Source organism: Takifugu flavidus, chromosome 13, assembly GCF_003711565.1.
Source record: "Takifugu flavidus isolate HTHZ2018 chromosome 13, ASM371156v2, whole genome shotgun sequence".
In the NCBI taxonomy this organism is placed as follows: domain Eukaryota; kingdom Metazoa; phylum Chordata; class Actinopteri; order Tetraodontiformes; family Tetraodontidae; genus Takifugu; species Takifugu flavidus.
This window is the reverse complement of record NC_079532.1, coordinates 10,289,275-10,355,718: the sequence shown is the minus strand read 5'-3', so window position 1 is coordinate 10,355,718 and position 66,444 is coordinate 10,289,275. Positions and strand designations below refer to the sequence as shown.

The following is a 66,444-nucleotide window of genomic DNA, read 5'->3' as shown; positions in this document are numbered from 1 at the left end:
CCTTTGCTGGGTTTTTTTTTAATAGCACTACTGTCCTTATCCTTGGAGGGGGAGGGAGGGGCAGGTTCCTCGGGAGGGGAGGGAGGCTGGGTGAGCAGAAAAACCACATCATGTTTACACTTGACGGATGAAATGAGCATCAAAATGGCAGTTTGTGCACCGACGGTGTGAAACAGTGAATAACGACACAGGTGGATGCGTGAACGAGCTGTCGATCAGAGACGAGGGTCGTCACCTTCCTGGCTGCCGGTCCTCCTCCTCCTCGCACCTTCTTCACGTCAGGCTTACTGTCCGTGTCTTCAGCCGCTGCCTGAGACCTGGAGGCTGAGCAGCACACACACACACACACACACACACACACACGGTAAAGATGAGGAACTCAACCAAGGTCCCACCGTCTCAGCGCGTCTCAGACCTGAAGCAGCCCTGCTGGGCTCCGCCGGACCTTTGGCCCCTCCAGCTTTAGCAGGAGCAGCAGGCTTTTCTGGCATCACTGCTCTGGCCTTCTCCAACATGGCTACCACCTGATCCTTGGAGGCAGTCTGCAGGGCGACAGGAAGGGGAAACAACAGTCAGCGCCACTTCCTGCAGCCGGGAAACCCAACATTCACCGAGCCCCTCAGTACTTTGAGCTTCCCAGTGGCCTTGGCCATCTTGTCGTAACCCAGGTGCATCATGAAGGTTGGCAGAGCATCCTGAGCCTTCTTCCTCACGTCTCCGTTTCTGTCCTCCAGGCAGGCGTACAGCTGAGGAACACACAGCATCAGGTCCCCTGGTGCTGCCCTCAGAGTGGGCAGCTTCTCCGCCAACCAGCCCAGAACCTGGAGGTCGACAGTGACAACTCAGACTGTTTATCTCCTGAAACAGAAGGTCACCTCCACAGGAACCTCCACATTTACCTCCTGTCGTAGGAAGGGATTCTCCCTTTTCAGCTCCTCCGAAAGGTCTTCTCCGTCCAGCCAATCCTTCATACCGGTGTGCTGCACCCAAACCTGCAGGGTTGCCATGGCAGCCGCCCTGACGTTGGCCTGAGGAGGACCAAGAACAAATCACCGTCTGATCGGCTGCCAACTCTTCCTGGCCCTGAGAGGAACCAGTACCTTACTGTCTCCCAGTACAGTGATGACAGGAATTCCAAGAGCTTTCACATGCTGCTTCAGTCCAGGTCCCATGGCTGCAGCCAGCTGCTGCAGGATGGTCAGGGTCTGCTGGACCTGGACACCAGACGGCGTCTTAATAAGCCGACAATGAAACAGCAGCAAAGCTGAGGATAAAGCAACTGACCAGGATCTTGTTCGAGTCGCCCAGGCGTCCCTTCAGGGCCACAGGAAGCTCTCCAATGTTGGCCGTGATGAACTTGGCCTCCGAGATGATGGCCGCGACCTCATCTAGGCCCTCCTTCCTTATCTTCCAGTTCTTGTCCTCAATTTTAGACACCAGCTCAGACGTGATCTTTTCACTTGAGAAGGAAGAGGAGAAGTCTGAGACATTTAAGGTGGGATGAACGGACACGTTATTCCCGTCTGTGCTCAAACAGCTTTGTGTACCCGACGTCTGTCCTGGGCAGCATGTCCATGATGTCCTGTCCTCCTCCTCCTCCTCCTCCTCCCTCTTCCTGCTCCTCCACTTCGCCAGCCTCCTCCTCACTCACGGCTTTCCTGGTGAACCGGACCGGAGCCGGTGGAGCCTGCCCCTGGATCTGTGCAGACACGTTCACAACCACGTCAGGACTGGTCCGAGGATGCGCAGACAGTCTGCTGAACATCTGCCCTACCTTCTCAAACTCTGCATCGATCTGAGAGAGAAGAGCGGATTTCTCGTCTTCAAAGAACACGCGTAGAGGAGCGCCCATGTAGAGGTACATGACTCCCAGCAGGCTGATGGCCGCCGTGCGGACGGCAGGGTTGGTGGCGCCCAGCGCCGTCTTCACGTTGTTGAGGAAAGGCTTCATGTTGATGCTGAACACACCAGAGCAGGCGTGAGCACGTGTGGAGCAACCATCAACACCAGGCGAGAGGCCGTTTTAATTACCCAGCAAAGCCGAACTCCTTCATGGCGTTGGCCAGCCAGGTCAGCGTCTCCGCCTGGTTCTTGGGGTTCTTCTGTGCAAACGCCAGAGACACCACCTGGCGAGACACGGGACACGGATCCAGCATCATCGCCATCGTCCTCCTCTGTGCAGACATGCGGCCCACTGACCTGTTCGGCGGTCCAGGGCAGCGAGCAGGCCTCCCCGATAGCAGTCAGACCCTCTTTGGCATTTCCTCCACATTTGACGTCTCCGACTTTATCCACCAACCCTTCCAGGACCAAGGACGCCGAGGTCTTGCTGAACTGTCCCCTCTGTGCGACCAGGGCCACCACGCGCAGCTTCAACTGCATCACCTGAAGGACCAGAGGGAAGACGCTGCGTCAGTCGAGCTCGTGGAGAACCCGACTTGGCTTTGGCCTCCAAACACAGCAGAGCTCGTGAAACAAACGAGGCATCAAATGTTGGAGCCAGATTAGCGTTTGGTTGATAGCACGCCGTGTTCAGCAGATGGAAGAGGAAAAGACCTCCGTTACAGATGATAGTTATAGTTTTAACCCTCTTTGGTTTCACCATTTCCATCTTCTAAATAACAGAAAAGGGTCCACAGCAAAGGCCTGACAGGCTGATTCAGGCGGGGCCCCACAGCTCCAGGTGTGCTGGCTCCACTTGCTGAGCAGGAACAGAAACTTTGAGCACAACTCTTCAGACCAATGTATGACAGTAACCTGGAAATTGGTCTCCTTCCAGCCTGGTTTCTTGGCCAGCATCTTGACCAGAGCCTGGCAGGGCATGGCGCCGGCGTCCATGGTCTCCACCGCCTGCAGGGACACACGGACACGGCTGCCTCAGACTGACACCAACGCTGAACAACACCTCGTCTTTGGCCTCCTCTCACCTTCTGAAACTCCTCCATACTGGCCAGTCTCTCCTTCCAGTTAGCAGAGTCCAGCTGCTGCAGGCAGGAAGCTGGAAGAACGGCAGCAGCCAGCTCTTCACACACCTCCGGCTGGTGGGGGGGCGACAGAGGGTTGGTTAAACAATAGTCCAGCAGCAGTGGCGACGGCACCACCGAGCTGCTCCAACACGGAGCGAGACACTTACGGCCAACTCGGCCTCCGTCGTCTCTTTACTGTCAGAGCCTTTCTTGGGTTTCCCGGCCGACGCCGACGCCGCCTTGCTCTTCTTCGCCGGACCTGCTGACGGCTGCACAAACACGCCGCACTTTAACATCGCTGCGTTCAGTTGTGAGGGTCCAAAGTCTCCCAGCAGCTCACCTTGCTGGAAGCACTCTGGGGCTTCTTGGATGGAACAGAGGATTTGGGCGGAGCTTCAGCCGCCGGAGGAGGAGCTTTGGACGCCATCTTCCTGTCACCTCCTCCAGCTGAGGCTGCCTTCTTCCCTCCAGGAAGCTCGACCTTCTCTGCACACTCTTTAATCTGTCCCACAGAGAGCAGGAGGTCATCACAAGCAACCCGACAGCGGTTCGTACCTCCAGCCGTACCTTGTCCAGCTTGAGCTTATCCAGGTCAGCAAGGAATGGATTCACAGCTTTCTCTCCGACCACCTTCATGGCCGTCCCCAAGGCCTCAAAAGCAGCATCGCGCACCTCTGGTGCCGAGTCGTTCACTTGCTAATGTGTCAGAAGGAAAGTGCACGTGTGAGCGCGTCCCATGCTGTGGGAGGCTGATAGCTAACGTACAGAGCTATCGGGATTCAAACATCCAACATGGAGTCGCGCTTGCCTTGATCAGAGCAGCACAGAGAGGTTTGAGGAGGCCCTTTGGCAACGAGGACTGAGTGCAGTGTCTGAAGGAACGGGCCAGGAACAGAGAGGCCTGCTGCTTGATGGACGGGTTCTTGTTGTCCATCACAGCAAGGATGTCCTCGGACAGGTTCTGGAGGGTGGTCTGCAATCACAGAGGAGCACAACATTCAAAGCCGGCGCCGCAGAGGTCCAAGATGCCCGAGCAGACCGGGAGCAGACGGACCGTCAGGAAGATGGCGTCGATGGCTTCCTGGAGCGCCTGGACCACCTGAGGTTTCTTCTCCTTGAACTTCTCCAAGATGGTGGGAACCACCTACAGACACAACATTTACCAGTTCAGACGGGCAGAGGGGTTCTGAACATCTGGGTGGGTTCTTTGTCTCACCTGTCCTGCATAAGTGCCAAACTTCTTCCTGAGTCCGGCGGCCAGTCCAGCCAGGCACTTGGCTGCCACGGTAACCAGCATCACGTTGGCATCTTTCCCCACCACCTGTCCAACATGACACGTATTCACCTGCTGAGCCTCTGTGTGGGCTCTGCTATGGAGGTCCTGAGTGACCCTACTTCACCTTTTTCAGAGCTCTCACGAGGTCTCCGTAGTCGCCCCCCTCCAGTTTGGGGTTCTTGGCCAGAGCTTCTACAGCTTCCAGGGCTTCTTTCCTCTCCTGCCACTTTTTAGCTTCCTGCACAAACACCACAGCTCACATCTTGTGGCCCAGCTCACACTGGGAGGGAGAACGCATCCGTCTGTGCATCAGAGCCACGGCAGCTTCTTACTATTTTCTCATAGAAGTCTTTGGGCAGCTTTGAAAGGATCTCCACAGCTTCCAGCAGCTCATAAGGGTCCACGGCGGCTGCCGCTTCCATCTCGTCTTCTCCTTTAAGACAGAAAGAAGAGAGACGATGAGGCCGCAGCTCCACCCGCATGGCTGCATCTGTGCATCCAACTAAAGCTACCGTCGGACTGGTCTCCTCCTTGAGCTTGCTGCTGTTCAAATTTGGCCTTCAGATCCTGCTGAGAGCGGAGGAACCTGGTCTGCTTGGGGGGGGTCTGAGGCAGCTTGACCCACTCCTCCTCCAGCTCTTTAAGCTGCAAGATCAGGGTTTAGCGTGAGGTGAGGGTGAGGGTGAGGGTGAAGGTGGGTGAAGGCACGCGTCACCGTCGGCTACCTGAACAGAGTTGATGTTCTGCAGTGAAGGTCTGAGAGCATCTCTGATCCACCTGTAGATCTCGACAGCCAGAAGCTTGGCTTCATCTCTGACAGCCTTCTCTCTGGACTCAAACTGCTTCGGCAGAACCTTGACCACCGGCTTCAGGGTCACGATCTTTGATCCATATTCGCTGCAGACCAACAGGTGAACAACAGTTAGCATCAACGGGTTCTTCACGCCACAGGAGGCTAAACTCTGATCTTAGATTATACATCAGGAGAGGAAGCAGCATTAAACGGCCCTTTCGGACCAGAGTTCGCTTGTTTGGTCCACATCAGCGCCGCTTTAATAGCGCCCCAATAAACGTGCCGGATCAACCAAACAGGGTCGAGACGTGAGAACCGTGGTGAATGCTTCATCATAACACTGACCCGAGTGCTTTCCTGATGGTCTCGATGCAGGACACCACGATCTTTGGGTTCTTATTGTCCAGGCCTTTGAGGAGCTCATCCTGGACCACCTCGGCCTTCTCGATCTCGATGTACATCAGGCAGATGTCCATGCCCAGCTCCTTGGCTCGTGCCTTGGGCTGGTTGAACACCTTGGTGACCACTCCTGACACCACATCGCCTGTGGTCCTGCACCAACGATGATGTGAGGCGTCAGTCTGATGTTACAATCACTGTTACGGCTAAACTGAGTCTCTGAAGCTGCTTTCCTAAACTCAGTATTTTATTATTTAGGTCAGCAGCTGGTGTGAGCTAGCTCAGCCAGCGGTGGTGTGAGCTAGCTCAGCCAGCGGTGGTGTGAGCTAGCTCAGCCAGCGGTGGTGTGAGCTAGCTCAGCCAGTGCTGGTGTGAGCTAGCTCAGCCAGTGCTGGTGTGAGCTAGCTCAGCCAGTGCTACTTACCTTCCAGCCACGTGAGCGTTCTCAACGAAGGCTAACGCCGCCTCCAGGCCTTTGAGCTGCGCCACCGCATTGGAGTCTGTGACAAACTTCTTTATCAGGCCCAAGTACTTCCCCCATTCTGGACTCTTCTCATCTCCAATCCTCTGGAATAACTTCAGTGCTTCTTCGTAGCCATTCAGTCGGGCTTTCCACACCTAAAACCAGTCAGAAGACGGAGCATTAACGATCTTCCAGGCTGATCATCAGTGGAAGAATGAATACCCAACTCTCACTTGTTGACTATTTTATAAAAATGGAATAATTTGCCTTTGCGGGTGACAAAAGCTAAAACCTCTTAAATGATTCTGACGGCTCCTGAATTGTCTCTCATCACCAGCAGGCGGCGCCATTTAACACCCCGATCTGGTAATATCACACTGAGCCTTTTAAATTTAATGCCCAGGGGACAAAGATTCAGTCAAAGCCATTTTAGTCCACAGGCCAACTGGACCAGAGTCCTCCCTGCTGCAGGGGTGCAGCAGCACGGGCTGGTGGAGCCGGGTCGCTTCAGAAACGAAAGAAAAGAGGAAGGAGACAAAGACGAGCTGTCACCTTATGTTCACATTTCTGGTCAACAGGAAGCTTCATCCATTCGCTGTCGTCCCCCATGATGGCCACTCGGGGGGTGGGCTTCCCTCACGGTTCTCTGCTGAAGAGAGGAGCAGACGGGTGGGTTAACTGGTGGGTTAACTGCTGGGTTAACTGGTGGGTTAACTGGTGGACACCAGGAGAAATGCTGCTGACCTGAGGTTAAATGGGCTCATTAGACATATCAGGGTAACACAGTTGAATGATTCAGGTTCTGTGAGCGCACCGCTAAAGTAGCGGGTCCACTTTAGTGGCCTGGGCCGAGCCCTGACCGCCCCCGCTGATCCAATCCCAACTCCCTCTAGTCCTCTACTGCTCTGAGGATCGGTATGTTCTGACCCAGTCCACTGAACCCGAGCCACAGTTCTGGAGCCAGCAGTCCTGTTCACGCCTATCGAAAGGTCAATTTTCACACGGTTTTGATTAAAATGGACAGACATGACACTTTCCTAAAAACACTGTCTGGTTCTGGGTCTGTGCATCTTAGTCACGTGACAACAGTGACCTTAAAGGTCAGGACCCAAACATCAGGTCACACCTGGTCAGGACTGCCCTCGCTGTACCTGCTAACCAGGGGCCATTTCAGCAGATCTTCTCCAGGACTTTTCAGCTCCAAACAACCATCACGAGGTTGTTTTTGCACTCGTGTTTTCACACTTGTGGAAGCTTGAGACCTTCTCACACTCATTTCAGACAGTTCCCAGAAGATCTGGTCTCAGACCAGAGCCTCACCAGCCATGATGCCCCCCCATCCTTAAGCAGAACAGGCCATAACAGGAGGGTTAGTTGTCCCCAACAGTACCGAATTAAACCAAAGTGGGTTAACTAGCTACGAGCGCCACTATGTAGCTAGCGATAATCTAGCAACATTAACCTAGCAACAACACTGGGGTTAGCAACCACAATGCAATTACTCTACATAAAGAGGCAACAAAAAAAGAAAACACCCCAACGGAGGTGTCAACAGTCACTCAAGGTGTGATTTATTGGGACATCACCTCAAGTGAAACCATTCAAAGGGAGAGTTTAGCGCTTGTTGACGGTCACCAAGCGCTTTGGCTAGCAGCTAACTTCACAACCGCGCCAACACAGCCAGGCCTTAAAACGCAGCTCTCCGCTTCCGCTCGGATAAACTGGCCTGAACGGGTCGGCGCAAACTCGAGCAGAGGTGATGCGAGGCGATTATAGACGAGCTTACCTGTCGGAATGAAACAAACGATGCTGTCTGCACGGATAGGTGATGATACCGGACCCTGGTGCCTTTCGGGAATCTGGGAAGGCTTTATATAAAGTTACACTGCACAGACAACAGCCACTTCCGGCTCTAAAAATAATGGGCAATTTAAAATTCTTTGTTTAATGTTATGTCTATGGTCAGACCATGGTAGCGTGGTTCAGTAAACGTATTCGCTACAGGAACATTTTCACATTCTCTCGTTAGTTGCTGCGCATTTTTTGCGGTGTATTTGTGAAACGTTGTGCTTTTGTTTCGAAGTAACGGGGCTCGCATTTCCGGTTGCTGATGTCAAACTTTGCGCGACTTTTCGAAAACGTTGGAACGGCGGAGCGGAGGTGGGCGGGGCCCCGGCACCACCCTAACTGCGTCACCGCTCCGACCTTATTAACGGGGCCTTCGTCGCGGGGGCTGCTCGCAAAAACAGTAAACAAAACACGGAAACCCACGAACCGCGAATTCGAACCTTCAACCAATTACAAAGACCTAAATGCGTGTCCTCGTTGTAATTATGGGATCGAGACAGTCATTGGTCACATTTGAATAGGTCCCGCCCCGTCCAGTAAATTGGTTTGTTGATTGGGTCTTAGCGTGGACCCGCCCATTCATGGGAGGATTGTGATTGGCTCTTAGCGTGGACCCGCCCATTCAGGAGAGGATTGTGATTGGCTCTTCTTTAATTCGAAAATCCTTTACAATGGCAGATCCAAACATACGCAGTGAACCAAGGATGTGGTGGAGACTAAAATAAAGGATAAGGATAAAAGACTTTATTGATCCCACATCGGGGAAATTGCACGTTACAGCGGTAGCCCGTGGTGTACAATACAGAAAAGTACTAAAAGAAAAAAGAAAAAGACTCTTATATTATGTACATTGTACAGTATATACAGAAATTAAAATTATGTACAGGAGTGTCGGACAGTGTGAAGAAAAATTAAGGTGCAAATAAGATATGCAAATAAGACATTCCAGAGGTAGGATGATTAGTTAGTGAAGAAATGTCGCATTTGAAAGTTCAAACCGGTCTATTTTGGCCAGTTTTGACCAGTAGTCATTGCAGGTTTGATGGGGGGGGGGGGGGGCTGAAAACTCGACCACATTTTTTCCATCTGGCCAAACATTATGGTGGAGGTGCATCTGGAATAACTTTATAATAATAAACCTGCATATTTTTCGATCTACAGTCCAGTCGCACGCGGAAATTCAAATAAACCACAGCATGTCGCCGATTATCTGGTCATATGAAAATATGACCTTTATCTTCCATTTCATTGATCAAAAGAATGATTTTTAAATCAAGCGGTAGTTGGCGGAAGCATTCCGGAACCTTTAGGAGCGTCTGTGTTTCTGGGGGGATCTAATCAACGTGACTCACAACACTGTTGCCAAGGTGTCCACCATGTCGGGAGGGCTGAAGCTGTCATGAGCAGACAGAAATCCAGCCATCACAGCTCAGAACCGGGACAGAACCGGCCGGACACATCGTTGGTTGATGGTTTACGCGACGTTAACGGGGAGTAAAATGAGCCGCTTCACCTTCACATCGGCGGATGAATATCTCGGTAAGATAGACCTTTGTGCATTTACCGACATTAGACGCAGCCTTCATTATTGTGGGCAATCGGGATTTATAGAAACCCGCTGACAAGGATTTGATTTAAAGCCACTCAAAAACGGCAGAATTGTGTGTTAATTTCTCACAGCCAAAAGCAGCGTCCTATTTTACCTGAGTGACGCTGTGACTCAGCTGCTGGAGCACAAGCAAGAATACACACAGTTTGGGCTCACGCGCTACTTTGCAGAATAGTAGGTCTCGCACACGCACGCACACGCACGCACACACTGAGCCTCCTGCCTCATCTGTGTCACCTCTGTGTGTGTGTGTGTCACCTCTGTGTGTGTGTGTGTGTGCGCGCAGTTTCAGCAGCGTGAAGAACGGGAACCACGTCCTGTTCAGGGAGTTCGGCTACATCCGGGCGACTCCGCACAACAGAGCCTCGTTCATCAGGATGTTCTGGAGATGCTACAGGCAGATCGGCAAGAGTGGAGGTGATGTCTCCGTCTGCACAGGTGCACGTGCTCCACGCTCGCTCCCGTCATCAGTGTGTGTGTGTGGGGGGGGGGGGGGGGAGGACAGTGGGGGGGGTAGCTGTGGACCTGGCCACCCTCACCTTGGCTGTTGTCCACAGAGCTGCTGTCCCCCCTGGAGTACCGCTCCCTGCTGCAGCTGCTGTGCCCAGACTTCCCAGCGGAGGTGGTGCAGAGCGCAGCCAGGTCAGTGGACCACAGACGCGCCACAGACGCACCACAGACGCACCACAGACGCACCACAGACGCTCCACAGACGCTCCACAGACGCTCCACCACGTATATCAGGAGTCTGGTCTGTTCTGTCTGCAGGATCGTTCTGATGGACGATGCCGTCGATTGTCTCCTGTCTTTCTCCGACTTCATTTACGCCTTCCAGCTCCAGCTCTACTACCAGGGTGCAGCACCACACAGCCTGATGCTAGCCTGATGCTAGCCTGATGCTAGCCTGACCCTAACCCTGATGTTAGCCTGATGCTAGCCTGACCCTAACCCTAACCCTAGCCTGATGCTAGCCTGATGTTAGCCTGATGTTAGCCTGATGCTAGCCTGATGCTAGCCTGACGTTAGCCTGATGTTAGCCTGATGTTAGCCTGATGCTAGCCTGATGCTAGCCTGATGCTAGTCTGATGCTAGCCTGATGCTAGCCTGATGTTAGCCTGATGTTAGCCTGATGTTAGCCTGACCCTAACCCTAGCCTGATGCTAGCCTGATGCTAGCCTGATGCTAGCCTGACGTGTGCTGCCACGTGTGGTCAGAGTTCCTGGACCGCGTGCTGGTGATCTACAAGGACCTGGTCCCTGGCCAGAGCGCCACCACGGTCCTGGTCCCCACGTCCAGCTGTGAGGAGCTGTCGCCCCCTGTGGCCGAGCTGGACAATGACAGGAGTCAGCAGCAGGAGGGGACGGAGACGGGACGGAGACGGGGACGTCCGCGCTGGCTGAGTGTCTGGACGAGCTCTGCGAGAGGTTCCAGCTCAGGTGAGGATGAACGTGGCTGCGTGTCCTCTGGTGTGAGACAGCAGCGTCGTTACCAAGGCAACGGCTACGTTAATGGTTTACCTCAATAATAAACCGCTAAAAAACCATGTGAGGAAGGTTTGATGTCTGCAGTGATTACTTTACTTAGAGGCGACGCGCTTCAATATGTATCTACCCTCCCTCCCTCCCTCCCTCCGTCCCTCTGTCCCTCCCTCCCTCCCCCTCTCCCTCCCTCCTCCTCCCCTCCTCTCCCTCCCTCCCTCTCTCCCTCTCTCCCCTCTCCCTCCCTCCCTCCCTCCCTCTGTCCCTCCCTCCCTCCCTCCCTCTCTCCCTCTCTCCCTCCTCCTCCCCTCCTCTCTCTCCCTCCCTCCCTCTTCTCCCTCCCTCCCTCTCTCCCTCTCTCCCTCCCTCCCTCTCCTCCCTCCCTCCCTCCCTCCCCTCTCTTCCTTCCCTCCCTCTCTCCTTCCCTCTCTCCCTCCCTCTCTCCTCCCTCCCTCTCCCTCCCTCCCTCCCTCCTCCCTCCCTCTCTCCCTCTCCCTCCCTCCCTCCCTCCCTCTCTCCTCTCTCCCTCCCTCCCTCTCTCTCTCTCTCCCCTCTCCTTCCCTCCCTCTCTCCCTCTCTCCTCCCTCTCTCCCTCCCTCTCTCCCTCTCTCCCTCCCTCCCTCTCTCCCTCTCTCCCTCCCTCCTCTCCCTCCCTCCCCCTCCCTCCCTCCCTCCCTCTCGTCTCCCTCCCTCCCTCTCTCCCCTCCCTCTCTCCCTCCTCCCTCCCTCTCTCCCCTCTCCCTCCCTCCCTCCTCTCCCTCCCTCCCTCCCTCCCTCCCTCCCTCTCTCCCTCTCCCTCCCTCCCTCCCTCCCTCCCTCTGTCCCTCCCTCCCTCCCTCCCTCCCTCCCTCCCTCCTCTCTCCCTCCCTCCTCTCCCTCCCTCTCTCCTCCCTCCCTCTCTCTCTCCCTCCCTCCCTCTCCCTCCCTCCTCTCTCCCTCCCTCTCCCTCCCTCTCTCTCCCTCTCTCCCTCCCTCCCTCCATCCCTCCCTCTCTCCTCTCCCTCTCTCCCTCCCTCCCTCTCTCCCTCTCTCCTCCCTCCCTCTCCTCCCTCTCTCCCTCTCTCCCTCCCTCTCTCCCTCTCTCCCTCTCCCTCCCTCTCTCCCTCCCTCCCTCCCTCCCTCCCTCCCTCTCTCCCTCCCTCCCTCCCTCCCTCCCTCTCTCCCTCCCTCCCTCTCCCTCCCTCCCTCCCTCCCTCTCTCCTTCCCTCCCTCCCTCCCTCTCTCCTTCCCTCCCTCTCTCCTTCCCTCCCTCCCTCCCTCCCTCTCTCCTCCCTCCCTCCCTCCCTCTCTCCCTCTCTCCCTCTCTCCCTCCCTCCCTCTGTCCCTCCCTCCCTCCCTCCCTCCCTCCAGTCACCCTCCCAGATCCTGTATGCTGGAAGTCTTGGAGCAGACTGACACCGTTTCCTACCACAGTTTCCTGATGAGTCTGGCCAAACATGACGGCATCAACCAGAGCGTCGGTACGTTAAAGATCCTCCCCCCTCCTCCTCCTCATCTTCATCATCCCCCCCCTCCAAACATGTCCCTCAGAACCGTCCTGACCGTGTCTCCCCACAGGGGTGCTGCCCAGCAAGCCGGAGCTGCTCATGGACCCGGAGATGGACCAGGAACTGGAGAAACTGTAAGCAGCAGTCCTCATTGCTGTCCTCCATGTCTCGGCACCGCGGTCTCACCCGTCTCACCCGTCCTGCTGTGTCCAGGATCTCCCAGATCTCAGTGAGTCCAGGAAGCAGCGGCAGCGGCAGCGCTGTGGGGCTGAAGGAGGTGCAGAGGAAGGCCTCCCCCAGGAGGAACCTCCACCACAGGAGGAGGATGGAGGTGGAGAGTGACGGCTCCACCGAAGAGACGGACTCCTCGGAGAACTGAGGAGCCTCCTGCTGCATGGCGGGGGCCCTCACCCCCTGTGTGTTTGGGACATTTGTTAGTCCAGGACGGGTCACGTGACAGGACGGGTCATGTGACAGGAAGGGTCATGTGACAGGACGGGTCATGTGAGAGGACGGCGCTGCAGGTCGATGTCCAGCCAGTTTGGCTGCTTCTGGACTGGGATGTTGGGGGGGTGGGGGGTGGGGGGGGGGTTTGCTGCTAACTGGTGCTGTATCAATGACCTGACTGGACCGTCCTCCTCACTGGACCGTCCTCCTCACTGGACCGTCCTCCTCACTGGACCGTCCTCCTCACTGGACCGTCCTCCTCACTGGACCTCCTCACTGACCGTCCTCACCACTGGACCTCCTCACCATCGTCACCGTGCTCATTAGCACCGTCCCAGGTGGTGGGTGAGGTCCGGTCCGGTCCGGTCCAGGAACATCTCCCCAGTGGGCCGGACCGGTCCAGGACCGGCGGAGGCTGATATTTCCGCCTCATCGTGCTCAAAGAAAGGCCACGCACGCACGGGTCCCAGCCGGAGACTGGTTCTGTTTATTGGACTCTTTACATCATGCCAGAATGAAACGTTTCACCCACCATCTTTTGTCAGAACGTCTGAAGTGTGCGAGCGCGATCGATCTGTGGGTGGACGCGCTGTCGTTACAACTCAATAAAAGAGGCACTGTTGTCCAGACCTACAGCATCTCGGCTCCGCCCCCACGTCACCTCCTCCAGCCTGTGGCCCAGCCTGGCTTCTGATTGGCTGAATCTGGATCTGAACGGTCAAATTAGCTGGGCGTTAGCCGCTAGATGCTACTGCCTCCCATGATGTTAGCAGGATGCTAACAGTGATGCTAGGCGATAGTGAAACCATTTCACCTTCTCTGGAATCTGTCCAGGAGGCTCGAGAAGATCTGAGTGCAGCAGCCGTGAAGGCTTAGGTTACGATCTGGCGCCATCTAGTGGTCGGAATAAAGATGCAGCGCCCCGTTTAAGGCTGGGGGGGGTTGAAGGTGGCACCTGTGCAGCCACGGCCTGGAGCAGGTGACCTGAGGAAGCGCGAGCTGCAGGGGGACAGACGGACACGGCGTCCCTCCACATGCTAGATTGCACAGCGTCGCCGGGGCCTGTTTTTGACGTCCCGACAACCCAACGCAGCCGAGCGAGGAGAACGCGGAGCAGCGAGGTGATGAATGAGGCTCCTTCCAGTCCGCTGGGATCCGCCGTCCTTCAGTGTGCAGAGGAATAAGGACGCGGCTTTGCTAGGTTGTCCTCCGTCAGTGTGAAGGTTTAAAGACGTGATGCTCAGGTGCTCAGGGAGAGCTAGCAATGCTAACACCAACACCATCACGTTCCGTCTTTAGATGAAGCCGACATTGATTTACACTAACGATTTACACGCACGTCCAGCCCATAAAACATTAATATCAGATACTGGGGTCATGTGACATGTACAGAACATACGTGGGACGCTAAATGAGCAGCCGCCATGCAAACGACGACACGTGGTCCGGTCTGTCCAGCAGAGTCCAGCACCCAGAGGGGGACGGGATCACTCGATGAAGATGTCCTCCGTGGGACAGAAGACGCCCACGTGTTCTCTGTAATACTGCTGGAACGCCCTCCTGCGGAACGCCAGAGCACAGGTTCAGTTACCTTAGCGGGCGCGGCCAACAGCGGCGGCGCGCTAACAACTTTAGCTTTGGTGACGGGGTTATTGTGTGTGTCCAGTGGCCCCTCTGGTCCCGCTGCTACCTGGGGGGCCGTCGGGGAGCCTGCTTTATTGCTAGCGCTAACGCTTTTTCTGCGTGTCATTGACGGCTAAAGTCAAACAGCTAATTTGGACTTTGGCCCCCCCGTGACGAGGCCCCACATGCACAGATCAGATGTTCCCAGAGCAAAGGGGCCACTGGACCCTGGACCAGGGTCACGCTCACCCGACAGACTCCGCCAGGGGACTCAGCGTCGTCTCCGACACCATCACGTGGCAGGCGAAGCGCTGCTGCTCGGGATGCTTGGTGATGAACCCAAAGTACCTACGGTGGAGGTTAGCATTAGCGTTAGCGCTAGCGCTAGCGTTGGGGTGTTAGCGTTCTAACTCACTTGCTGTGTTTCGGGTGGCAGCCGCAGAAGGAGATGTTCTTCAGGTGAAAGAAGTGGAAGCACTGGTCGCCCTGAGACACACACGCACGCACACACACGCACGCACACACACACACACACACACGCACACACACACACACCACACACACACAGGTCCAGTTTAACCACCATGACTCCACACTTCTGATGCTAGCCTGATGCTAGCCTGATGCTAGCCTGATGCTAGCCTGATGCTAGGCGGTTCTGTTCAGCACGTCCTACCCTGTGAGCCGAGTGGCACCGGTCCTGCACGCTGATCTTCACGCCCCTCACGCTGACCTCCAGCACGCAGGCGGAGGGGGGCTGGCTGGACAGCTGCCGGTTCCCGACCACCTGGACCACACGGACCACATTACTGACTCAGCAGATCAAAGAACATTTCTCCACACGCTAAAGCTCCCGAGCTTTCTGAGGAGGATTAGGCTGGAGATTAACCCCGGGGCTGGTTCTGACGGGTCCAGCAGGCACGTGTGTGGCTCCGTCCTCTCTAGGCTCCAGTACTCACCTCTGACCAGACGGGTCAAAAAGGTTCTGAGAGGAGAGACCGACTAGAACGATCCTGAGGTGCTCACGTGTCACAGGGCTTTGGCCTTCAGCTGCGCCTCACCTCAGGGGCCCATTTGGACCTCCTGGTCCTGCTGGACAGCTGGTCTCTCTAGAACCGTAATATTTCCCCCCACAGCTGTAAATTTCCATCCTAAAAGTCCTTTTTGTGACGGGGCCAAGAATGAAAGCTTCAGAAGATCAAAGCACCAAAGCAGAAGCTGCTGTGACCTCTGGAGGTTCTGACAGAACCAGAGCAACGGTGCCGGCCTTGCTCAGAACCGTTGCTGGTCTCATGGAGCAGCTGTTTGGGTTAAAGAAGCAGAGAAACCTGGTTTCAAAGGAAAAGGTTGGAAGGTCCAGGAGGTTCTCGTCTACCTTCTGCATGGCGGCACAAAGCACACTGTTGCCTTTGTGGACGGGGACCTGGACCGAGCCCAGGAACCGCACCAGGAACTGTTCTGTCCAACCTTCTTTCAGGGCTGAGACAGAAGAGCAGAAGAGAGGAACTTCAGAGGCCGTCCACCAGGGTTCCTTCCAGTTTCAGCCTGTCTCACCTGGGTTCGGCTCCTGGGTCACCTCCACCGTGTAGAAGGCCGGGAAGATGCCGGTGGAGCCGCTCCTCATGTTGTAGCCGTGGCACCACAGGTCCTCCGACTGGTCCATGATCAGCACCGGGTCGTCTATCTCCAGGTACAGCTCGTCCTCGTGTCGAGGGACAAACCTGGAGAAGACAGGAGCAGCCGTTGTTGCGAGCGGTCGACGTGTTAGCACGCGTTAGCACGCGTTAGCGTAGCCACCTGTAGACGGCCCGGTGGCTCTGCTGCCGCTCGGCTCCATCCAGCACGCAGGAGAACAAGCCAAAGGAACCGGCTCCTGGGGGACACGAAGCACAGTCAGAAGCTCAGGACCTGCTAAAGGCTACAGACAGACGCTACAGACGCTAACAGACGCTAACAGACGCTAACAGACGGGCCTCTACGGTACCGACCGGCGGCGCTGTACTGGCCGCTCCCTTTGGCGAACAGATTGAGGAACTTCCTGCTCCGGTACGCTCTCCCTCCTCTGGACTCGTCGTCCTCCGAGGCCGAGGCCGAGGTTGAGGTCATCTTGGGCTGTTTGCAGACCCGGGCCACCACCTCCCTCCTCCTCTTCACCTCCTCCTCCCTCCTCCTCTTCACCTCCTCCTCCCTCCTCCTCTTCACCTCCTCCTCCCTCCTCCTCTCCTCCTCGTACTCCGGGTCCTCCTCCTCGTTGGCCGACTGATAAACCGTCTCCGTGTCGCTGTCCTCGTTGTGCTTGTTGGGGTAACCATGGAAACAGTCCTTGAGGCTGACCAGCTCCAGCCGGGCGTGCTCGTCCACCACCAGGGTGTACTTGACGGCATCGTAGCACAGCCCTGCTGCCGACTGGCTGGTGGCCCCCCCCTGCCCGGCCTCCGCCCCCCACCCGGCGCCGGAGCCCTCCACCACCTCAGCGCCGACCCCCCCCCCTGCGTCCACCTCTGACTTGGTAGAGTCCATCTGCGTCTCTCCGTCCTCCAGGGGACGGCGGCTTGGACCCGTCTGGAAGACGGCGCAGGGTGTGGGGTCGCCCTCGCCCTCCTCTTCTGTGATGTCGGGGTTCAGGGGGTGGGGCCCGCCTGGCTGCGGGGGCCCTGGTGGGGGCCCTTCTGTGTCTGAGCCCAGGGACATCCTGTTGGACCCTCCTTCGCTGCTGGACCTGGAGAGCGCTGGCACACTGTCCGGGGGCCTGTCGTGGTTCTGACCTGAGGACAGGAGACAAGGAGAGCAGCTGAGAGAGGAACGTGGGTCACGTCAGGGCAGACCACCCCCCCACCTAGAACCACCTGCCAGAGCCAGACCACCCCCCCATCTAGAACCACCTGCCAGAGCCAGACCACCCCCCCACCTAGTACCACCTGCCAGAGCCAGACCACCCCCCCATCTAGAACCACCTGCCAGAGCCAGACCACCCCCCCACCTAGAACCACCTGCCAGAGCCAGACCATCCCCCCACCTAGAACCACCTGCCCGAGCCAGACCACCCCCCCATCTAGAACCACCTGCCAGAGCCAGACCACCCCCCCACCTAGAACCACCTGCCCGAGCCAGACCACCCCCCCACCTAGAACCACCTGCCAGAGCCAGACCACCCCCCCACCTAGAACCACCTGCCTGGGCTCTACCTGCTCCGAGCCTCTGGACGCTCACCTTGGGTTTGGGTCTTGTCCTGGTTCCTGGGTGCTACGGGGGTGCGCGGGACCACCATGGCGGTCAGGTAGACCTCCTGGCTGCAGGCCGGGTTATTTGCCCTCTGCCCCCCCCCCTCTGTGGGCCCCTTTAGCGCCCCCTTTCCCGTCGGCTCCGCGGCTCTTGGGTCCGTTGGCTTCCCTCAGCCTTGAATGTCCACTCCTGTCTTTGTCCCTGGTCTTGAACTCCTCGCACAGTCGTCCTCCTTTTCTGTCCTCCCTTCCTGCCGCCCCGTCCTTCCGTCTCACGTCCCCCTCCCTCGCCGCCGTCCCTCCTCTCCCCCCCCCTCTTGCCGGGACGGCTCCTCCTGCTCCGGCTCTCCTTTGGGTCCTGGCTGTGCCGGAGGACGGAGGGTTCGTGGCCGGCGGTGGCGGTTTCTCCCGTGTCCGCACACGTGCGTCTGAGGCGCCGGTTCTGCCGTTGGCGCCATTGGCGGGCGGTTTGGGGGCCGGGCGCCGCGTCACGTGTCGGACTTTGTCTTCGGCCTTGGCCGGCGGTTTCCCGTCACCTGACACACAAGAGGTTTAAGCATCAGATTATGGTGGATTATCAAAGTCTTTACAGGACTGGAGCAAAGGTCCTGGGTGGTTTCGTTCTGGGGTGGTTGGGCCGGTCCAGGAGGTCCAGGAGGTCCAGGAGGTCCAGAAGTTCTGCCTACCTGTGATCTGTGGCGACGCCTTCCAGCTGTCCTTCTTGCCTAAAGAGTTGTTGTTGATGGAGTCCTGGACAATCACAGAGACACAAGCAGACTGAGAGGCAGCGAGGAGATGTTTCCTCACCCTGGAACCTGCGGTTGTGGTTCAGCCCAAAACATGAGAAACATCTAGAAGAGACAAGCTTCCTCCCCCCAGCTCAGGCAGATCCTGGAGCAGCTGTCAGGACCCGAGCGAACACACCAACATGTTCTGCACACATGACAAACTCTGGGAAGCTCCATCAGACCAAGGAGGAGGTTCCTGGGACGGTTCCTGGTCCAACTCAGCAGGAGGAACACAGTGTAAGCAGAAGTCCTCCATCACTGCTCCTCAGGTCGGTGGTCCGTCAGGACCCAGCAGGAGCTTCTGGGCCGGAGGCTCACGCCCACACAACCGGGAGTGAACCTCCTGCGAAGATCAAATTAGCTTAGCATTTCGCTAATGTGTCCCAATGAAGGCAACATGAAGCTCAGTTTGACACAAGTGACGTTTTTATTTTAACGAATGAAATGTTACGAAGGTAACTGAGCGCGTTCCTGCGCAGCTCCGCCTCCTTTAGCCGTAGCTTTAGCCTGTATTAGCTCTGCTCCACAGGCGCTTTCATTCAGACAACGATCTGGGGGGTTCAAAGGTCAAAGGTTTCCCGCATCACTGGGATCCTTCTCCAAAGCACAACACGCTAGTTTGACCTTTGACCTTAAAGATCTAATCGGCTGAGACACCTCCAGACCAGGAGGTCCTGGGGCTACAACTGCTGCTCGTTCCTCATGTCCACCGTGGGGACAACGAGACCTGGTGGGCTGAGCCGCGGCGTCCAACAGGATGCTAACGGCAGGCTTGAAGGCCCGAACGTCTCATCCTGAAGAGTCACTCTGGTGGAAACGATGTCAAAGTGAGTGAGTCAAATAATTGTTAGTTATTAGTTCAGTGCGAGAACTTCCTGGCCCGCTAGCCACACGCTACAAGTTAGCACCTGTACGTGCTAGCGCTCGTGTCAACACATAGATGTAAATCTGGCAACTGATTGTGCTCACAGACGTGGTCAGAGGTGACGCGGCGGTTGGCTCCTGTCAGGAAGCTGCTCTGATCCTCATGCTAGCATCAAGCTAGCTAATGGACAGGTGAGGAAGACTCGGCATCCTCAAACTCCTAAAAACTCCCAGCCAACTAAAATAAAGCAGGTAAGCCAAACCACATTAGCACGAGGCAGCTTCACCAGGAAGCTAACTGCTGACGGAAGCTAACTGCTGACGGAAGCTAACTGGAAGGTCAACAGTTGTGTCTTGTTTTGAGGACCTAGCAGGGATCCAAGCACCAGTCCACCATCTTGTGAAGCAGGTGAAGGAGCTCCGGGGGGGTTGTGGATGCTCTGACACACCGACGATGATGATGATGATGGTGGTGATGGTGATGATGATGATGCGCTCTGACACGTAAACAGGATGCAGCTCATTTAAAGCGATAGCACAGAGGAGAGCGCGCTAGCGTAGCTGTGGGGCTAGCAGCATCATACAGCTCAGCACTTTCACCACCAACATGGCTGATGCCCGATTCCCCCACTTCTGTGAATCCCACCAGATGCTACAGTCCAAATGTCCTTGAGCAAGGCACCAATCGGCACCTGCAACACTCGCAGCATCAGGAAACATCAACAGCATATTTAGTAGCAGCCGGTAGCTAATGCTAACCATGTAGTGATGCTTCCTAATCCCAGAACCACAGGGGATCCACCCATGGAGATGATGGAGGATTCTGCTGGACCCTCCCAGCCTCCTACCTGTGAGCCAGTCTGAGTCTGTCGCCGTGGGAACAGGTCCAGGCTGGTGGGCCTCTTGGGTCGGTGTTTGTCCATGATGCCGGGTGGATCCTCATCTGACAGGATCGGCTTCTTCCTCCCTGATTAAAGCAGCGCAGGAGCTCCACGGCTCCGACAAGGTCTCCCCTCCGTCCTCCTCAGCATCGCTCAGCTCCACCCCCCCCCCTTCCTGCGTCATTATTGGCTGGCTGGGGCGTGACATCATCGTCAACTTCCTGGCAGGAACAGAGGAAGACAGAGGGACGATCGAGAGACATTGGGGGGAGAGAGAGAGAGGGCAGAGCCAGCCAATCACAACCAGCCATGACATCATCAGTCCATCTGTGGCGTGAAGAGACGGATGAAGCACATGTGCACGTGACTGGAGCAGTTTTAATTAAATCCTCTGGGTTTTATTACAAATGAGATCAAATGTGAAATAAACAAATTCAACAAAATGAGCATGTCGGCTAACGGGAGCGCGTCCAGACCACCGCCTCGAATGGCCCAAGTTGGTTTGGGAGCTTTTTCTGATGTTGTGTCCAAATGTCCAGCTGCTCCCGTTAGCGGCGCCGTTACAGGACTGACCCCTGACCTTTAGCACGTTAGCATAGAACAACCTTTAGCACGTTAGCATAGAACAATCAGCAAATATTCCCTGTTGTATTACACACATCCTTCAGAGATGATCAGAGAGGAAAGGGATGCTACCAAGGATTAGCAATAATTAGCTAACTGACGAGAAAGAAACAAACTCTGACAGAAAGATTTTATGCAGAGACACAAATGTGCAGCGATGAGCTGCAGCAGCTCCCAGCGCCACCAGTTGGACCCCCTGCTGGGGAACCGGCACCCAGCGCTGGTTCCACTGCTGCTGCCCCCCCAGGACTGAACAAAGGGGCGGTCAATCCGCGTCTGCCGCCCTCTAGCGGCCAGAACCAGAAGGGTTATTTCTGCTTTTCCATCTGAAGGTCTGGACATCTTGGACATCTTGGACATCTTGGACATGTGTGCCAGCATCAGAACCCCTGTCCCACACGTTCAAACATCGGTTCCATGGCTGCTGCTCTCAGCTTGGACGGGATTAAAGCAGAATCTTTGCTCGGAGTGACTCGGAACCAAAGCCGACGCCTACAGCGGGTCAGCGTGGAGGTCCGAGGAGCATCCGAGCGTCGGAGCCCTCAAGGGATTGAAAAGCGTCGGTATGATCGTGGCGACCGTTCCTACGAAGAGACACCAGCACAGGGATCCTGGTCCTGATCCAGAAGGCCTGTCCGGACCCGCCTCCCTCGATCTTCACGTGCGTATCTGAAGGTTCCACCTGCGTCCTGCAAGAGGAGCCAGAGAGCAGCGTGAGGACACGTGCAGGACCCTGGAGGGGGACCCGCCGTGCTGACGGGACCTGCTGGGGGTCACCTCTACTTGTTGGCCGCCGCCTCGGCCTCCATCCGATCTTCTTCCTGCTCGGCGTCTTCCTCCATCCTCTCCTCCCTCCCTGACTTCCTGTCTCCGTCCCTGGTGGCGCCGGGCCGGCCCCGGGCTCGGTGGTGGCGGCGGACCTTGCGGCCGAGGCCTTTCCTCCGGTGTCCCAGAGACGAGGTCTGGGTGGCGGAGGAGACCGGGACGGTGGACGGACCTGAGGACAGAGACGCCGGCTTTGATCTGGCCGACAGACTCTGGGTCAACGAGGACCGCGTCGGGGTCGTGTCCCCCAGGACCGAATGAGGGACGCAGGAAGAGGACACGCAGACGGTGGAGGAATCGGGGAGCGCGGCGCCGTGCGCGGGTCTGGGAGGAGAGTCTAGAGGGAAGAGGACACGGGTCAAGCGGAACCTTTCACCTCAGCGGTACCTGAGCCCGCCCCCCTACCAGGACCGCTGCTGTTCTGGAACTCGTCCGTCATCGGTGGCTCCGCCTCCTCCTGGATCGTCGGGACCGATGCGAGCAGGCCTGCCAGGAGGACACAGGTGAGCGTCCCGGGGGGACGGAGACGGACCTGAAGGAGGCTGCGGACTTACTGAGGCCCCTGTAGTGGGACAGCTGCTGGTAGACCTGCTTCATCCTCTCGATGTTGAGTCTGCTGCCCTCGGCGTGGTTGATCATGGGTCGGGGGTAGTCCACGCCCACCACGCAGTTGGCCGCCTTCTGGACCGCCTCCGGGGCGTTCCAGGGCTCGTAGATGTACCGGTTTGGGTAATCCTTCAGGATGGGGATGTAGCGCCTGCGGAGACCAGGAGGGGCGGCGTGAGGACGCCCCTCCCTTTGCTCGGGCGGGGACGCGCGGGCTCACCTGATGTAGTCTCCCGACGGGTCGGTTCTCCTCCCGAACCCAACGGGACAGTAGCACTTGAAGAACTGCTGGAAGAAGGCGCTGCAGGAGAGCCACATCCAGCTGCCGGCGTTCACGCTCCAGTCGGCGTCCAGCAGGAGCTCCTCGAACACCTGCGGGAGCACCAACGTTCTCACAAACGTTCTCAGCGGGTCGGCACCGCCGGCCCGACCCGGACGGCGCCGCCTACCTTCATGCCGCACTCCCAGCTGATCCACAGGTCTCCCCGGGTCAGGAAACAGGCCACGGCCCGGCGGGCCTGGTGGTGGATCCAGCCCTCCTGTCTCAGCTGGGTCATGATGGCGTCGATCCAGGGGAAGCCCGTGTGGCCCTCGGCCCACTTGGCCAAAGCCTCCGGGTTCTGGTCCCAGGGGATCTGGAGACGGGTCGACCACAGAAGCAGCGGTTAGGTGACGGCGGCGGCGGCGAGCCGGGCCGAGGCGGCGGCGCCCACCTGCACACAGATGGGGTTCCCCTCCATGCGGTCGAAGTTGGGGTTGTTGGTGGCGGCCGTGTAGAAGAACTCCCTCCACAGCAGCTGCCCGAAGAGCGACGGCGGCGGGCTGCAGCCTTTACGCAGCTGCGGGTCAGACGGGTCAGACGGGTCAGAACATCACGCAGGTCTCAGCGGCTCACGGGGCAGCGGACCGGTACCTTCACGTAGAGCTCCCTCAGGTTGTAGTACAGGACCCGGCAGGACAGGCAGCCGAAGCGCAGGTACGGGCTCAGGCCCGCCGGACTGGCGTACAGGGAGCAGGTGCTGACCCGGCTGTGCTCCAGGTTGGCCACCCACACCTGCGGCGACACCAAGACACAGGTGAGCCGGAGCGGGCGGGGAGCGGCCAGGTCCAAGAGGAAGAGGGGCCAGGTTCTACCTTCTTATCCAGGTGTTTGTGGAGCCTCTCCAAGGCTTCGGACTCTCCTCCTCGCCACACCGCTGGAGGGAGACCTTCAGTCCGGAACCCTGGACACAGGCAAGAGCGGACGTGTGAGCTGGGCGGCGCCGCTCCTCCCCAGCACGCCGCCGGCGAGGCCTACCTAGCTCCTCCAGCGAGGGGATGCTGTACAGCTGCTCCTGGTTGTCGGCCATCTTGGCGCCACACTTGTGGATCTGGTGCTGGGTGACGGTGGGCAGGGGCCTCCGGGGCAGCTCCAGCCGGCTCACGATGGTCTGGAAGCGCTTGAAGGTCAGAGGAGGACTGTTGTTGTTCACCTCGATGATCCTGGAACCACAGACACAGAGGAACTCAGCACAGACACAGAGGGTCGCCGTCACCAGCGTGGCCTCCGTGGCCTCCGTGCACGTGGCAGCGCACGCCGGCCCGCCTCACCTGTCCAGGTTGTAAAGTGTGTGAGAGTTCCGAACGATGGTCTCCACCCCGAACTGCTGAGCCAGCTTGATGATGGCGCCGTCCCGCTCCTTCCCGTACGGCTCGGGGTCGAACTCGAAGGTCAGTCTGGTCACCTTCCAGTCCTGCGGGAGCACACGGAGCGCGTGAGCGAGCGGCGGCGGCAGGAGCGCGCACGGTCGCGCACGGTCGCAACGCGGCGGAACGCCGGGCACCGACCTTCAGCAGCCTCGGAAACACGTCGGTGGGCTGTCCTCGGACCACCAGCAGCCTGGAGCTCAGCTTCCTCAGGCTGCAGTCCAGGTCCTCCAGGGCCTCCAGCAGGAACCTGCACGCCCACATGCACACGCACGCACACACACGCCCACACGCACGCCCACATGCACGCCCACACACACGCTCTGTTGGTTTATGGAGCAGAACCGATATCAGCCCATCATCAAAGCCGCCGTCATCCAGGAGATCAAAGCTGAATCACAACATCAATGATGCCGAAGCCTTTGAACCTTTGGTCTGAATTAAGATTTAAAAGACACGGTCCATTTTTTAACCATTTTTGCCTTCACGGGAGTTTAGATGAGAATATGTAGTAATTATTAAATATATAAGTATATAAATATTATTTATTCATAATTAAATAGGTTATTTAAAAAAATATATATGTTTCACTAATCTAAATAAGATAAACGCAGCTGAATAAAGGCGATTCCTTTATTGATCAATGATCCATTTATTTAAAATGATCCTTTGTTGACTGCAGCAGACGCTCCATTTTGTGCTAGCGGTTAGCTTCTAGCGGTTAGCTTCTAGCGGTTAGCTTCCAGCTGTTAGCTTCTAGCGGTTAGCGTCTAGCGGTTAGCTTCTAGCGGTTAGCTTCCAGCTGTCAGCTTCCAGCTGTTAGCTTCTAGCGGTTAGCTTCCAGCTAGCGGCAGGAGGGAGGCCAAAGCCCCGACTCCCAGCGCTACACAATCACAAAGCCCAAATTAAAGTGCTGCTCGTGTCCGAACCCACGTCCACTCACGAACCTCCATCGGTTGATCCCCACATTCGCGGCTCCAGCGAACCAGGGGTCCAGGATGTAGATGCAGCGCAGGGAGTCGGCTCCGTTCAGGGCCTCCTGTAGGGCCGGATTATCGTGCAGCCGCAACCCTTTGCGGAACCAGTGCACCGAATTCACCACCATGTTCGCTGCTATTGCGTCACTCCTGAAGATGTTCGGAGATGGATCGAAACCGAGACCCGAACCGAATAACAAACTTCAAAGCTGCCGAGCGAAGAGCAGCTCAGAGAAGGCGGAGCGTCTTGGCCCGGATCGCTGTCCCGGAAGTCTCTGATTGGGTTCTTACTCAGCGTCACAACACCGGAACCATCAGCTCTACCCGTCAGAACACATGGGCCCCTGTGGCCCCCGCGGAGCGTCTGTGGAATCCGCAGGTCTCATTAGGGTTCCCAACCGCAGGTGCGCGTCCCTGGAGCGGCACATCTGTGCGTCATGAGCGGACTGGGCCAGGAGGCAGCCTCCTGTCTCTGGCCCTGCTCATCATCACCTGCCTTATGTTCTGACCCGTCTGAATCATTTCCTGCCCGTTTCCAACAGTTACCCCAGCGGTGGTCCAGCTTTTGTTGGAAAGCTAGCAGTAGTCTCAGCTTTTGTGTTCTGTAGCGTTTTAGTCTTGGCCTTTTTTAAATGTGAACCACTACCAGCACCAGTGAATGAGCTTGACCTGAAGCTAAAGAAAAACCCCTGACAAACCCAACACTCGAGTCTGTTGTCCGGCCCGTCCAGGTTCTGTCACCGCTGACAGAACAGGAAGCTCACGGGGGAAGTGTAGAAAAGCTGAGCTGGCTCATCCAAGACCTGGACGCTAGCGTGTCCTCCCAGCAGGACTCACGCTGTGGACAAACGATGTGTAAAAGAGAAACATATTTCCCACTTCTGTCACTTTGAGAGCGACGGGGTGAATTTAAGAGAGATGAAATGTAAAAAAGCTGCTTTTCTCTTGTAAATGTGGGCTACAAAAGTGTTTATTCTCCTGTGAGCTGCAGTTTTACGGCACTGAAATCCATTAAACTCAACATGAACAGATAAATTAAGGGATATTATTGCCCTAAACAGGAAGTGACGCCCCTAACCCAGGTTGGCGCATGAGTCACTTCCGCCGGTGGGCCGCTAGATGGCGGCAAATATGTGTTCCCATTTCTGGTCCTCGCGTGAGTGTTGGTGTTTCGGGAAAACTTCTACTTTGACTGTTTTATGAATTAATTTCTTGAGTTTAATGACGTGAGTCGTGGAAGTGACGATTTCTGAAGATATTTTCGCCATTTGTTGTTTCTTCATTGATGACCGGAAGCGCCACGGCTCTGAGAGGCTGTTCCAGTATTAAAGATTCATACTCAAGAGGATCGATTAGGGGGTGTCACTGACCCTGGGTCAGGCCAGGCAAATTTCAAAATAAAAGTCCTCTTCCAGCCTGAACTCGTGTCAGGGGCGGTCCTAAAGCCGTGGACGAGGACAAACCGACGCACAATAGGACAAACGGGTCCATTTTAGCGCGGATTTTATTGCTTCACACCTGACCGACCGTTAGCCACGTGGCTACTAAAGCTAGCAGGAGCGGCAGCGACGCGGTGAAACCCAACACCGTCAACTTCCGTCTGTTCTGGGTCGGTGCTTTTACTCTGAAGGCGCGGCCGCCGTTTCCGGCTTCGTGTGCGTGAGCTTGACGCGTCGCTGTTGCGTGTCAGACCCGAGCCAAGCGGCGGGGAGCAGGTTCTGCTGCTGGAGAAGGACCACGCGACGCACCCGTGCGGAAGGTAAAGCGCCTCACCTGTGATTACGCACCGTTATTACCACCGTTATTACCACCGTTATTACACGATAATATTCCAGTTACAGCACAACTTAAGTTTGATAATATTCATATCTGCACAGTTGGCGTTTACTTTATATTATTATTGCTGTCTTCACATGCACGCATTTAAATGCTTTTTTAAATTGATTATTTATTGTTTATTTATCGGCGCTGCTCGGCCCAACAGGAGTCCACATCTGTTTCCATAGGTGCTAATCTGACCAAGACTCCAGAGAACATCTGGAACAGGCCAGCGATGGGTGCCGCCACCTCAGAACGTCCCCCCAGGCAGTAGTTCCTGAGGACGCTGTCCAGGCAGCCAGGGACGCAGGTACACGCGTGTCCATCAGGGTTCTGTTGACATGACCAGAACTTCTGCCACTTGTTCTCATGACAACGAGGGCGGTCCAGGCAGCACGACGGCGGACAGATGTGCAGCAGCAGCCCGACTGAAGTCTGGGTGATGCAGCAGAGGAAAAAGTGAAATTACTTTTTGCTTCACGTCCACCTCAATTTATGAGAGCCGCCCTCTGGGGGGGGGGGGGGGGGGGGGGGGGGGGGGGGGGGGCTGCGCCGCCGGCGGGGCTGTGGCGCCCTCACAGGCCGTTAATTAGTTTCTCTGCTATCGTTAGCTGAGAGGAACATGTGCAGGCGGGTCGGATCGGCGCTGACCATCATGACGTCGGTGTGGCGTCCAGTCCGAGGCTCCTTTAGCCCCTCCCACTCATGCCCTGGCTCTGGCCTGACAACCATGTTGCCAGGAATAGTTGCACCTGCAACGTAGACGAAGCAGCTGCCGTCCTGGTTTCAGTTTGGGACGGGAGGTGAAATATTTTCTGGTTCTAGGTGAGTCAGCGGAGGCCACGCTGGAGCGCTGATGTCCCGCGAGGCGAAGACAGCAGAGAGGACAGAGGACGCGGACCTGTCCTCGGTGTAGCCGAGGCTAATCGCACGCTAACAATGTAAAACACAGCTGTCAGCCAAGCAGGTGACGGGTGAGAAGACGTTCCATCAGCAGGTATGTCCTTCAACGAGAGCTCCAGAAACGAGACTCCGGCCAACGTCTCTCTGAGTCCCAGCAGCTCCGTGTCCCAGTCTCTGGAGTACAAGACGGTGTCAGTGTTCCTGGTCCTGCTGGTCTGTGGTGTGGGCATCGTGGGCAACGTCATGGTGGTCCTCGTTGTCCTCACCACCCGCCACATGAGGACACCCACAAACTGTTACTTGGTCAGTCTGGCCGTAGCGGACCTGACGGTGCTGGTGGCGGCGGGGCTACCAAACGTGTCGGACAGCCTGACGGGAACATGGATCTTTGGACACGCTGGATGTCTGGGGATCACCTACCTGCAGTACCTGGGCATCAACGTCTCCTCCTGCTCCATCACGGCCTTCACAGTGGAGAGGTGAGACGGGACCTGATGGTGGGTGGATGGATGGATGATGGATGGATGGATGGATGATGGGTGGATGATGGATGGATGGATGGATGATGGGTGGATGGATGATGGATGGATGGATGATGGTGGATGGATGGATGGATGGATGGATGATGGGTGGATGGATGGATGGATGGATGATGGTGGATGGATGGATGATGGGTGGATGGATGAATGGATGATGGATGGATGGATGGATGGATGATGGATGATGGATGGATGATGGATGATGGATGATGGATGGATGGATGGATGATGGATGGATGAGTGGATGATGGATGGATGGATGATGGGTGGATGGATGGATGATGGATGATGGTGGATGGATGGATGATGGATGATGGGTGGATGGATGGATGGATGAGTGGATGGATGATGGATGATGGATGGATGGATGAATGGATGATGGATGGATAGATGCTTCCTGCCACCTGCTTCCTGCCACCTGCTTCCTTCCACCTGCTTCCTGCCACCTGCTTCCTGCCACCTACTTCCTGTCACCTGCTTCCTGTCACCTACTTCCTGCCACCTGCTTCCTGTCACCTGCTTCCCATCACCTGCTTCCCATCACCTGCTTCCTGTCACCTGCTTCCTTCCACCTGCTTCCTGTCACCTACTTCCTGTCACCTGCCTCCTGCCACCTACTTCCTGCCACCTGCTTCCTGTCACCTGCTTCCTGCCACCTGCTTCCTGCCACCTACTTCCTGTCACCTGCCCAGGTACATCGCCATCTGCCACCCCATCAGGGCTCAGGCCGTGTGCACGGTGTCGCGGGCCAAGCGAATCCTTGCTGGGCTCTGGAGCTGCACCTGCCTCTACTGCATGCTGTGGTTGTTCCTGGTGGACATCCAGGTGAGACCTGCGTGATGTTGTCAGGTGTTTGACCACAGACGCTCCAGAGTCACCTGTGTTCTCAGGTGAGCCAGGCTGGACTCCTGCAGTGTGGCTACAGGGTGAAGCGGGAGCTCTACCTGCCCATCTACCTCTTTGACTTCACCATCTTCTACGTCCTCCCGCTGCTGCTCGCCATCGTGCTCTACGCTCTGATCGCCAGGATCCTCTACCTCAGGTCAGGAGACAGGTGTGGGACAGGTGTGAGACGGTGTGGGACAGGTGTGGACAGGTGTGGGACGGGTGTGAGACGGGTGTGGACAGGTGTGAGACGGGTGTGGGACGGGTGTGAGACGGGCGTGGGCAGGTGTGGGACGGGTGTGAGACGGGTGTGAGACGGGTGTGAGACGGGTGTGAGACGGGTGTGGGGCAGGTGTGAGAAGGGTGTGGGACGGGTGTGGGACGGGTGTGGGGCAGGTGTGAGACGGGTGTGGGACGGGTGTGGGACGGGTGTGAGACGGGTGTGGGCAGGTGTGAGACAGGTGTGGGACAGGTGTGGACAGGTGTGAGACGGGTGTGGGGCAGGTATGGGCAGGTGTGAGACGGGTGTGGGCAGGTGTGGGCAGGTGTGGGACAGGTGTGAGATGGGTGTGGCACAGGTGTGAGACGGGTGTGAGACAGGTGTGGGCAGGTGTGGGCAGGTGTGAGACGGGTGTGAGACAGGTGTGGGACAGGTGTGAGACGGGTGTGAGACGGGTGTGAGACGGGTGTGAGACGGGTGTGGGCAGGTGTGAGACGGGTGTGAGACAGGTGTGAGACGGGTGTGAGATGGGTGTGGGCAGGTGTGAGACGGGTGTGAGACAGGTGTGAGACGGGTGTGAGATGGGTGTGGGCAGGTGTGAGACATGAGACCTTCAGATGTTCACCTCATCAGATCAAAGAGATCAAAGGTTCATGAGGTCAAAGGAGGAAATGGGAGAACAAACTGAAGCACTGAGAGAGATTAATGAGTGTCTCACACACACACACACACACACACACCACACACACACACACACACACACACACACACACACACTAAAGTCATTAGAACTTTTATATTCCACAACAGGTTGCCATGGAAACGTGAGTTGAACTCGTTGGTGGCAGTAAAGTTATTTCACAGCAACCTTGAAAAAGCTTCTTTAGAGTCAGAGAAGCATCAGGTTGGAGCAGGGGTTGCCTAGCAACAAGAGGAGAGGAGAGGAGAGGAGAGGAGAGGAGAGGAGAGGAGAGGAGAGGAGAGGAGAGGAGAGGAGAGGAGAGGAGAGGAGAGGAGAGAGGAGAGGAGGAGAGGGGAGGAGAGGAGAGGAGAGGAGAGGAGGAGGGGGAGAGGAGAGGAGAGGAGAGGAGAGGAGAGGAGGAGAGGGGAGGAGAGGAGAGGAGAGGAGAGGAGAGGAGAGGAGAGGAGAGGAGAGGAGAGGAGAGGAGAGGAGAGGAGGGGAGGAGAGGAGGGGAGGGGGGGGGGACCCTTTCTGGACCCAGATGGGTTCTTGCTGCCCCGGGGCAGGAGGTCCGTCCATGACTGGGCAGAGGGGGCAGTTGTGAGTGTTTCACCCACATTAGGGCTGGAGGGCTTCAAACACAGAAACAGAGGGGGGGGGGGGGGCATTGGCAGGAAGCTGCCCTGGGACGCCTCGTGACATCATCAGGGGTCCGACCGAGAGGGTGGGCCGCCCTGTGGGTGTGGCCATAACAGCTGGTCCCTGGAGGGAGGCGGGAACAGAACCACCACGCCTCCATGGCCCCACACCTGAGCGGCTCTGTGGCGCCCCCTGGTGGCCAGGCCGCTGCTGCCGCTCAAACGTGGAAACACGAGATTTTCACAGAGAAACTTGAAAGTGAAGCAGATTGATCCGGACTCTCACCTGCTGTGGACCCCAGAGGTGTGATGCACCTGAGCTGTGGCGCTCTCACATGCTCTACAGAAGCTGGAGCTCGTGTGCTTCACCTGTGTCTCACCTGTTTGTGTGCAGCCCCCTGCCCAGCCACCCCGACACCAGCACCTCCACGATGGGGCGGAGCCGCCGGGACGCCAGAGAGGGGGGGAGGGCGGGTCGTGGACCGTCCTCCAGGAGACAGGTGTGAGCCGTCTGTGTCCCCTTCGTTGTTGTCGTTACTGTGGTAGTTTGGTCACACGGAGACGACTCAGACGGCTGAGGGACAATTAATGTGTTAATTAATGTGTTATTAATGTGTTATTAATGTGTTAATTAATGTGTTATTAATGTGTTAATTAATGTGTAACGCTGGCCACCGTGAGAACAGTCCATAAATAGGTGGCTTGATTACCGATGGTCGTGGCTCCACCACGCCCCCTGCAGGAGAAACCCTGCAAAAGAGTTCCCAGAAACTGGGAACCTGACATAAAATAAACACAAGTCCAACAACGTTAATGAGGGAGTCGTTGTAATAACTGAGACGTGGGTGTAATGACTGGAGTCGTTACTATGGCAACAGCCCAAATCCAGAGATTTGTGGCCTCACTTGGACTTTAGAAGCTTCCAACGATCTTCCTCAGGGGTTTGAGGAACCGGCGCCATCTGGGCTCCTACAGAACATAAAAAGATAGTTATTTTACATTTTCAACAGGAGTTAACAGAGAGTTACACCTGTGGCTGAGCCAGCACAGGTGAACCACATGCTACGAAGTCAGGTGCATCCCAGAGACAGCTCAGCGTCTCCATGGAAACAAAGCAGACTGTCCAGATGCCTGGGGTGGTGGCTGGGTGGAGGTGATGAACACTGGTGCACCTGTTGCCTCCTGGCGCAGACGTAATTAGGCCATAACTTCATCTAACGAGGTGAAATTAGGCTGATGGATGATGAGGGGAACAAGGTGGTCGGGGGGGGGGGGCTGCTCCAGATTAGCTTGATGCTAATGATGATTCCCACGAGCTGCTCTGACCCTCTGACCCTCAGCGCTCTCACACTGGGGGAGGGGCTGAGACTGCTGCACAAGGCTACGCTAGGCTAACCTTCCAGTGCTGCTGTGCTAGCCACGTTGACGTTGCAGCGGCGGCGCCCCCGCCCTGGTTCTGGCTGTGTGTGTTCCTGCCCTGACCCCAACCTGCGTCAACGTGCTGCGCTTCGTTTGTCCCTTCCTGGGGGGGCACAGACACGCTAACTGATACAGGTTCATCGCTAAGCTGTCCTGTCTCCGCCGTCTGGGGGTTCAGAGATGGCGTTACCATGGCGATGGGGCGGAGGGGTCGAAGGTGTAATGAGGGTGTCTTCTGCACAAGGAAACAGACGCCGCGGCGCTGCTGTCTGTGTCCTCGTCTATTAATGGTCAGTGACCGGGACACGGCTCCATGCTAGCAGATATTAGCATCGGTAACTGACCGCAGCTCATTGGGAGGAACCATGCAGGGGGACAGCCAGACTGGGTCGGGACCGGAGCCGATCCAAAGGGCTCCGGTCCCGACCCAGTGGGGGCGCCATCACTCATGACAGGCTCGTGCACGTGCACGTGCACTGGAGGGGATGAGGTCTTTCTTTATTGTCTGGTACGATCACAAGGGTCTGGAGGGTTCCAGAGAGTCCAGCCTGACCCCCAACAGACACAGTGGTGTTTCTGTTAGCGCGTTAGCCGTGCTAGCGTGCTAGCGAGAGGACGTTTGTGCACAGGTGACTCTTGCGTGTCTCCCAGGTGACGAAGATGCTGGCGGTGGTGGTGGTCCTCTTCGCCCTGCTGTGGATGCCCTACCGCACGCTGGTGCTGATCAACTCCTTCCTGCCGGCGCCCTACCTGGACGCCTGGGTGCTGCTCTTCTGCCGCACCTGCATCTACGCCAACAGCGCCATCAACCCGCTCATCTACAACCTCATGTCTCAGAAGTTCCGCTCGGCCTTTCGGCAGCTCTACCGCTGCAGGCGCACGGAGGGGCTGTTGAGGACGCTGTCGGTGGTCCAGCCCGCCGTCAGTGCTGCTCCGGGGGCAACAGCGAAGCCGAGGGGGCAGATTCAGGGCGCCGGGGCAGATCTGAGTCCAGGGGAGGACGGTAGAACCCATCGGGAGGTGGGACAACCTGAGGACCGTCCGTCTCAGAAGACCCCCGTAGCTTCTTCGCCCACAGTTTAGTGGTGCCGCTCAGGTTCTCCGGACTGGGAAGAACCTGTTAGAAATAGGAGCTCACGCTAGCCATGCTAGCAGTGTCTTTAGCTGTGAAGCTAACGCTAATTATCACTGTCCCCACCCCCACACCGCCTCCTCTCCGTGGACTCTGTCCATCTGGATGTGTTGGTGTCAGTTGTGATGGTGATGAAGACAGACTGAGGACAGACTGAGGGACAGACTGAGAGACAGACTGAGGGACAGACTGAGGGACAGACTGAGGGACAGACTGAGGGACAGACTGAGGACAGACTGAGGGACAGACTGATGGACAGACTGAGGGACAGACTGAGGGACAGACTGATGGACAGAGTGAGAGACAGACTGATGGACAGAGTGAGGACAGACTGATGGACAGACTGATGACAGACTGAGGGACAGACTGAGGGACAGACTGATGGACAGACTGAGAGACAGACTGAGGGACAGACTGAGGGACAGACTGATGGACAGACTGAGGGACAGACTGATGGACAGACTGATGGACAGACTGAGGGACAGACTGAGGGACAGACTGAGGGACAGACTGAGAGACAGACTGAGGGACAGACTGAGGACAGACTGAGAGACAGACTGAGGGACAGACTGAGGAACAGACTGATGGACAGAGTGAGGGACAGACTGATGGACAGACTGAGGGACAGACTGAGGACAGACTGAGGAACAGACTGAGGGACAGACTGATGGACAGACTGAGGGACAGACTGATGGATAGACTGAGGGACAGACTGAGGGACAGACTGATGGACAGACTGATGGACAGACTGAGAGACAGACTGAGGACAGACTGATGGACAGACTGAGGGACAGACTGAGGGACAGACTGATGGACAGACTGAGGACAGACTGAGGGACAGACTGAGGACAGACTGAGGGACAGACTGAGGGACAGAAATGTTTCCCTCCGTAAGAGTTCAACAGTCCACGAGCACCTTAAATGTTCATTAGTTGTGATGCTGCTGTTAGCATATTAGCATATTAGCTCCACCCTTTAGGAGACTGGTGGTTAATTCACTAGTAATAACAGATGTAATAATATAAACCTGTGTATTAACAATGTATTTGCCATGAATTGACGACACAGCTACTGAAGCTAATAAAATTAAAAAAGCTACTGAAGCTACTGAAGCTTCTGAAGCTAATGAAGCTACTGAAGCTAATGAAGCTTCTGAAGCTACTGAAGCTAATGAAGCTACTGAAGCTACTGAAGCTAATGAAGCTACTGAAGCTACGTCTTTTTTGGACCATTGTGCTTTTGAAGTGGCTTTGATGTCTTTGTGCTGTGAGGTCAATTATCTTCAATTATCTTTGATGTCATATCATCAAAACATTCTGCACATTTGAACTCCGACAGGATTTCATAAAAATTCACCCAAAACTTAAAAAAGCAACAAAAACGTTTTTATTTGATGGTAAATTTGAGTAAATACGAATAGAAATGTCCTGATTTGATGAAAAGTTCATCATCGTCATCAATGATGGGCTGCATGAGGTCATTTTGCTTTGATGTGTGTGTGACAGTCGCAGCTAGCTGGTGGCTAACTGCTGTAACTGGTTCTTTCCTTTGTTCCTTTGATCTGTGGTCTCTTACTCTGCATGAAAGGTCAATAAAGAACCTTTGAAAGAGCTTCATCGAGTGCTGCTGTGAAGGAAAAGTTCGGAGTGTGAACGTTCCTCCGGAGCTCAGCGGCATCGCTCGGCGTGCTGAGACGTTTCCATAGCAACGACGAAGAAGAGCCCAGAAACAAAGAGCCGCCGGGCCGCACCAGCACGCAGCCTTTGATGCTGCTGCGGTGGAGCGCCAAGCTTAGCAGATGTTAGCACCAAGGTGCTAGCGTGGGCTAAGCTGTGGCGAAGCTGGGTCACATGGGTGAGGCAGGCGTGGGACACTCGTGGGACACTCTGTCCCAGACGAGGACTTCCTGTGCCAAGAGGAACCCTTCGGTTCTGAGGTCACGGTAAAAACACGTAGCAGCTGCGCTAGCGTCACCCCGACACGTGTGGAGCCTGTGTGAGAGCCAGAATCAAGGCGTCCATCATGTCCGCCTGAGGAGAACGTCACAAAGGGTCCAACCCGTCCTCCGTGTGGTCCCTGGCAGCCGAGGACATCTCACGCCTCCGCCCCGTCTGCTGCGGTTCCGTCTCCGTCTGCTGCGTAGGAACCGCTCGTGCGTCACGCACGTGGCCCTGGGCCACATTAGCTTAGCACAGCTACATGAAGACCAGCCCTGAGCTGAATAGGATGAGCTGCTGATCCAGACCAGACCAGAACCAGACCAGAACCAGACCAGCTCAGTAGACGTGGGTGGACGAGGACAAGGTTAGCAGTGGAGCGCAAGAACTTTTGTTCTGTCTCCATGGTTACGTGTCTCCAGGAGCGTGTTTGGACACGACGACCGTGCTAGCGGAGATGCTAATAACCAAGAGGAGCGGAGGACTGTCCAGGACAGGATGTCAATGAGGACATCGAGGTCTCGTGGATCAACAACAGGAAGTGAAAACACAGCCCGACCACACCCACCTGTGTGCCGACCATGTTTCACCAAAGCTAGCGTAGCATTCACCACATGTGTCGCTAGTTCGTTATTGAGGACCAGGACCTTCAGAGTGGGCACTTGCCAATGTGCTGATGGTCATCAGAAAAGGTTGTTGCCACGGCAACGTCTCAATGAGTTGATCCAAATGATAATTTGGGTTATTTTCATGGCCTTCGTGGTTTGGGCAGCGTGTTGCTAGCTTGTTCAGGCGGTTCCTCTTGAGGCTAACGCTGCCTCTCCAGCGCTCGTGCAGCTCTTCACCTGCAGCTTCAGCTCCACCAGGACCGCCGCTGTCGTCAGACATCGTGTCCGGATCGAAGGGAAACCTTCAGATTAGCCGCACGATTCCGTTAGCGTCCCAGCGGCGCTCCGATCCACCAGCAGCCCGGATCTGAGCGCATCACCTCCAACAGCACGATCACGATTAGGCCACGTTGTTGGTGTTTAATTTACACACACACACACACACACACACACAGACTGGAGGAAGGAGCCTGATCCGGTTGTTGGACACACGTCGGTCTGTGGTTCCAGAGGTCCGATCGAGCTCTTGGTGGTGACGGAGCCCAGCGCCAACATCTCCCATCATGCACTGGGAGAAAACCCTCAGTGGGCGTGTTGAGACCATCGGCCAGGTGGAACAGGGCGTCAGTGACAAGGAAATTCTGTTAGCTGACAAATGCTAACGTTAGCGTAAGAGCTTCTTCTTCAGCAGTTAGGGGGGAGTTAAGGGGGAGTTAAGGGGGAGTTAAGGGGGAGTTAAGGGGGGAAGTTAAGGGGGAGTTAAGGGGGAGGTTAGGGGGGAAGTTAAGTTAGGGGGGAAGTTAAGGGGGAGGTTAAGGGGGAGGTTAAGGGGGGAAGTTAAGGGGGGAGTTAGGGGGGAGTTAAGGGGGGAAGTTAAGGGGGGAAGTTAAGGGGGAGTTAAGGGGGAGTTAAGGGGGGAAGTTAAGGGGGGAAGTTAAGGGGGAGGTTAGGGGGGAAGTTAAGGGGGAGTTAGGGGGGAAGTTAAGTTAGGGGGGAAGTTAAGGGGGAGGTTAGGGGGGAAGTTAAGGGGGGAAGTTAAGGGGGGAATGATCCATCTTGCTGAGTCAGCGTGAGATCCGTGAAACTGGGTTATAATATTATATTATTATATCTGATGGACCAGGATCTGAAGGTCAGGACCAGGATCTGAAGGTCACCCGCCCCCCAATCAAAGACTGGCTCGGCTCAACTCTTTTATTTCTCATGCATAGTTTGGACACGAGTGTAGTGGAACTGAAATAGAGAAATAAAGTTCTGACATTCGTTGTGATTTTATCTCTGAAAGGAAGAGAAGAAAAGTTCCCGGAACCACGACACGACGGGAGAAGAGGAACATAAATACGTTACAAAAGGTCCTACGACTAAAACATTCAGCACATTTCTACAGGACAGTGCAACCAGGGGGGGGCGCCGTGGCCTGGCCCGGCCCGGCCCGGCCCAGCAGGGGGCCCGGCAGGGGGCCGGCCCAAAACGCTTCCATGAGACGGCGCCCCAGTGAGGAAGGTTCCCAACGGAAAGGTTCTGCAGCTGCAACAGGGGGTTCTGGGAGAAACCGGGCCGACCCAGGTGAGAGGGACCGGCGCTCTTCAGGAGCCGGTCCCTCGGGTCCAGGTCCAGGTCCAGAGGACAAAGTCTGACAGCAAGAGTCCGAAGACAGATGAGCAAACCTGTAACCTGTCCTTCTGGTTCTGACGGGCCGCTCCACCAGGGGGGGGGAGTTCACAGTTTAGAGGAAGTGCAACGGGGGGGGTCCACTTCAGCAGCCGGAACCACGTGGGTCCGGTAGGTAGTTTCCTGTTGTTGAAATGTTTGAGGATAAATATTTCACAGAAACACAAGGGGCCCGTCTGAGACCCTCCTTCAGTAATCCGGAACAGGGCGAATCGGGTCGGAACCAGAGCACGGCGAGACTCGGGTCGGAACCAGAGCACGGCGGGACTCGGGTCGGAACCAAAGCACGGCGGGACTCGGGTCTTCACACGTACACGGGAACACGGAGCCCCCGTCCAGCCGTTGCCAGGCAACCGCTGTGGGGGCGTCACAAGCAGCATCCACACCTTCATTAACTTAAAGTTCCAGGATGCAACAGCGGGGGGGCGAAAGGAGGCGGGGCTACTGAGACGGACAGGTGTGGGGGCGGGGACGAGGACGAGGACGAGGACGCGTCTCAGCTCTTAGTGTCCAAACTTTGACCCATAGGAGGACGATGGAGGCTCTGTGGTGACCACCTGGACCAGCTCCTGCCAGGGGAGTAACAGTCATCGGACCGGCGCTGGGGGCCACGGGTCTGAGCAGCGCCCCCCGGGGAAGGAAGTGCTCAGGTGGGGGGGCGTGTCTCACTTGACGTGCTCGGCGCTGTGGGAGGAGCAATAGTACTTCTTGTGAGCGATGAAGGTGGAGAGGCTGCTGAACTTGATGTTGCACAGCCGGCAGAAGCGGGAGCCCCCGTTGGGCACCGGGGGGGGGGCGGCGCCTTTGGTGGCAGGCTGCGGCGTGGGGGCGGCGGCCTGCGGCGTGGGGGCGGCGGCCTGCGGCGGGAGGTGGGACAGATTCTCAGGCACGGGCGACAGAGTCCGAGAGGGAGCCCCCCGAGGAGACGAGGACGGAGACGCGTCCCCGTTCACCGGGGGGGAGGCCGGAGACGGGGGGGCGCTGCCCACCTGTCCGTTGGTGCCGCCCGTGGCCCCGGAGGAGGGCCGTCCCTGGGGCTACGGCAGGGGCTCTCTGGGAGGGCCAGGGGCTCCTGGGGGGGCTGGACCGAGACCACCAGGCCGTGGGCGGTTCTGAAGTGCTCCATGAGGTCACAGGAGATGAGCCTGGTGGGGCAGTAGGGGCAGATCACCTGGGGGGAGCCAGCACTCGGGGGGGTCCTGGGAGAGGGGGATGCGGCTTTGGCAGAGGCCAGAGGACTGGAGGACGTGCCTTGCTCACGGGCGCGCTCGGCAGGGAGGGCTTTAGCCTCCCCGGGGGGCAGGTCCGGAGGCCTGGCCTTGGGGGAGCGGGAGGCGGCCCTCTTGATCCTGGCCAGCTGCTCCAGGGTGTGGGGCTGCAGCGTGGTGGCGGGGCAGTAGTAGGTCTTGTGGGCCAGGTAGTTCTCGATGCTGTTGAAGCTGATGCTGCACGCCGTGCACTTGTGGTAGTCGCTGAGCGGCAGCACGGGCAGCACGCCGGCGCCGGCGCCGCCGGGCGGGGGGGCCTCGCGCAGGCGGGGCCTCTTGCTCAGGTCCATGGGGCCGTCGCCCTCGGGGCTGGAGCCGCGCCCCCCGCTGGGGGACGCCTCCTGCTTCAGGGTCAGACCAGCACGGAGGGGGAGGGGGCGGACGCCGTGGCGGCGGCGGCGGCGGCGGCGGCGTTGGCCAGGGCCTCCGTCCGGGCCATGTGGATTTCGTACATCTTCTTCCTCTTGCGCGTGCGGATGGGCTGGGGCAGGAAGGCGGCGGCGGGGGCGGCGGCCTTGGGCACGTGCAGCGAGCGCTGGTTGGACGGGTCGTGGCGAGACGCACAGTAGAAGCGCTTGTGGACGGTGTAGTTGTCGTGGCGACTGAAGCGGATGTTGCAGGCCTGGCAGAAGGTCCGGTTGGGGTCGTCCTCCGACTCGTCCGCGCCGGCGCCGGCGGGGCTCTGGCTGCCGTCGCTGGTCCGGCCCCCCCCGCCGACGCTCCCCCCCCCGCCTTCGCCTTCCGAGGACGACGATATCCCGTCTCTTCCCGTCGGGGTTTCCAGCTTCACGTCCGCCGGCCGCTGAGACTCCGCCCCCCCCGCGGGAGGCTCGGAGTCCGACGGAGACGCGGAGGCTGCCCGACTCCCGGCCGCTCCCGGAGACGCGCGGCGCCACGCGTGCTGCTGGACGCCACGGCGAGCTGGGCCCCCGGCGGGGGGCGGCGCCCTCCCCGTGGTGCCGGCTGGAGCAGTACAGCCGCTTGTGTGCATAGAAGTTGTTGATGTTGTTGAAGGTGATGTCACACTCGAAGCAGGTGGCGCCCGCGTGTGGGGGGGTGGCGGCGGCCGTGGGGGCGGCGGCTCCAGGGGGGAAGAAGGCGTTGGGGGCGGGGCTGTTCTGGGGGACGCTCTGGCCCTGCTTCAGGCGGCTGTGCACCATCTCGGACATCTTGGCCAGGATCTCCGAGGCCTGGGGCAGGATGGCGGCTTCGGGGTTGAACATGTACTGGGGCAGGAACAGGGCCCCCCCGGCACCACCGGCCCCGCCCCCCCCGCATGAGCAGGGCTGGACCCTGGAGTCGGACTGGTGGGTTCCGCCTTCACCGCCGAGGGGACGGGGCTGGTGGGAGAGAGCCGCCCCCCCTTGGCGCTCCTCGCCGCTGGCTCGGCCTCTCCTCCAGAGTCCTGCTCCTCCTCCTGCTCCTCCTTCTCGCCATTCGCCTCTGTTCGCTGCTCCTCGCCCTCGTCATCAGAACGAGGCTCCTCTTTGATCTGCAGCGGGGGGGCGTGGCCCTCGGCCGGGCTGCAGCCTCGGGGGGTGGCCGAGCTGCCGTTGGCCCCCGGGCTGGAGGACTCCGGCTTTGGGACCACGGCCACCTGCCGCTCCTCCAGCCGGAGCAGGGCGTGGTCAGACGGCGTGCTCTGGCGAGGGGTGGGGCTCCGCTCGGCCGGGACCCTGACCTCTAGATGTGTCCTCACGTGCTGCTGAAGCTGGGAGGGGGAGTCCGAGTTATGGCCACAGACCTGGCACTTCAGCACCACGCCGGAGTCTCCTGGACCGAGACCTGAAGGGAGGACAGAAGAAGAATGAGGGGCTTCAACCACTTCGCTGGCTGCTCTAAGTTAGCCGCTCTTAGCCAGCCGCTCTTAGCTAGCCGCTCTTAGCCAGCTGCTCTTAGCCAGCCGCTCTTAGCCAGCCGCTCTTAGCCAGCCGCTCTTAGCTAGCTGCTCTTAGCCAGCCGTTCTTAGCCAGCCGCTCTTAGCCAGCCGTTCTTAGCTAGCCGCTCTTAGCCAGCCGCTCTTAGCTAGCCGCTCTTAGCTAGCTGCTCTTAGCCAGCCGCTCTTAGCCGGCCGTTCTTAGCTAGCTGCTCTTAGCCAGCCACTCTTAGCTAGCCGCTCTTAGCTAGCTGTGCTGGCGGCCTGAAGGCTGCAGGCCAGTTCTCAGGGGCTGAAACGCTCCGCTGCCGTTCCAAAGTCTTTCAAAGAGGATGAAGCACCTACCAGTGGAGACGGGCACTTTGGGGAGTCCTGGTCCTGGTCCTGGGGAGTACACCTCGCTGTGAGAGCCGGGCTGACACACCATGTGACTGGTGACCAGGTGACTGTAGAGGATGTCCCTGGTGGTGGAGACGAAGCCACAGCCGTGACACACCCCGTTGAGGGTGTCGGTGTGGACCTTAAGGTGGCGCTCACAGTTTGCTTTGGTGGTGAAGGCTGACAGACAGATGAGACAGACAAACGGACGCTCGCCTGCGGGCCAGGCCGGTCCGTCCACGGGGCCCAGTGAGAGGCGTGAAGGCAGCGGCTGGATGTGCGCGACACCTGTGCAGGTGGGGCTCTTACCACTGTGCGTCCGCATGTGGATCTCCAGCGAGCTGGCGCTGGGGCAGCTTTTGTTGCACTGTGGGAAGGGGCAGACGCGCTCGTTGGGGTAGGACTCCTTGGGCTTGTCCTGGGGGGGAGAGGAGGCCGCGCTGGGCGCCTTCTGCCGGCTGGCGCAGTAGTACATGAGGTGGGCCTGCAGGTTCCGCTCGCTGCGGTACCAGATCCCGCAGTCCTTGCACGGGAAAATGTCCTCTGACAGACGAAGCACAAGCGAGAAACACGTTTTTTGACGGGGCTTTGATCTGCAGACTGAGGCCAGATGGACGAGACGGGCTGCGCTGCCACCTAGCGGCCGGGGAGGGCACTGCAGCGGCCACAGCGCGCGCCGGCTGTACTCACTGTTGACGACGGCGGTGGCCAAGATGGCGGCCATGCCGGCCTGCTGTGGCAGCAGCTGGATGTCCGAGTGCAGGGCTGCTGGGTAGAGCGGCTCCTCCTTCACCGAGGGGGGGGAGCAGGACGAGCCCGGGGGGGGCATCACGGACGCCAACAGCACCTCGCCGGGCGAAAGCGCCCTGCTCACCTTACAGAACAACGCTCCACCTGGGGAGGCAGGGCGTGCACGCGTCAGTCACCTGTGGACGGCGTCAGTCACCTGTGGACGGCAGCGGTCACGTGCGCTCACCCACGTGCGCTCACCCACCTCGACTGGAGACGCTGCAGTTGGAGGCAGAAGCGTCGCAGGTCAGGGGCAGCAGGCCCAGCCAGCAGTCCGGGTCCTCACACACCACCCTCACCTTGGGGTCCTGCAGGGACACACAGAGGATCGCCACGGTTACGGGCACGAGCAGAGCAAACGTCCCGCCACTGAGAATTCAGCGCTCCTCTCGGCACTTTGCTGCCACTTTTAAATGTAAAATGAAATTTGCAACCTGACAAAGAGCAGAGAGAATCCCGAATGCAACATGACCTGCTGTCCACGGGGACACGGGACGGGGGACACGGGTCGGGGAACACGTCCTGCAACACGCTCCGAAACAGAGGCACATGATCACATGTGGACACGAGGGGTGAAGAAAAGGATGAATGACACTGGAAGGGATACCCTAAACCAAGGGTGTGTGTGTGTGCGCGTGTGTGTGTGTGCGTGTGCGTGCGTGTGTGCCCATGATCTGAACCTGACATCCTCAGCAGCCCTGAGCATCATCAGCGTCCGCAAGATGTCGTAGCGCCCTGGGTGGCCACCAGGTGGCAGTGTCGCACCGGGACTGAGCCCTTTATCGGACGAACGCAGGAAGTTACGTTTGTTTTTCTTTCTCCTTCAATCACAAACATTTCATTTTTTTAAAAACTGGCATCTCTCGTGTTTTCCACAGGTGACCTCCAGGCCTGTGAAGGCAGGTGTGGTGAACAGCCACAGGTGACCAGCTGTGACCCTCCTCCATCACAGAGCTGGAGGCAGCACGACAGGAAGTGTGTGTGAGTCAAACTGGCAGAGCAGGTGACACGTGCACAGGTGCTGCCACACACACATCTGCCCTCATTCTCCTCATCTGGAAGAAAACCCCCAAATCCTGCTCAACTCTGCCGTCGTTACAATAACGATCTTCACCTGCGTTATCTGGTTGCCTGGCAACCTTTGTGCATCCAACACATGTTCCAGCACCAAGCAGAGGGACCCGATGAGGGCTGGCTGCCCCCCAGCTGCCCCCCCGGCCGCCCCCCCCCGCCCCCCCAGCCACCCTGGGTCCTCAGCAGGAGCCGGAGCGGAGCAGCGAAGGACGCCGGAGCCGGCCCAGCGGATCGGGTTTCACAGGACGCGGCGCCGATGTGGAGATACGGCGCTTTTGTTTTCACTGGGAACCCGATGCTGGAGCCGTCTGAGCTGGAAGTGCTGCTCGTCTGTTCCAGACTAATTCATCGGAACCACAACGTTACAGCCGCGATGGGCCGACGGGGAGAGTTCGTGGGCAGCAATCACGCCGCCGCCGCCGCCGCCGCCACCGCCACCACGGCCCGGAGGAACGAGCAGATGCGACCCTGAAGGTGGTCTCACCTGAGGTGGTCTCACCTGAGGCCGCCACGGTGAGCCCGCAGCTCTCAGCTGACCTCCGTCAGCAGGACGCCAGGCTCCATCTTGAAGCCCCATCAGCCAGAGGAGCGCGTCTAAGCCCCTCCCACCGCCACGGCCCCGCCCCCTCATGAATATTAACCAGCCCCAGCCGCTTTAATCTGCCTGATCCCCACTGCTGCCGCCGGGACGATAGCGCATCTCATTATTAGGGCTGATATTAAGGCTGCTCACACACACACACACACACACACAGACACACACACACACAGACACACGCAGACACACAGACACACACACAGACACACACAGAGACACACACACACACACCACACACACACACACACAGACACACACACACACAAGACACACACAGACACACACACACACAGACACACACACAGCTCTGTCCTCAGCAAACAGACACCAGCCGGTCCAGGGCCTCCCTCTCCACCACTGAAGCCCTGACCCTTGACCCTTGACCCCTGACCCTGGCCCCACCCCTCACACACCTTTGGAGCTGAGGAGCAAACGTCCTGGCTTCGGCAGTAAAATGCAGCGGGTGCGTGAACACACCCTCCCCCAGCCGCTCCTTATCAGCACAAACCGCCTCCTCCTGAGCCGATAAAGGCTGAATGCAAATGATGCTTCATTTCTGCCTCCTGCCTCAGTATCAGAATGCCCCCCCCCCCGCCCCCCCCCGCCCTGCCCCCCCCTCTGGGAAGGCAAACATCGGTGAGGAGGAGATGATAACAGCCATGGGAAGAACTTTCCCTGAACCACGCCAACATCTGACCCCCCTCGTACGACTCAACTTCCCAATCACATGGGGCAGATACGGGGCAGCGGGGCAGATACGGAGCAGCTCCACCCTGGAGATGGGCAGATTAGGACGGTGGTGCTGCTGACGGGGCCACGGGGCCCCACATGGTGGGACCAGACCCGTCTCCTGCCTGAGAAGGTCCCGTCAGAGCTGCTGAGAGCCCAGATGGTTGATGGTGTTCTACAGGTGTGTGTGTGTGTGTGTGTGTGTGTGTGTGTGTTGTGTGTGTGTGTGTGTGTGTGTGTGTGTGTGAATCATCCTCTTTTATCTGACAGGGATAAACCTGCACCAGGAACACCACCCATCCTGAACCGGGTCAGAAGGCTGCTTATCAACGCCGGCCCGGCTCCTCGGCGTGAGCAGGTGGTCACATGACCCCGGAGGTGCCGCCCCCTCCTCCTGGTCTGGGAGTCCCTCACATGGGAATGTTCCCTGACCTTCCAACCCCACAATCATCCATTCATCCCGCTCACTCCTTCCTCTCTCCTCACGTGCACTCTCTTCTCCTCTCTCCTCACGTGCACTCTCTTCTCCTCTCTCCTCACGTGCACTCTCTTCTCCTCTCTCCTCACGTGCACTCTCTTCCCTCCGTCTCCAGTCCCCCCCCCCCTCGTTCCCAGCCCTCTCGTCTGCTCGCCCCACCATCACCGTTCCTATCTCTCCTCCTGTCTGTCTTCCCATCACCAGGAAATGGGTTATTCCCAGATCCGGGGGGTCGGAGGGGTGCAGGCCCGTCCCCAACAAAGAGGGGCCTGTGTGGGTCCGGACACACCGACAACAGAGGGATTAAAGATCCACCTCCTTCAGAGGAGCCGCACACACACACACACACAAGGACACACACTGATACACACACTGATACACACACACAAGGACACACACTGATACACACACTGATACACACACACACAAGGGCACACACTGATACACACACACAAGGACACACACTGATACACACACTGATACACACACACACAAGGACACACACTGATACACACACACAAGGACACACACTGATACACACACACAAGGACACACACTGATACACACACACAAGGACACACACTGATACACACACTGATACACACACACACAAGGACACACACTGATACACACACTTTTCTTTGGACAGACACACTAAACAAACGGCAGTGTGTAGTGGGGGGTGGCAGGAGAGCGGCAGCATGGCAGCAGCAGCAGCATGGCAGAAGCAGCAGCATGGCAGCGGCATGGCAGCAGCAGCATGGCAGCAGCAGCATGGAAGCAGCAGCATGGCAAGCAGCAGCAGCATGGCAGCAGCAGCAGCAGCATGCAGCAGCAGCAGCATGGAAGCAGCAGCAGCAGCATGGCAGAAGCAGCAGCATGGCAGCAGCAGCAGCATGGCAGCAGCAGCATGGCAGCAGCAGCAGCAGCAGCAGCAGCAGCAGCAGCAGCAGCATGGCAGCAGCAGCATGGCAGCAGCAGCAGCAGCAGCATGGCAGCAGCAGCAGCAGCATGGCAGCAGCAGCAGCATGGCAGCAGCAGCAGCATGGCAGAATGGCAGCAGCAGCAGCAGCAGCAGCAGCAGCAGCAGCAGCAGCAGCATGGCAGCATGGCAGCAGCAGCAGCAGCAGCATGGAAGCAGCAGCAGCATGGCAGCAAGCAGCAGCATGGCAGCATGGCAGCAGCAGCAGCAGCATGGCAGCAGCAGCATGGCAAGCAGCAGCAGCAGCATGGCAGCAGCAGCAGCATGGCAGCAGCAGCAGCAGCATGGCAGCAGCAGCAGCATGGCAGCAGCATGGCAGCAGCAGCATGGCAGCAGCATGGCAGCAGCAGCAGCAGCATGGCAGCAGCATGGCAGCAGCATGGCAGCAGCATGGCAGCAGCAGCATGGCAGCAGCAGCATGGCAGCAGCAGCATGGCAGCAGCAGCATGGCAGCAGCATGGCAGCAGCAGCAGCATGGCAGCATGGCAGCAGCAGCATGGCAGCAGCAGCATGGCAGCAGCAGCATGGCAGCAGCAGCATGGCAGCAGCAGCAGCATGGCAGCGGCATGGCAGCAGCATGGCAGCAGCAGCATGGCAGCAGCAGCATGGCAGCAGCAGCAGCATGGCAGCGGCAGCATGGCAGCAGCATGGCAGCAGCAGCAGCATGGCAGCGGCATGGCAGCGGCAGCAGCAGCATGGCAGCAGCATGGCAGCAGCAGCATGGCAGCAGCAGCATGGCAGCATGGCAGCAGCAGCATGGCAGCGGCATGGCAGCAGCAGCATGGCAGCAGCAGCATGGCAGCAGCATGGCAGCAGCAGCAGCATGGCAGCAGCAGCAGCATGGCAGCAGCATGGCAGCAGCAGCAGCATGGCAGCAGCAGCAGCATGGCAGCAGCATGGCAGCAGCAGCAGCATGGCAGCAGCAGCAGCATGGCAGCAGCATGGCAGCAGCATGGCAGCAGCAGCAGCATGGCAGCAGCATGGCAGCAGCAGCAGCATGGCAGCAGCAGCAGCATGGCAGCAGCATGGCAGCAGCAGCAGCATGGCAGCAGCAGCAGCATGGCAGCAGCAGCAGCATGGCAGCAGCATGGCAGCAGCAGCAGCATGGCAGCAGCATGGCAGCAGCAGCAGCATGGCAGCAGCAGCAGCATGGCAGCAGCATGGCAGCAGCAGCAGCATGGCAGCAGCAGCAGCATGGCAGCAGCATGGCAGCAGCATGGCAGCAGCAGCAGCATGGCAGCAGCCATGGCAGCAGCAGCAGCATGGCAGCAGCAGCAGCATGGCAGCAGCATGGCAGCAGCAGCATGGCAAGCAGCAGCAGCAGCAGCATGGCAGCAGCATGGCAGCAGCATGGCAGCAGCAGCATGGCAGCAGCATGGCAGCAGCAGCATGGCAGCAGCATGGCAGCAGCAGCAGCAGCAGCATGGCAGCAGCATGGCAGCAGCAGCATGGCAGCAGCAGCAGCATGGCAGCAGCAGCAGCATGGCAGCAGCATGGCAGCAGCAGCATGGCAGCAGCATGGCAGCAGCAGCATGGCAGCAGCAGCTAACCCCCCCCCCCCCCTTTAGGAGCACTAAACAGCAGCATGGAGCTGTGATGAGCTGCATGCAAATGACATGTAAAAATATAAAAGTGCGGCACTTAAACGAGGGCTGATAAGAGATTTGAAAATGAGGCACTCTTGGAAAGTCGGCTCCTGAACTGCCACAGATGAGCCTCAGAGATAGTTCAGAGCTGCTCCCTCTCCTCCACCTCCTCCCTCCACCTCTCCACCATGCTGGAGCCGGAGCTGATGACAGGGAGATGCAGATACCAGGCAGTCTTCAACACCTCCTCCTCTTCTCCATCCCTCCATCTCCGCTCTGCCGTCTCCTCCGTCCTCGTCCATCTCTCCTCCGTCCTCGTCCATCTCTCCTCCGTCCTCGTCCATCTCCCTCCGTCCTCGTCCATCTCTCCTTCGTCCTCGTCCATGTCTCCTCCGTCCTCATCCATGTCTCCTCCGTCCTCATCCATGTCTCCTCCGTCCTCATCCATCTCTCCTCCGTCCTCGTCCATCTCTCCTCCTTCCTCGTCCATCTCTCCTCCGTCCTCGTCCATCTCTCCTCCGTCCTCGTCCATCTCTCCTCCGTCCTCATCCATCTCGCTGTCCCGCTGAGGGGGGGTCATGCGACGCCATCCTCTCGGCGAGCATCGATTTCATCACGGCAGACAAAAGCCAGCCTGTCCCACAGCCAAGATGGACACGGTCCACGTGGAGGACAGGCAGCCCCGCCCTGGTCCTGAGGCTGGAACCCCCCCCCCCCCCCTGAAGGCCCCGGCCCGGCTGCCCCCCCACCTGCTGTGCTCCTCAGAGGCCACGGCAGAAGGTGTGAGCACGCTCACCGTAATCACCCAGTTGTCATCTTCTGAAGGAGTGCCATTTTAATTAACATTCTAATTTGATGGGCGGAGGAGGAAGACAGAAACACAGTTGATGAGTCCAGATAAAGTGGGAAGATCCCAATCAGGATGTAAACAAACCAGCTCAGCGTCGATGAGGAGCAAAACAGCGCCGAGCCGCCGATCACCTTCACTCGTCCTTCCAGCGGAGAGGATGATGGAGACCGGAGGAGAGGAGTAAAGGGCAGGAGAGATAGAGAGTGAGAAGAGACTCCCCAAAATGGGTTGAGAACCGTGGGTGGCGCCTTATCGGCCCAGTTCTCCTGGAGAGATTATTGGGGGATTAGCGCAAACGCTTGTTTCTAAAACATGATGAAAAGACGTTGGGCGCGTGATAACGCTTTGAACTCCCCTACTCTGCTCCTTCTAGGATCGCGCCTTCGGGCTGCCTTTCCACGAAAGACACGATTGGGGTGGGGCGAGCTTCCGGTGCCGGAGAGGGAGCGACAACAAAGGCTGGGAAGCAGCGCTGCGCCGTGCCTCGTCCAGGAGGACGCCTCGTCCAGGAGGACGCCTCGTCCAGGAGGACGCCTCATCCAGGAGGACACTCATCCAGGAGGACGCCTCGTCCAGGAGGACACCTCATCCAGGAGGACGCCCTCGCCCTCGTCCAGGAGTCGTCCAGGAGGACACCTCGTCCAGGAGGACACCTCATCCAGGAGGACACCTCATCCAGGAGGACGCCTCGTCCAGGAGGACGCCCTCGCCCTCGTCCAGGAGGACGCCTCGTCCAGGAGGACACCCTCGCCCTCGTCCAGGAGGACGCCTCGTCCAGGAGGACACCTCGTCCAGGAGGACGCCCTCGCCCTCGTCCAGGAGTCGTCCAGGAGGACACCTCGTCCAGGAGGACGCCCTCGCCCTCGTCCAGGAGGACGCCTCGTCCAGGAGGACACCTCATCCAGGAGGACACCTCATCCAGGAGGACGCCCTCGTCCAGGAGGACACCCTCGTCTAGGAGGACGCCTCATCCAGGAGGACACCCTCGCGCCCTCGTCCAGGAGGACACCTCGTCCAGGAGGACGCCTCATCCAGGAGGACGCCTCGTCCAGGAGGACGCCCTCGCGCCCTCGTCCAGGAGGACGCCCTCGTCCAGGAGGACGCCCTCGCCCAGGAGGACGCCTTGTCCAGGAGGACGCCCTCGTCCAGGAGGACGCCCTCGCCCTCGCCACACCTCAGGAGGCCCATGGAGAAGGTGGTGGACATGCAGCCGGGCCGTAAACATCGCCACACCTCGTTCTAAAGTCCAACAGCACAATGTTTACATAGATAAACGGGCCGACGCCACACAGGCAAATGCTCCATTTCCATATGAGTCAGAGCCATTGACAGGCTCCAACCTCCTGGAGAAGATGTGAGGGCCCCCCCCCCAGATGATCATCAGCCTCTGCTCCTCTGATCCAGCCTGATGGCTCCATGATAGCACCCAGAACCAGAACACAGAGGAACCTCCTGCTCCACATCACAGCAAACCCAACAGAACCTCCAAATGTCCTTAAAGACTGCAGACGAGAAGATCTGTCAGAGGCAAGAGGACACCTCTGACCTGGGGGGGGGGGAGGGAGGAGGGAGGGAGGGGGAGAGTGAGAGGGAGAGAGGAGTGAGAGGGAGGGGAGGGAGGGAGGGAGGGAGAGAGAGGGAGATTACGAGAGAGGGAGGGGAGGGAGGGGAGGGGATAGGGAGGGGAAGGAGAGAGAGGGAAGGAGGGAAGAGAGAGGGAGAGAGAGGGAGAGAGAGGGAGAGAGAGAGGAGGGGAGGGGGAGGGACGAGAGGGAGGGGAGGGAGACGAGGGCAGGGAGGGAGTGAGGGAGAGAGAGGGGAGGGAAGTGAGGAGAGAGAGAGAGCAGAGAGGGAGGGAGAGAGGAGAGGGGAGGGGGAGGGACGGGGAGAGAGGGAGGGGAATGGAGGGAGTGAGGGGGAGAGGAGAGGGAAGGAGGGAGAGAGAGGGAGAGAGGAGGAAGGAGGGAGGGGAGGGGAGGGAGAAGAGGAGGGAGGGAGGGGAGGGAGGGAGGGGGAAGGTTGAGGGAGAGAGAGGGAAGGAGGAGGAGGGAGGGAAGGGAGGGGGGGAGGAGGGAGGGAGGGAGAGAGAGAGGGAGAAAGAGGGAGGGAGGCAGTGAGGGAGAGAGAGAGTGAGAGGGAGAGAGAGGGAGGGAGAGAGAGAGGGAAGGAGGAAGGAAGGAGTGAGGGGGAAGGAAGGAGAGAGGGGGAAGGAAGTAGGGAGGGAGGAAAGGGATCGACGGAGGGAAGGAAGTGAAATGTAAAGAATGCAAAACTCAGAGGAGGGACGATGGTGGACAGGAGCAGGAAAGAACAAAAGGTGACACACACACAACCACACACACACCAACACACACAACCACACACACACACACCACACACACACACACACAACCACAGACGCACACACACACACACACACACACACACACACACAGACAGACTTATCTGTCCACTCAGGACCTGGCTGATAATAAATGAAATCTTAGAAATGAGAGCCTATCAAGCAGGAATCAATCACTGGCGTTTGTTGTCCAGGAGGAGGAGGCGGAGGATGGCGCCATGTGGAGATAAAAGAGAGGCGGACGTCTGGGGAGGAGGAGGAGAGGGGGGAGGAGGGGGGGAGGAGGGGGGGGAGGAGGAGGAGAGGGGGGGAGGGGAGGAGAGGAGAGGGGAGGGGGGGGGGAGGAGGAGAGGAGAGGAGAGGAGAGGAGGAGAGAGGGAGGAGGGGGGGGAGGAGGGGGGGGAGGAGGGGAGGAGAGGGGAGGGGGGGAGGAGGGAGAGGAGGAGGAGGATGGCGGCCATGTGGAGATAAAAGAGCGGCGGACGTCTGGGGAGGAAGGAGGAGAGGGGGTGGGAGGAGGGGGGGGGAGGAAGGGGGGAGGAGAGGAGGAAGAGGGGGGGGGGGGGGGAGGAGAGGGGAGGAGAGGGGAGAGGAGAGGAGGAGGAGGATGCGGCCATGTGGAGATAAAAGAGCGGCGGACGTCTGGGGAGGAGGAGGAGAGGGGGAGGAGGGGGGGGAGGGAAAGGGGAGGAAGGGGGGAGGAGAGGAGGAGAGGGGGGAGGAGAGGGGGAGGAGAGGGGAAGAGGAGAGGAGGAGAGGGGAGGAGAGGAGAGAGGAGAGGAGGAGAGAGGGAGGGGAGGAGAGGAGAGGAGAGGAGGAGGAGGATGGCGCCATGTGGAGATAAAAGAGCGGCGGACGTCTGGGGAGGAGGAGGAGAGGGGGGAGGAGGGGGGGGGGAGGAAGGGGGGAGGAGAGGAGGAGAGGGGGGAGGAGAGGGGAGGAGAGGGGAGAGGAGAGGAGAGGAGGAGAGGGGGAAGGAGAGGAGAGGTGGAGGAGGGGAGGAGGGGAGGGGAGGAGAGGAGAGGAGGAGGAGGAGGAGGATGGCGCCATGTGGAGATAAAAGAGAGGCGGAGGTCGGGAGGAGGAGGAGAGGGGGTAGAGGGGAGGGGGGGGGGAGAGGGGAGAGGGGAGAGGCAGAGCAGGAGAGGGAGGAGAGGAGGCAGAGGGGATAGGAGAGGGCGAGGGGGTAGGAGAGGGGGGGAGGAAGAGGGAGGGCGGAAGAGGCAGAGGAGGAGGAGGGGGGGAGGAGGAAAGAGGGGAGGAGAGGGGAGCGGGAGGAGAGGGGGGGAGGAGGAGAGGGGGCAGAAGGAGAGAGGAGAGGAGAGGAGAGGAGAGGGGAGGGGAAGGAGAGGAGAGGGAGGGGAGAGGAAGAGGAGAGGGAGGGGAGGAGGAGAGGAGAGGAGAGGGGAGGAGAGGAGGAGGGGGGAGCGGAGGAGAGGAGGGAAGAGGCGAGGGCGAGAGGAGAGGAGAGGAGGGGAGCGAAGAGCGAGGGGAGGGGAGGGAGGGGGAGGGGAGGGGAGGGAGGGGAGGACGGAGGGGGGAGGGGAGGGAGAGGAGAGGACGAGGGGAGAGCGAGGAGAGGGGAGGCGGAGGAGGGAGGGGAGGGGAGGAGAGTGGAGGGCGAGGAGAGGAGAGGAGAGGAGGAGGAGGATGGGAGGGGGGGTGGGAGGGGGGGCGGAGGGAGGGGGGAGAGGAGGAGGTATGGAGCGGAGGGGAGGAGAGGAGAGGAGAGGGGAGGGGAGGAGAGGAGGAGGAGAGGGGAGGAGAGGGGAGGGGAGGAGAGACGGAGGGAGGGGAGGAGGGGAGGGGGAGGGGAGGGGAGGAGAGGAGAGGAGGCGAGGGAGGGGGGAGGGGAGGAGAGGAGAGGGGAGGGGAGGAGAGGAGAGGAAGAGGGGAGGGGAGGAGAGGAGAGGGGGAGGGGAGGAGAGGAGGGGAGGGGAGGAGGGGGGGGGGAGGGGAGGGGGGGAGGAGAGGAGAGGGGAGGAGAGGAGAGGGGGAGGGGAGGAGAGGAGGGGAGGGGAGGAGGAGAGGAGGGGAGGGGAGGAGGAGAGGAGAGGAGGAGGAGGAGGAGGATGGGGGGGGGGGAGGGGGGAGGAGGGGGAGAGGAGGAGGATGGGAGGGGGGGAGGAGAGGAGAGGAGCGGGGAGGGGAGGGAGAGGAGGGGGGGGAGAGAGGAGAGGAGGGAGGGGAGGAGGAGAGGAGAGGAGAGGAGAGGAGAGGAGAGGGAGAGGAGAGGTCACTGGTCGCTCACTCATCAGACCAGTTAGCAACCCAACAGAACCAGTATCACACCAGGAGGATGGTGCAGAAACCAGCAGGAACCAGAACAGAACCAGAACCAGAACCAGAACCAGTCCTGAGCACAAACACCAGCGATCACCAGACCTCCGTGCGTGCGTGCGTGTGTGTGTGTGTGTGTGTGTGTGTGTGTCTGGCCAGGAAGCCCCTCCCAGTGACTGAGGTCTGATTACATGATGCTAACCCGGCTCTGCTACAGTTAGCATCCGCTCATAGACTCACACGGCTCTTCTCATCCCTCACATGACTCCGTGGCTCTGACCTCTGACCCCAGCCTTGCTGCTGCCTACCTCTGACTCCTCCTCAGCAGCTCCAGCCTCTGATTGGATGGCTCCTGGATAGGGACCCCAGGTGGTGTCTGGGTGAAGGTCCGAGTCGGCCACCACCCTCCTGGCTCCTCCTCCTTCTCTCACATCAGTCATCTGAAGGCAGAGAGGGGTTAATGTGGATTTAGTCTCGGATAAAATGTTCCTGACCTCAACAGAACCCCCCAGTCTGGTTCCTGACCTCTACAGAACCCCCCAGTCTGGTTCCTGACCTAACAGAACCCCCCAGTCTGGTTCCTGACCTCTACAGAACCCCCCAGTCTGGTTCCTGACCTCAACAGAACCCCCCAGTCTGGTTCCTGTCCTCAACAGAACCCCCCAGTCTGGTCCTGACCTCAACAGAACCCCCCAGTCTGGTTCCAGCTGCTCAAATAAAAACTGGGTTCCTCCAGCTGCAGGTGGCAGCGGAAGTGCAGCACAGGAACAAGGCTGTGGGGGGGGGGGGGGACTCAGAACCACAGAGTGACGGAAGTGGCAGCGGGGGCTGTGGGGGGCCGTGGAAGCTATGGCGGCTGGGGGGGCCGTGGGGCCCATGGGGCCCGGGGGGCCCGTGGGGGCCGTGGGGGCCGTGGCAGCTGGGGGGGGATGTGGGGGCCGTGGCAGCTAGGCGGCTGGGGGGGCCGTGGGGCCCATGGGGCCCGGGGGGGCGGCAGGACTGATCCAGGTTCAGGAGTAAAGAGCAGCGGAGCGACCTGGGAAAACGAAGTTGTCCCAGCAGATGGACACAAGCGTTCCCATCATGACCCCCTGACCTTTTCTCTGATCAAACATATCCCCCCCCCCCCCTAATGATGCATGGGGCGGGCGGCTGCTTGAGGGGGGGTCAGTCTGAAGTGGTGGGCCTGATAAGAGTGTTTGTCAACACTCTCCATGTCAAAACACTCATCTATCTTCTCTGTATCTGTCCCCACCAGAGAACAACGGACAGGCGCTGATAAACTGGCTTTCCCACAGCTGGGGGGGGGCGGGGGTGCTGGTGGGGGGTGCTGGGGGGGGGTGCTGGGGGGGGGGGGGGTGTCATGGCAGGAGAGGAGACAGGAAGTGGGGTGGTTTGAGGAAGGTAAGATAGGAAGGAGATGGAGACATTTCTGTGATAAAATGAGTCTTATTGTCACTCAGCCGTTGAGCATATGCAGGACGTTGGTGCCCCCCCATCGTTGGTGCCCCCCCCATCTTTGGTGCCCCCCCATCAATGGGCCCCCCCATCGTTGGTGCCCCCCATTGTGATGACCCCCATCGTTGGTGCCCCACATCAATGGTGCCCCCCATCGTTAGTGACCCCCATCAATAGTGCCCCCCATCGTTGGTGCCCCCCATCGTTGGTGCCCCACCCCCCATCAATGGTGCCCCCCATCGTTGGTGCCCCCCCATACGTCGTGTTGGGGGGCAGACGCAACAGAACCAGCAGTCACCAGGGGAACCAGACACCTCCCATAATATTCAGCCTGTTAGTTGCCCCTGACGTGCATAAAACCAGCACCCCCCCCCCCCCCCACACACACACAACACACACACAACACACACGCTCTGTGTGTGTGTGTGTGTGTGACACTGTGTTTCTGAGAGACCCTCAGGAAACACTGCAGGTGGCTCCTTATCAAAATCTACAGCGCCTCACTTAGTTAGACCTGACACACACACACACACACACACACACACACAACACACACACAACCTCACACATACCAACACACACACCAACACCACACACATATACACACACACCTCACCACACACACACACACCTCACGCAGGCTACTGGGCCGTTCAGGCTTTTTGACGAGCCGGCATAATAAAGCAATCAGTCCACTATTAATGAAACCACCACGACAATTAACCAGTGGGGGGGGGGGGGGGGGGGGGGGGCTGTGCCCAGCCTCTGGCCTGGTCCCTGCAGTCAGAACCCGTCCCTGGTCTCTAAACCCAAATCCTCTGGCTCCACTCAGAACCTGAACCCTCTTTATTACGGCGCGCCTCTTTGGCCCCGCCCTCTTTGGCCCCGCCCACAGTCGATACCGCACAAGATCCAACGACCAGAGGAGCCGACTGGAATGAGACGTATTGGGGAGTCCGGTCCGGTCCGGGTCTGAGTCCAGTCCGGGTCGGGTGTTGGGACGCTAGAGGACGAGCGTGGTGAGTCGTCTGTGGGCCGGGGCGTTGTGGGCCGGGGCAGTCTGTGGGCACGGTGCCGTCTGTGGGTCGGGGCCGTCTGTGGGCCGGGGCGTCTGTGGGTCGGGGCCGTCTGTGGGACGGGGCCGTCTGTGGGCCGGGGCCGTATGTGGGCCGGGCCGGGCCGGGGCCGTCTGTGGCCGGGGCCGTCTGTGGCCGGGGCCGTCTGTGGGCCGGGGCCGTCTGTGGGCCGTCTGTGGGCCGGGGCTGTCTGTGGGCCGGGGCGTCTGTGGGCCGTCTGTGGGCCAGTGCCGTCTGTGGGCCGGGCCGGGCCGTCTGGGGCGGGGCCGTCTGTGGGCCGGTTGCGTCTGTGGGCCGGGCCGTCTGTGGGCCAGTGCCGTCTGTGGGCCGGGGCCGTCTGTGGGCCGGGCCTGTGGGCCGGGGCCGTCTGTGGGCCGGGCCGGGCCGGGGCCGTCTGTGGGCCGGGACGGGGCCGTCTGTGGGCGGGGCCGGGGCCGTCTGTGGGCCGGTGCCGTCGTGGGCCGGGGCCGTCTGTGGGCGGGGCCGTCTGTGGGCCGGTGCAGTCTGTGGGCCGGGCCGGGGCGTATTGTGGGCCGGGCGGGGCCGTCTGTGGGCTGGGGCCGTCTGTGGGCCGTCATCTGGGGGCGGGGCCGTCTGTGGGCCGGGGCCGTCTGTGGGCGTCTGTGGGCCGTCTGGGGGCCGGGCCGTATGTGGGCCGGGCCGTCTGTGGGCCGTCTGTGGGCCGTGCCGTCTGTGGGCGGGGCCGGGCCGGGCCGGGGCGGAGGCGTAACCCAAGCGCCGTGTTCTGCTGCGCCCAGACTAATTGATTTTGAAAAAGACTATTGTTGATATCAAATGAGCGCATCGCCGAGGAACTATTGATTTTTTGACACCACACAACAGGAAATCTTTATCTGGGCGCTCCTGCGACCTCGCTAATGGGAGGGGTTTAACCTCGCTAATGGGAGGGGTTTAACCTCGCTAATGGGAGGGGCTTAACCTCCGCTGAATGACAACACCCCCATCCGGGACTCAGGGCCCGGGTCTCCGGTGTCTTCAGGACGCGTCCACGTTAACGCTAACTAGCCCCGCTAACTACTGTCTGGCCGATAAAACCCGTCGCCATGGCGGATGTGGAGATGGGGGAGGTATCAGCACGTCCCGCGGCGAAGGTCAAAGTTCAGCTGGATTCTAGCCCGGGTACATTACGGCCTGGGCCAGATTGTTGCCCCCCCTCCCCGGTGTTCTCAGTAGTGTTTCCAGGAACCTGGAACAATCAGAGGAGGGGTCACTCTGGACCCCCAGGGCCCCTGAACGGGCCTGGTTCCAGGTCCGAGGCGCTAGCAGCTAAATTTACACCAGCAGAACACCCAGAGCTAAACTGGACCCACATGAGTGAAGGGCCCTGGTCCAGCTGGATCTGGTTCCGAGCTGGACTCAGTGATCCATGATCCAGGCTCCAGCAGGAGTGACCACAGGAACCCCCCTCCCTGGTGATGAGGACCTTGCTAATCTGAAGCCCCCCGGCCGACCCAAAAAGCCCGGTTTGTGGCCTCGGTTGAGGCCCGGTCCCTTGGAGTCCGGCGGGCCCGGCTCACAGCAGACGGGCCAGGCATCTCCTGCTCGGGTCCACGTAATCATTTCCATTTTACCCTCCGTTGCACAGGCAAGATAAGACACCTGCGTTAGCGCGCTAATCAGATGAGCTTCAACAGAACTTTATCGTTGACATTTACCACTGTTTACCCAACTAATTTCTCTTAACTGCACTGCTGAACTTTTATCTCCAGAACACATACAGCAGCAGGAAAGAGCAAGAAGCAAACATGCAAATTCACAAATAGCAGGAGAAAGATTAGAAAGCTTAAAAATGAGGGGAGAAAAGGAGGTGTGAGAAGCAGGAGGTGTGAAAGAATGGAGAGGACCGAGATCGCCTCCCGAATACCCTCCTCCCTCCTTCGATCCTCATCTACCTCTCCCCTCCTACGCGCTCTCTCCTCCCTCCTCCCTCCTCCCTCCTCCTCCTCATGGACAAAGGCTCCAAACAAACGGCCACATTCCCATCAGAGCTCCATCAGCTGAACCGCTGCAGCTGATGCGCTTCTGTTTACCCCAGAGACACGAGCGGCTTGGGGGGGGGCGGGGGGGGGGGGTGAGAACGAGGCTCCGGGTCACCGGACGGACAAACGGCCCGGCTGGGTGGGCCCGGGTCAGCGGCCCGGTTCACCCTCACCAGGTCCTGACAGAGTCCACTGATGAAGAGCAGCAGGATCCATTCAGGATAAAGTAGCCTAGCCTAGCCTAGCCTAGCCTAGCCTAGCGTAACGCAGCCATGCACACCAGGGAGGGGGGCACTCCACAGGTGGAACGCGGGCGTGCACAGGCGAGCGGCGGCCCGTCCGCTCCACGGTCGCCCGTCATTAAAAGTGAAACCTTCCAGAAACTGATAATCACGTCCAAATTAATTAGAAAAATGTTTCTTGACTTTCTCCACAGACGTGGAGGAAAAAAGACTCGGGCAAAGCCACAAAATTAATTGTGAGAAATGTGACTGATAATTAATTCAGTCATTAATTCCCGTCTAACGAGTCCTTCTGGTATCAGAACGGGGGACGTTAGAGCCGCGTGGGGGGGTCGTTCAGAGGTCTGACAGCTAAAAGAGGAAGGAGGAGAAAAGACGGGTGTCAGAAAAACAGGAAGGCCGGCGGTTCTGGGTGACACTCGGACCCGACTCAGAACCTCAGCGCCCACGATTAGAAGAAGGAAGGAAGCTGGCGAGAGCGATAGCCCCGAGGACAGCCCAGGAAACGGCGTCTGAGTCTGGGACCAGAAGACGGTGTGTGGACCAGCACCACCTCCAGGACCTGCAGGAGCCTTGGCTTCCCAGGCCACCTCCAGGACCGCAACAGGAGCCGTGGCTCTCCCAGGCCACCTCCGACCTGCAACAGGAGCCTTGGCTCTCCCAGGCCACCTCCAGGACCTGCAACAGGAGCCGTGGCTCTCCAGGCCACCTCCAGGACCTGCAGGATCCTTGGCTCTCCCAGGCCACCTCCAGGACCTGCAGCAGGAGCCTTGGCTCTCCCAGGCCACCTCCAGGCCTGCATGCTGAAGGTACCCAGCAGGGAGGGGAGGGACCAGGACCTAACGGAGGACAGCAGGACACATGGACTATCTGGGCCTCAGAACAAGAACCAGCCAATCACCACCCAGACCCACTTTGATTGACAGGTGCGTGCAGGGACACGCCTGCTGTGTGGAGGCAGCTCGCCACCCTGGCCCCGCCCCCGTCCCATGTCCAACTCAACCAAAGCCAGAACGCGGAAAAATCTCCACACATACATGGATCTCCCCATCCGGCCTGGACAATCTACACTAACCGTGGATCCTACCCAATAATAACAACGAGATGATGGGGCGGAACGAAGAAGGAGAAAAAACGAGAGAGGAACCGGGAGGAAAAAAGATAAAAAAACAAACAGAAAGCGAAAGACAAAAGAGGAAAAAAAAGAAAAAAAAAGAGAAGAAAAGACAAAAAAAGAAACAACGGGATAAAAAAAAAAAAAAAAAAAAAAAGAGAACGTCCAAAGTAAAGAACTACACACCCCACCCATCTCCCTCCCTCCCCTCTACACTCCCCCCTCCATCTCCTCCCTCCCTCCCTCCCTCCCCCCCCCCCCCACTGAGTCAAGTCTCATTTCACTATCAGACGTTACTTCTGAACCCCTCATTGATCCTTCGCCCCTCGTTCCCCCTTCATTAGTCATCTCCACACTCAATAGTGGCCTCCTTTCTTCCTCGTCTCCTTCTCCCCTCTCCTCCCTCCTTGAGCATCGACCGGGCTGCTGATGACATCTCCTCCCAGTGTTGGGAGGGAGCGTCTGCTAACGATAGCAGATAAGACGCTTCGGAACGCTGGCGCACGTCCACGCGTGATTGGTGTGTTTGAAGCTCCCGAACACACGATGAAACAGGTATTTATGCACTTCTGAGAGCCCAGAAGAGCCGAGGACACCTGAGGGTGCTGTGGGCGTGCACACGCACACGACACACGCGCACACACACGCAACACACACACACACGCACACACACACACACTCTCAGGATAATGAGGTGTCTACCAGGGAGGATGAGGAACAAAGCATCAATAATTGGCCTTTCATGTATAAAGAGGTGAAGAGGATCTTTCTGTGGCTCCAGCAGATCCTGCTGATGTTCTGAACCTCTCGAGGGTTCTGTTCGTCCTCTTCATGGTCTTGAGAGGACGTCAGGAACCAACGTTCCCTGAATAAAGCAGCGAGTCGGGAAGCCGATCTTCCCGGGGGTTCCGCTGCTGGTGCTCTCCTCCTCAATAACCCCACCAGTAATAACAGTCGTAGTAACAACAGCAATAGCGCTGCTGGCCACCACATCATGGACCATGAGGGAGCTCTGGGCCTCCTGGAGCAGCAGAACCTCCCTCAGGTGCCCGACGGCCACTTCCTGCAGCAGCGGACCTGAAGATGGCGAGCAGCCAATGACACGGGACTACTGCGGCTCATCTGCATCGCCAGGACTTTAAGCAGCAGGAGAGAAAATGTGGAGGCCTGCAGCCTCAAGGTCACTGGAGGCTCCTCCTCCTCCTCCTCCTCCTCTTCATCCCCCTCCCCCCCCCCCCACCTCTAGTTTGCATATCATGCAGCACGGACACACTGGAGATTAAAAAAAGCCGCTTTTGCATATCACACATCCCTGATAGGGACCAGCTCCCCCACCTAGACACACACACACACACACACACACATAGGGGGGCACACACACACACGGGGACACACACACACATAGGGGGGCACACACACACACGGGGACACACACACACATAGGGGGGCACACACACTCGGGGACACACACACACATAGGGGGGCACACACACACACGGGGACACACACACAGTGACACACACACACACGGGGACACCCATACACAGGGGGGCACACACACCACACACACACACGCACACACAGAAAGCTGTGCTGAGAAGACTAAAACAACTAGATCCCAGAGGACAGTGGATCCCATCCTGATCAAAACAGCCACCGGAAGTGTGTGAGGATCTGGTCCAGAACCGGTGCCACCCAAACCCAGACTGGACTCCACCGGGCAAAGCAGCAGCTACACGTTGCTAGGAGACGCTGGTAGGGAGGAAGCAACTGGATCCCAGCAGATCCCAGCAGGAGACTCAAGGCAGCAAGAGTGAGGAACGCCGGGAATGCCGAGAGAGGAGATAACGGCTGTGTGTCTGACACATACACACACACACTCACACACACACACACACTCACACACACACACACACACACACACACACACACTCCGTCACTCAGGAACAATAGGAAGGAGAGGCAGATGTGGAGGGAGAGCAGAGAGCTGGTGGAGTTGTTAGTGGTGATGGAGGAGAAGGTGGATGGATGAAGGGAAGAGTGAAGGAAGGGGGGGGGGGAGGAAGGGGGGGGAGGAAGGGGGGGGGAAGGGGGGGGGGGGGGGAGGAAGGGGGGGGGGGGGGAAGGGGGGGGGGGGGTTGACGATAAGAGAAAAATTCAGACCGGTCAAAGTTTCCTTTTTGCCAATCGTGGTTCTGATAAAGACAGCCTGCTCCGGCGCTGATAGAAGGGCTATCTCTGCTACCCCCCCCCCTCCATCTGTACGCCTCGCTCCAGTTTGGGGGGAGGGGGAGGGGGGGGGGGGCCCTATCAGCAGCATCGTGGTGCTACCATCAACCAGCCACGGTGCAGCAATTAATATGGCTCCAATTACAGTTAAAGGGAGGAGAGCGAGACGGCGGGATAATTAAAACACATGCTCGCTCGCCCCCCTGGAGGAATCAGCACGTCCACACAAACAGGCGTAAACACACGTGCACGGACGGACATTAAACACGCGCAGCTTGAGGAGGAAGTAATGGCAGATAGGCGCTAATCTTCCTGCATTGTTGAACTGTTGAAGGCGACAGAGGAGAGAAATAAAGCAGCAAACAACCCTCGATAAGACAGGAAATAAAGAAGACAATTACGCCGTCTCCCTGGTGTCTCCTGGCAGCTCTGGGCCAGCACCAGCAGGGCTTCACCCACCTGGAACTTTCCACTGGAACGTCTCCTCTTCCTTCACCAGCTCCTCCTGCTCTCCTGACCTGACAGCTGCTGTCGGAACCTGGATCTCCTCCCTCCTCCCCGTCAGGGCCTCTCTGACAGTCCTGCAGCCCTGCATGAAGGAGACACCACGTCAGCCACAGCGCTCAGACAGGACGGTGTTGAAGGGTGTGTTGCAGCTACAGCAGCAGCAGCAGCAGCAGCTACAGCAGCAGCAGCAACAGCAGCAGCTACAGCAGCAGCAGCAGCAGCTACAGCAGCTACAGCAGCAGCTACAGCTACAACTACAGCAGCAGCTACAGCAGCAGCAGCTACAGCAGCAGCAGCAGCAGCTACAGCAGAAGCAGCTACAGCAGCAGCAGCTACAGCAGCAGCAGCAGCAGCAGCTACAGCAGCAGCAGCAGCAGCAGCTACAGCAGCAGCAGCAGCAGCAGCAGCTACAGCAGCAGCAGCAGCAGCAGCAGCAGCAGCAGCAGCTACAGCAGCAGCAGAGCAGCTACAGCAGCAGCAGCAGCAGCTACAGCAGCAGCAGCAGCAGCAGCTACAGCAGCAGCAGCAGCAACAGCAGCAGCAGCAGCAGCAGCAGCTACAGCAGCAGCAGCTAAGCTACAGCAGCTACAGCAGCAGCAGCAGCAGCAGCAGCAGCTACAGCTACAGCAGCTACAGCAGCTACAGCAGCAGCAGCAGCTACAGCAGCAGCAGCAGCAGCAGCTACAGCAGCAGCAGCAGCAGCAGCTACAGCTACAGCAGCTACAGCAGCAGCAGCAGCAGCAGCTACAGCTACAGCAGCTACAGCAGCAGCAGCAGCAGCAGCTACAGCAGCAGCAGCAGCAGCAGCTACAGCTACAGCAGCTACAGCAGCAGCAGCAGCAGCAGCAGCTACAGCAGCAGCAGCTACAGCAGCAGCAGCAGTAGCAGCAGCAGCTACAGCAGCAGCAGCTACAGCTACAGCAGCTACAGCAGCAGCAGCAGCAGCAGCAGCAGCTACACTGTGGCTTCCTTCAATCAGCACTGGTGCCTCTATTGATCCAACTGATGACACAGTTTGGGGCTGATCAATGAACTCTGTGTGTGTGTGTGTGTGAGAGTGTGGGAGTGTGTGTGTGTGTGGTGTGGGTGTGTGGTGTGTGTGTGTGTGTGTGTGTGGTGTGTGTGTGTGTGTGGCAGGTATCAGCGCTCCATCTTGCAGCGACGTGGCTCCTAATTTGCGGCCTGGTGATCAGGTAGATTAGATGGAGCAGCTAAGCTAGAGGAACTGAGCCCGTCTGAGCTGAACATCTCAGCTCCTGCGACACCATCAGCCCAAAGGTTCAGGTGACTCCACATCCCAGACCTGTCAGGACTCATCTCACTCAAACCCGACTCTGACTGCCAGAACCAAACTGCTGGTCCCTTTGAGCCGGGCTGTTCTCCAGGCTCTCCTGAAACCGTCTGTCCATCCCAGCGGGTCGTCCTCATGGGGAGGAGAGCTGAAAATGAGCCCCCCTGGGCCGGAGCGACCCAGGAGTGACCCAGGAGCGGGCCAGGAGCGGGCCAGGAGCGGGCCAGGAGCGGGCCAGGAGTGGCCCAGGAGCGGGCCAGGAGTAGGCCAGGAGTAGCCAGGAGCGGCCAGGAGTAGGCCAGGAGTAGGGGTGACCAGGAGTGACCCAGGAGCGGGCCAGGAGCGGGCCAGGAGTAGGCCAGGAGTGACCCAGGAGTGACCCAGGAGCGGGCCAGGAGCGGCCAGGAGCAGGCCAGGAGGCGGGCCAGGAGTAGGCCAGGAGTGGGCCAGGAGCGGGCCAGGAGCGGGCCAGGAGCAGGCCAGGAGCGGGCCAGGAGCGGACCAGGAGCGGGCCAGGAGTGGACCAGGAGTGGGCCAGGAGCGGGCCAGGAGCGGCCAGGAGTAGGCCAGGAGTGACCCAGGAGTGACCCAGGAGTGGGCCAGGAGCGGGCCAGGAGTAGGCCAGGAGTGACCCAGGAGTGACCCAGGAGTGGGCCAGGAGTGGGCCAGGAGTAGGCCAGGAGTGGGCCAGGAGTGGGCCAGGAGCGGGCCAGGAGCGGGCCAGGAGTAGGCCAGGAGTGACCCAGGAGTGACCCAGGAGTGGGCCAGGAGCGGGCCAGGAGTAGGCCAGGAGTGACCCAGGAGTGACCCAGGAGTGGCCAGGAGTGGGCCAGGAGTAGGCCAGAGTGACCCAGGAGTGGGCCAGGAGCGGGCCAGGAGTGGGCCAGGAGTAGGCCAGGAGCGGGCCAGGAGCGAGCCAGGAGTGGGCCAGGAGCGGGCCAGGAGTAGGCCAGGAGCGGGCCAGGAGTGGGCCAGGAGCAGGCCAGGAGCGGGCCAGGAGTGGGCCAGGAGCGAGCCAGGAGTGGGCCAGGAGCGGCCAGGAGCAGGCCAGGAGCGGGCCAGGAGCGAGCCAGGAGTAGGCCAGGAGCGGGCCAGGAGTAGGCCAGGAGCGGGCCAGGAGCGGGCCAGGAGTGGGCCAGGAGCAGGCCAGGAGCGGGCCAGGAGTGGGCCAGGAGCGAGCAGGAGTGGGCCAGGAGCGGGCCAGGAGCAGGCCAGGAGCGGGCCAGGAGCGAGCCAGGAGTGGGCCAGGAGCGGGCCAGGAGTAGGCCAGGAGCGGGCCAGGAGTAGGCCAGGAGTGGGCCAGGAGTGGGCCAGGAGCAGGCCAGGAGTGGGCCAGGAGCAGGCCAGGAGTGGCCAGGAGCGGGCCAGATCCTGGCCCGCTCCTGGGCCCCTGAGCCTCTACTTCACTCCATCCTCCTCATCCTGCCCCCCCGACCCCCCCCCCTTGTTTACCTTTTACATTCCTGCTTCCGATCGACAGCAGCCGTAAACATCAACGTCCACGTGAGTGAGGATCTGCATCACCAACACACACACACACACCAACACACACACACACACACTCACACACACCTCCCCCATTATTTTCAGCTATAAATCACATTGAATGGCACATTGATTTTATCCTGCAGGGCTGGGGGGGGGGGGGGGGGGGGGGGTGGTGGAGACACAGTTATTGCGTTTAATATTATCAATATTATCTCCCATATCATCTCAGACAGGGAGGCAGGTATCAGGAGGAGTCGACAGACACTTTTCTGCCCCCCCACCCTCCTGCCCCCACCCACCCACCCACACACACACACCACACACACACACACACACACACACACACACACACCAGACAGTCTCCATCAATCTGATAAGCTGAACTTCCCCTGTCACACCTGCAGGGCAAAGTCACCCAACAATCTCGCCTGCTAAGTTCTCCGAGCCTCCGTTAGCCTCCGTTAGCCTCCGTTAGCCTTTGTTAGCCTCCGTTAGCCTTTGTTAGCCTTTGTTAGCCTCCGTTAGCTTTTGTTAGCCTTTGTTAGCCTCCGTTAGCTCCTCCCTCCTCTGCTGCTATCACAACAGTCTTTTGTTGTAGTGTCTTTATGTCTGCTGGCTCCCATGTTCTTCATGAGGGTCTCTGCAGCCTGGGTGGGTCCGCTGGGACCCTGGGTGGGTCCGCTGGGACCCTGGGTGGGTCCGCTCCAGAACAGCGTCGGATCCTGATGCCCCTCAGAGGAAGCCCAGCCTGGTCCAAGTGGATGGGGCCCTCCAGCAGCACCATCCAACCTGCTGAGGCCATCTGAAGGTACCTTCAGAGACACCTCGAGGACACAAGTGGACCATCGTGCCTCGGGAACGTTGGTGCAACAGGCAGCAGGAGGAGAGCTAATGCTGCTAATGCTGCATTAGCATTAGCATTAATGCTCTCTGACAGCGCCAGGGTGGCGTGATGGCTCGGCCGGTCACAGGTAGAACGGGCTGTTTCTTGTTAACTTATCAAGGTGGTTATCAAGTGTGTGTGTGTGTGTGTGTGTGTGTGTGTGTGTGTGTCTCACTCTTCCAGATGGTGGATAAGAGGCCTCGCCTTTATTAGGCAGAGCTGGCCAGATAAAGACCTGGTATTGATCCCAGGTTGAAAGAGCAGGTTCTTCAAACATGGCTGATTTACAGAGGACTGATAATGACATCGCTGGGCAACCGAGGAACCCCGGGGGGGGGGGGGGGGGACAACAGTGTGAGGGGGGGGATCAACAGTGTGAGGGGGGGGATCAACAGTGTGAGGGGGGGGATCAACAGTGTGGGGGGGGGGGGGGTTTGCAGTGCCAGAGTTTTCTCATCTCCTTCTTATTCGAGCTAATACACACGTAACCTGCTCCTCACCCCCAACACGCGCGCAGGCTAATCTCTAATCTGGTCTCGATTAGCACCTGACAGAATTTCCATGGGTTTATCAAACCGAACCAACCAACAGACGCTTATCACCCCCGGCCCCAAAATTTCACAAGAGCAGGAATTTTCAGAGATAAAAAAACCAGACGCGCAGCTGGTGAAATCTTGAATAAGTCAAAAGAAATGACTGGAAAGCGCTATCGCGCGGGCAGGAGGGCGCCGGGATAAGACGTGCATGAGGAAGCAGGTTGGCAGGACTGAACGGGCCGGGCCGGGCCGGGCCCACCACACGACCCAGATGAGAGACAGACAGCACACGTGGACGGCTGGAACCTTGTCAGGGTTCTGGAACATCTGATGGGCCTCAGAACCCTCTGAGAACTGAAGCCCCCCTCACAAAGACTCACCTTCGTACAGCGGCGTGGACGAGGGACGGCTGGACGCGTCTCCGTCTGCTGAGTCCTCGGGGTCCGAGACGCCCCCCTCCTCTCCGGACAGACTCAGACTGTCGACAGCGTTGTCCTCGGCACCATCAAGGTCCCCCGGGGAACCTGCAGAGAGGCCGGGAGAGGGGTCACACACTGGTCCTGGACTGGGTGGTCGAGGCACCGGGTTCTGGACAGACCGGGTTCTGAACAGACCGGGTTCTGGACCACAGTGCTGGTTCCAGCCCCCCCCATTCGCTGCACACAGACGCCTCGGCGCCACGTTGTTGTTGAGATGGTTGCTAACCAAAGACTCTAATTAAAGCAAAGCGATGGTCCGATAAACGAAGTAATGAATGTTGCTGCGCTCGTTTGGATCTCGACGATCCGCTGCAGCGTCAACGGCGCCGACGCTCATCATGAGCCCTTCAGACAGCAGCGGCACGCCGCCACACGTCTCGCCGCCACACGTCTCGCCGCCACACGTCTCGCCGCTACACGTCGCTAACAAATGCGCTAATTACCACTCTAGACCAGGGACTCCTGACGGCTCCTGTTTCCTGAGCAGGTCCGTTTCCATGGACACAGAAGAACATCGTAAAAAAAAGTCTGGACTTTCTTTCAGGGATTTCTGGTGAAAACGTTCTGAACGCGGTCGTTCACAGTTAGCGTGATCGTGA

General features: G+C 58.7%; 6 protein-coding genes and 3 long non-coding RNA genes across 23 annotated transcripts in view; 4 read left to right on the top strand and 5 right to left on the bottom strand.

The window, feature by feature from the left end:
* ckap5 (cytoskeleton associated protein 5) overlaps positions 1-7,799 on the bottom strand; it is a 13,410-nt gene extending 5,611 nt beyond the window's left edge. For 5 of the 10 annotated variants that reach the window (XM_057052678.1, XM_057052677.1, XM_057052679.1 and 2 more), the window contains exons 1-27: positions 7,684-7,791; positions 6,450-6,546; positions 5,859-6,052; positions 5,381-5,587; positions 4,968-5,139; positions 4,755-4,887; positions 4,575-4,675; positions 4,367-4,480; positions 4,183-4,287; positions 4,021-4,110; positions 3,775-3,939; positions 3,534-3,662; positions 3,307-3,468; positions 3,134-3,235; positions 2,928-3,038; positions 2,758-2,850; positions 2,200-2,385; positions 2,032-2,126; positions 1,775-1,958; positions 1,548-1,699; positions 1,285-1,459; positions 1,101-1,214; positions 900-1,028; positions 627-821; positions 416-542; positions 236-324; positions 1-86 (exon numbers count right to left, since the gene is read on the bottom strand). The exon at positions 1-86 is cut by the window's left edge and continues 25 nt beyond it. In XM_057052678.1, the coding sequence (XP_056908658.1) occupies positions 1-86; positions 236-324; positions 416-542; positions 627-821; positions 900-1,028; positions 1,101-1,214; positions 1,285-1,459; positions 1,548-1,699; positions 1,775-1,958; positions 2,032-2,126; positions 2,200-2,385; positions 2,758-2,850; positions 2,928-3,038; positions 3,134-3,235; positions 3,307-3,468; positions 3,534-3,662; positions 3,775-3,939; positions 4,021-4,110; positions 4,183-4,287; positions 4,367-4,480; positions 4,575-4,675; positions 4,755-4,887; positions 4,968-5,139; positions 5,381-5,587; positions 5,859-6,052; positions 6,450-6,506 (3,467 nt within the window). In that variant the 5' untranslated portion in view covers positions 6,507-6,546; positions 7,684-7,791. Of the gene's footprint in view, positions 87-235; positions 325-415; positions 543-626; positions 822-899; positions 1,029-1,100; positions 1,215-1,284; positions 1,460-1,547; positions 1,700-1,774; positions 1,959-2,031; positions 2,127-2,199; positions 2,386-2,757; positions 2,851-2,927; positions 3,039-3,133; positions 3,236-3,306; positions 3,469-3,533; positions 3,663-3,774; positions 3,940-4,020; positions 4,111-4,182; positions 4,288-4,366; positions 4,481-4,574; positions 4,676-4,754; positions 4,888-4,967; positions 5,140-5,380; positions 5,588-5,858; positions 6,053-6,449; positions 6,547-7,683 lie in introns of all 10 variants that reach the window. The other 5 variants (XM_057052683.1, XM_057052684.1, XM_057052675.1 and 2 more) reach the window with 4 other exon arrangements.
* A 1,290-nt stretch (positions 7,800-9,089) lies between these two features.
* Positions 9,090-13,404, top strand: cstpp1 (centriolar satellite-associated tubulin polyglutamylase complex regulator 1). The gene is given in 10 exon segments (XM_057052694.1): positions 9,090-9,284; positions 9,426-9,528; positions 9,641-9,771; positions 9,912-9,996; positions 10,123-10,208; positions 10,569-10,717; positions 10,720-10,790; positions 12,183-12,292; positions 12,390-12,453; positions 12,533-13,404. Coding segments are annotated over 10 exon segments (1,035 nt in total). The 5' UTR covers positions 9,090-9,214; the 3' UTR covers positions 12,699-13,404.
* LOC130536621 (C-Jun-amino-terminal kinase-interacting protein 1-like) lies at positions 13,231-20,463 on the bottom strand. Its single transcript, XM_057052686.1, is given in 12 exon segments — positions 13,231-14,326; positions 14,639-14,737; positions 14,805-14,875; positions 15,066-15,176; positions 15,765-15,868; positions 15,944-16,110; positions 16,187-16,262; positions 16,378-17,154; positions 17,600-17,714; positions 17,716-18,146; positions 18,297-18,360; positions 20,111-20,463. Coding segments are annotated over 12 exon segments (2,163 nt in total). The 5' UTR covers positions 20,186-20,463; the 3' UTR covers positions 13,231-14,253.
* Positions 19,076-19,764, top strand: LOC130536626 (uncharacterized). Of its 2 annotated transcripts, none has more exons than XR_008953415.1 (3): positions 19,076-19,225; positions 19,370-19,514; positions 19,627-19,764. It is a non-coding gene; the product is annotated as an uncharacterized LOC130536626 (long non-coding RNA). The 2 variants fall into 2 exon arrangements; XR_008953414.1 differs by having other exon boundaries at positions 19,610-19,744.
* A 44-nt stretch (positions 20,464-20,507) lies between the features above and the next one.
* On the bottom strand, positions 20,508-25,284 carry cry2 (cryptochrome circadian regulator 2). 2 transcript variants are annotated; one of them, XM_057052689.1, is made up of 13 exons: positions 24,832-25,284; positions 24,026-24,134; positions 23,789-23,931; positions 23,496-23,680; positions 23,333-23,421; positions 23,112-23,252; positions 22,912-23,037; positions 22,648-22,833; positions 22,419-22,570; positions 22,147-22,349; positions 21,998-22,078; positions 21,531-21,929; positions 20,508-21,456 (listed from the first exon to the last, which is right to left on the bottom strand). In XM_057052689.1, the coding sequence occupies exons 1-12, from the start codon at positions 24,987-24,989 to the stop codon at positions 21,547-21,549; spliced, it is 1,956 nt and encodes a 651-aa protein (XP_056908669.1). In that variant the 5' UTR covers positions 24,990-25,284; the 3' UTR covers positions 20,508-21,456; positions 21,531-21,546. The 2 variants fall into 2 exon arrangements, with proteins under 2 accessions (XP_056908669.1, XP_056908667.1); XM_057052687.1 differs by having other exon boundaries at positions 21,545-21,929; positions 24,832-25,281.
* On the top strand, positions 24,218-25,016 carry LOC130536625 (uncharacterized). Its single transcript, XR_008953413.1, has 2 exons — positions 24,218-24,581; positions 24,624-25,016. It is a non-coding gene; the product is annotated as an uncharacterized LOC130536625 (long non-coding RNA).
* A 740-nt stretch (positions 25,285-26,024) lies between the features above and the next one.
* Positions 26,025-34,708, top strand: trhr2 (thyrotropin releasing hormone receptor 2). 4 transcript variants are annotated; one of them, XM_057052691.1, is made up of 8 exons: positions 26,025-26,620; positions 26,868-26,989; positions 27,505-28,061; positions 28,814-28,946; positions 28,994-29,163; positions 30,941-31,046; positions 32,617-33,393; positions 33,939-34,708. In XM_057052691.1, the coding sequence occupies exons 3-7, from the start codon at positions 27,679-27,681 to the stop codon at positions 33,046-33,048; spliced, it is 1,224 nt and encodes a 407-aa protein (XP_056908671.1). In that variant the 5' UTR covers positions 26,025-26,620; positions 26,868-26,989; positions 27,505-27,678; the 3' UTR covers positions 33,049-33,393; positions 33,939-34,708. The 4 variants fall into 4 exon arrangements, with proteins under 4 accessions (XP_056908671.1, XP_056908673.1, XP_056908670.1 ...); XM_057052693.1 differs by having other exon boundaries at positions 26,846-26,989; positions 29,021-29,163; XM_057052690.1 differs by having other exon boundaries at positions 26,846-26,989.
* Positions 34,709-36,822: 2,114 nt separating this feature from the next.
* Positions 36,823-52,997, bottom strand: zfpm1 (zinc finger protein, FOG family member 1). The gene is given in 10 exon segments (XM_057052685.1): positions 36,823-38,319; positions 38,322-38,942; positions 38,945-39,468; positions 39,470-39,824; positions 39,827-40,366; positions 40,803-41,051; positions 41,145-41,378; positions 41,526-41,729; positions 41,830-41,932; positions 52,851-52,997. Coding segments are annotated over 10 exon segments (3,303 nt in total). The 5' UTR covers positions 52,983-52,997; the 3' UTR covers positions 36,823-37,978.
* Positions 52,998-57,160: 4,163 nt separating this feature from the next.
* On the bottom strand, positions 57,161-58,295 carry LOC130536628 (uncharacterized). The gene is made up of 3 exons (XR_008953416.1): positions 58,037-58,295; positions 57,956-57,996; positions 57,161-57,880 (listed from the first exon to the last, which is right to left on the bottom strand). It is a non-coding gene; the product is annotated as an uncharacterized LOC130536628 (long non-coding RNA).
* Between the last annotated feature and the right edge of the window lie 8,149 nt (positions 58,296-66,444).

Bases quoted from the DNA above. Each gene is read 5' to 3' on its own strand.
- cry2 (XM_057052689.1), bottom strand. From the start codon at position 24,989: ATGGTGGTGAATTCGGTGCACTGGTTCCGCAAAGGGTTGCGGCTGCAC. The intron at 22,350-22,418 runs GTGAGCCCGCGC...TGGTCTCCGCAG, and splicing joins CCGTCGGGAGACTACATCAG to GCGCTACATCCCCATCCTGA. The intron at 22,079-22,146 runs GTAAGTCCGCAG...TCCTCCTGGCAG, and splicing joins GTCCCACTACAGGGGCCTCA to GCCTGCTCGCATCGGTCCCG.
- trhr2 (XM_057052691.1), top strand. From the start codon at position 27,679: ATGTCCTTCAACGAGAGCTCCAGAAACGAGACTCCGGCCAACGTCTCT. The intron at 28,947-28,993 runs GTGAGACCTGCG...CAGACGCTCCAG, and splicing joins TGTTCCTGGTGGACATCCAG to AGTCACCTGTGTTCTCAGGT. The intron at 29,164-30,940 runs GTCAGGAGACAG...GTTTGTGTGCAG, and splicing joins GCCAGGATCCTCTACCTCAG to CCCCCTGCCCAGCCACCCCG.